The sequence below is a fragment of the Cherax quadricarinatus genome, chromosome 29 (assembly GCF_038502225.1).
Source record: "Cherax quadricarinatus isolate ZL_2023a chromosome 29, ASM3850222v1, whole genome shotgun sequence".
Taxonomy (NCBI): Eukaryota; Metazoa; Arthropoda; class Malacostraca; order Decapoda; family Parastacidae; genus Cherax; species Cherax quadricarinatus.
Genome location: NC_091320.1, coordinates 16,049,396 through 16,121,484, shown reverse-complemented (window position 1 = coordinate 16,121,484; position 72,089 = coordinate 16,049,396). Strand labels below are relative to the sequence as shown.

The following is a 72,089-nucleotide window of genomic DNA, read 5'->3' as shown; positions in this document are numbered from 1 at the left end:
AGGCATTCTCAGAAGTGCATGCCTTGGTGGTCTCCTGCTTGTGCTCGTGCAGTACGTTTGAAACGTGCTGCATGGGGCAGGTACCGGTACTATAGAACCGCTGAGAGACTTGTTGATTTTAAGCAGAAGCGTGCGATCGCTCGCCGTGTCATCCGTGAAGCTAAACGCACTTGTTGGCGAGACTATGTTTCCACCATCACCTCTGCTTCTTCTATGAGTGCAGTGTGGAAAAAAGTGAGGAAATTGAGTGGTAAATACTCTCCTGACCCGGCTCCTGTTCTACGGGTCACTGGTGTTGATATAGCAAACCCTCTCGACGTTGCCATTGAACTTGGCACACATCTGGTCCGTATTTCCCGAGGGCTCCATCTATGCCCCTCGTTTCTTTCCTCAAAGTCTGCCAGAGAGTTAGTACCCTTGGACTTTTCTTCTCTCGGAGAAGAACAGTATAATGTGCCTTTTACACTTCAAGAACTGGAGGCAACGCTCTCAGCTTGCCGATCATCGGCAGCTGGGCCTGATGACATTCATATTCGTATGTTACAACATTTACATCGGTCAGCCCTTGTAGTCCTCTTACACCTCTTCAATCTTATTTGGGCACAAGGAGTTCTTCCCCAGCTGTGGAAATCTGCCATTGTTCTCCCTTTCCGCAAACCGGGTACTACAGGACATGATGCCTCCCACTATCGCCCCATCGCTCTTACAAGTGCAGTTTGCAAAGTGATGGAACGCCTCGTAAATCGACGTTTAATGTGGTATTTAGAGACTCACAACAGTCTCTCCGCTAGTCAATATGGCTTTCGTAAGGGTCGTTCTACCATAGACCCCTTACTACGCTTGGATACGTATGTTCGTAATGCCTTTGCGAATAATCACTCAGTTATTGCCATATTTTTTGACCTTGAGAAGGCATATGACACAACTTGGAGGTATAATATTTTGGCCCAGGCCCATTCCTTAGGCCTCCGAGGCAATCTACCATCCTTCCTTAAGAATTTTTTAACTGACAGACATTTCCGTGTTCGAGTCAATAATGTTCTTTCCCCGGACTTCGTCCAAGCTGAAGGTGTCCCTCAGGGATGTGTTCTAAGCACAACACTTTTTCTCCTTGCTATAAATGATTTGGCCTCTGTTCTTCCACCCAATATTTGGTCATCACTCTATGTTGATGACTTCGCTATTGCTTGTGCAGGCGCTGACTGTCACCTTATTGCAGTTTCTCTCCAGCATGCGGTCGACCGTGTTTCCACTTGGGCCACCACACATGGGTTTAAATTTTCAAGTACCAAAACTCACCAAATTACTTTCACTAGACGCTCTGTTATCTCCGATCATCCTTTGTATCTCTATGGCTCCCGTATCCCCGAACGTGATACAGTCAGGTTTCTAGGCCTTCTCTTTGACCGTCGGTTAACCTGGAAACCTCACATTACCTCTCTGAAGGCAACTTGTCACAGCCGGCTAAACCTTCTTAAAACCCTTGCTCATCTTTCCTGGGGAGCTGATCGTCGAACTCTGCTTCGCCTACATTCAGCCCTCGTTTTATCGAAACTCGATTATGGTGACCAGATTTATTCCGCGGCCTCTCCTGCTACTCTCTCTAGCCTTAACTCTATCCATCACCAAGGCTTACGTTTGTGCCTTGGTGCTTTTCGCTCTTCCCCTGTTGAGAGCCTCTATACAGAAGCAAATGTTCCATCCTTGTCTGATCGCCGTGATGCCCATTGCCTTCGTTACTATGTACGCTCTCACGATCTACACAATCCTTCCATTTATAGAATGGTCACCGATATTAGTAGACATTCTTTATTCGTTCGCCGCCCCTGTTTGCTCCGTCCCTTTTCTCTTCGCCTACATTCACTCTTGTCTTCCCTTCAGTTACCACCTTTATATGTTCATGTAGCATCTCACTTTTCCCTGCCCCCCTGGGAAGTTCCAGCTGTTCGGGTCTGTTCTTTCTCACTCCCTTGCTCGAAAGCTCAACTGCCTACGGTGGCTTCCCGCTCTCTTTTTCTTGATCACTTCCACTCCCATTCTCATGCCACCGCTGTGTACACAGATGGCTCTAAGTCTTCAGACGGCGTCGGATTCGCAGCAGTGTTTCCGGACAGCGTCGTACGAGGGCATTTACTATCTTCAGCTAGCATTTTTACTGCTGAACTGTATGCCATTCTTGCAGCACTTATTCGTATCGCATCTATGCCTGTGTCATCATTTGTAGTAGTCTCAGACTCCCTTAGTGCTCTACAGGCTATACGAAAATTTGATACATCTCATCCCCTAGTTCTCCGTATCCAACTTTGGCTACGCCGTATCTCTACTAAACATAAAGATATTGTTTTTTGTTGGGTCCCTGGTCATGTCGACGTACAGGGCAATGAACAGGCAGACACTGCTGCGCGGTCAGCAGTATATGACCTACCAATTTCCTATCGAGGTGTTCCATTTCTGGACTATTTTGCTGCAATAGCTACCCACCTTCGCACCCGTTGGCAACAACGTTGGTCAACTCTGCTCGGTAACAAACTTCATTCTATTAAACCGAGCATAGGTTACTGGCCGTCTTCTTGTCATCAGTGCCGAAGTTGGGAGACCACTCTCTCCCGCCTTCGCATTGGCCACACTCGTCTTACTCATGGGTATCTCATGGAGAGGCACCCTGTTCCTCTCTGTGAGCAGTGTCAAGTTCCAGTATCGATTAGCCACATTCTGTTAGACTGCCCTCTCTATCAACGAGCACGCAGAATTTACCTCCAACGTCGTCTTCGTTCTACTACTCTCTCTTTACCTTCCCTTCTTGCTGATGGACCCTCCTTTAATCCTGACTCTCTCATCGACTTCTTGACAACGACTGATTTACTCCACAAACTCTGATGATACTTTTCGCACTCCCCTCAGCCCTTTCTGGTTCAGTCTCTTGCTGCCCTTTACCCTTTCACCATCCACTGCCCCGCTGTTATCCGTAACCTGTTGCTCATCCATCTCCCTTTTGCCACCTGATGCCCTCACTTCCTTCCTGCCCTGCAGCGCTGTATAGTCCTTGTGGCTTAGCGCTTCTTTTTGATTATAATAATAATAATTTTACTACTACTAGCACTACAATTGAAAACAGTTCTTTGGGGAGTAGTTTTAGAGTCCTTAACTCCATGGTGTGGCAAGTAATGGCCATAAATTTTTGCCTGCTCCTGAGGTACTTCCTTTATGAATTTATTCTTTAGCTGTTCATTAATTATATCTTATGCAGTCAGTAATTCTGGTGTCTTATTCAGTTCATGGATTCGAACCTTTAATTGCTGATAGGCAATTCGATAATTTGTAGGCAATTCTGGATTCAGTTTCCAAGGGAGTCGCACCATTATTGTCCATATTCATATTTAACATTCTTCAGGTATTGTTCCTGAGTAAAGGAATCATCTAGAACCTTCATTTACATTTATTCCGATGTTGTCCGGTTCCTACAATTTATACTTCCTCAGCATCATCCTTTATGGAAGAATATTTATACTGGGACGCTCTTTCATGAATAAGACAGTGACTTGTTTCCTCTAGTCATTCATTATTAGTACGAGGAAGCCTAGCATACATTGCCTGACCGCTTGCTGTTTTTAGAAGATTAATACTACATTTCCTTACCATACCCTTTATAAATGAAGCATAATTACTCCCTATTAGAAGATTTATTGGGCCTACTGAGTCTTTATTTACACGAGGGTGCCAATTCTACACCATTTTGTGAAAACATTTGAGTGGCTTCACTAAGCCCAATTGTAGAGATTTTCCGTGAAAGTCTGTCTACTGTAATTACATTGATACGTTGTCTCTCATTGCCCAGGCCGACATTTACATACACAGTGTCGTACAACTGAGCCCTCTTATCTGACAGAAAATCAGATAATTTTAAACGTGTAGGAGTCCCCTTTTTCACTTTCATACCAATAAGACAGCTACGTTTTATGAATGCGCATTGTGATCACTGGTCCAATAATGTGCGTTGTGATCCCTGGTCCAATAATGTGCGTTGTGATCCCTGGTCCAATAATGTGCGTTGTGATCCCTGGTCCAATAATGTGCGTTGTGATCCCTGGTCCAATAATGTGCGTTGTGATCCCTGGTCCAATAATGTGGGTTGTGATCCCTGGTCCAATAATGTGCGTTGTGATCCCTGGTCCAATAATGTGCGTTGTGATCCCTGGTCCAATAATGTGCGTTGTGATCCCTGGTCCAATAATGTGCGTTGTGATCCCTGGTCCAATAATGTGCGTTGTGATCCCTGGTCCAATAATGTGCGTTGTGATCCCTGGTCCAATAATGTGCGTTGTGATCCCTGGTCCAATAATGCAGTTACATTTTTTGACTTGCGCTTTTTATCCATAATTACAAAATTCACCACGAATAAGGCTACTTCAGCTATGCCTTCATTATTAACATTAGCTGTTATTTTGACATTGGTAACTGTTGTGTCAGTGTTAACATTATTATTATTATTATTATTATTATTATTATTATTATTATTATTATTACTATTATTTAAACCTTGACACATTGCTTGTGATGCCTTCTTTTGTGGCACTGATAGCAATTACTCAGTTTGGCATAACAATCCTTTACATTATGACTGCCTAAACATCCGATACATCTACTAAGTTTTTCTAATCATTCCACCTTAACGTCCCATGAATCATAAGCATTACAATTATTAACCGGGCCTCTCTTATTAAGGTATTTATTCCTCTAAATTTGATGTGGAGAACCTTTAATTCTGGTTCCTGCCACTTGCTATATGCCTATGCAACCCTTTTTATTTGATGAATTATAATGATTATTAACATCAGGATATTTTTTCCATTTGTGAAACCTGTCAGATACATCAGAATCATCATGTATTAAATTCTTAAGAATTATTTGGTTGCCCGGTCTGTAATTCTTGTAGACCTAATATTATTTCTCCCAGAGAAAAATAACCTTGTGGTATTTATTAGACAACCACTCTATAGTCAATGATCCAAATCATCGTAAGCTTGTTTCTCCTATGTGTAAGGTAAGATCTGTTAATATCTTACCCTTATCTTACATACGGAATTTGTGCATGGGGATCAATAACATCCAATCACCTAAAACCCCTAATAACCAGGCAAAAGGCAGCAGGAAGAATGATAACAAATTCCCACTCTCGCCAGCATACTCCACCAATTTTCAAGTCTGAATCTGCTCACCATTAATAACATCCATACTTATTCATGTACCTACTACATACACAGAACAATACACACAAATATAAACCCTCCACTCAAACTTCTCCTCACCAACCTAAACAGGACACATGACCACAACACAAGACACAGATCTCTTTTTGATATACCTCGTGTCCATATCACACTAAAAACTCTATGCACATAAAGGGCCCCAAAATCTGGAATTCATTACCAGAAGATATTAAAGTAACCCAGTCTGAAAATTAATTTAAGACTCTTCTCAAAAGCCACTTAATCACCCTAGACTAAATGCTAAATACTCAGTACACGCTTACCTACGTACTCCCACATCATAACTTCAACAATCACATTGAACCTTTTGTCCATTGTTGACAGGAATATAATTGAATCATTTTCACAAAAAGCATTTTCGAATATAAATATATCTTTGTATTATACAAATTTTGATTCATTTATAATTAATATTCTACTGTACAACTATGAAATAATTACTATCCTACTGTACAACTATGATATACTCCTTAGTATTAAGTAGACTGTAAGTCAATAATGTTAAGTTGGCCCATAATGCCTAGGCATAATAGAGGCTCTCTACAACCCACTATTGTAAATACAAAATCTCAATGTACTGTTTGCAAAGACATAAAATAAATAAATAAATAGCCTCGGGTTGAAAAATGACCAAATTAAAATCTGCTGAAATCTAAAATCAGTGCAAAGTTTCTTCTGAGAAAAAAAGGTAGACATCTGAAAGTTTGTTTGGTTAATGAGGTTTAAATCCTATCGACTATACTATGGTCATTTAAGGCTGTACGTGTTATATCTGTGTAGAGGGTTTGAATCCAACCGGAAGATGCATTATTACGTTATCACAAAAAATAATTCCAAATTTGTTATCTAAACAAATGAGCAAAGTTGCACCTACATAACATATATTAAAGAAAAACCTCATCCATTATGAATAAATCATTAAAGACTGAAGCCGCTGAGAAGACGTACATTCAAGTTATTTCATAGAAAATATTACTATACTTACGTACTACTGTAGAAAATTTGAGATATTTTGCAGGTAATTTATTAGCAATTATAATTTGTTATAAATTAAGAAGGAATGAATTAGTTTTTCTGAGGAAGGTTGTGTATAACAAGTGACGATCACCAACACTTACCTAACTCTTGGTCATGATCTACTTCCATATTGGACATATGTAATACCACCTACGACTGCTGCACCTCTCCTGCTTACAGTATAAAAGCTACTTTGCACATATGCTGTATTCTTTTCAAGATTGATGGACAGATTACATTGACTCAAGGCTGAGGGACTGATTACCTCAAACTCCTCCTGTTCTTCACTTTTCTCCTTTGTATGGACTGATGAAGCCACTGTGTGGCGAAACGTTTCCTCATTAAAGATACCCAAGTGTTTAACATGTGTCTAATTTATCAACTTGTAGGTTCTCTGAACCATTGATCTATAAATCACCAACAAGCTTATGGCTAAGTCAACCCTCTATATATTATTATAGTGTGATTAATTTAGGTTGTAAAAAAATAAATGTAACTGTGTGAACAATAATAGTGTAATTGTGTGAGCCCACAGTATAATATAATTTTCTTTACAAATATGGTGGGTCATACATCTGAAAACGTTTAAAAATCTACTGATCAGTATATTATAAATGATAGATAAAAGATAGGTTTAAAACTAACCACTTATAATTAAATTATAGTTAGGAATTTTGAAGGTTTAAATTGTAAATATAGAGGTAAATATAAGCAGGTGGAGAGAGTGGAGGAGGATGGGAGGTTGTTGTGCAAGACTCTCTCATCTTTGTTCTTGAAATGCAGCTGGAATATAACCAGTAAATGGAAAGTGCTTGTATATCTAAGAGGTACACAGAACTAACCAAATGATAATTGAACGCTGTTCGACGTCTCGGCGCGTGAGGATGGGAAACTAAATCAGGACGGGTGTTCCAAGCTGGATAACTCTCCTCATTCATGTTGCAGGAATTCAGAAATCTTTCTACAGTGGCCTGGAGGATGGCTTCCCATGTTCGTTTATCACAAACCAACACCAAAGAAGTGTAATGCAGTATTTGGCCAGATCTTTATAACATCTTGGAGACGTTACAACACGACAATACTATCAAACCTAGGTAAGGAGAATGGTAGAGTATCAAGTGTTTATCCTCTTAGTAAACTTCACAATAAATTTATTTATTGATCTATTATATTAAAATATACATCATAGTAGACACATTTAAAGAATAAATTGTAGACAATTTTCGAAACACAGTCCACTAAAGGTCACTGATGTTAATCTTTATTTCTACAAAGTATATAATACAACTGGTACAGACCTAGTTGATATTATTGACATATATAGGAAGCCACTGGTTATGCAGAGAATTTTGGGCAGCCGAAGTTAATCTTGTCCCCCAGGATGCAACTGTGGCAACTATCGGTATTTTCCAGAACCGTTATGCCCACCCCCTAGGTGGGAGAATGAAGGGTAAAAGGGGGGGGGGTTACAACGCTTAGAGAGGTATCAATTCTGTATATACTCCTAGGCTAATTATACACCACAATTATTACATTACTACTACACATATTTAAGCTAAGTTAGAGATGGTCGTTAGCTTACCTTAGTATTATACATCCCATACATTCATTAAGCTATAGGCACCCTCAGCCCGCCAGTTTGAGTGCCAGTGGGCTGGGTTGCAGGGTCTGTCCCTAAAAAGCTAGTGACCGAGATACACAAATCCCCGACCGTGCGCAGTAAATTACCAATCGCATAACTTGGGTACCAGCCGCGTGCAGACAGCCTCTGTAACAGGAGAAGGCAGCTGTAACGGACTAGCCAAGTATTTCTCAGGTGATACCCGGCCTTCTACCTCCGCGTAAGTATTCAAGACCTTGAATATTCATCTGTACTCTGTGCGGAGATTGGCCACCCATAACCAGAGATTACCAACATCAGATGCCTACATACACTACCTGCTGTGAAAAGTAAAGATTAGTACACATAATGTGGAAAATTGCATTTATCTGAATGTAACTAATTATGTACATAACAGTAAATGATAAAGATAATTATTATTTATCAATGTTACATAGACAAGTAGGAATTTGGGACGCCTAGGTCGCAAAAAATGTCCCCCTTCGATACCTACCACTGTCATAACCACAAGTTGCTCTGGACCTATTAATTAAATGAATTATACATCAGGAATTCTGGTAAATATATAAATTTGTGGACTATATTAAAAAATGATTATATATAAACACAATTACATAACAGAAGGAAAATATATCTTAATATCACTCACCAATTTGATTGGATATTAAATTGTATCATACTCAGAAAAACCTCACTAACTAACTTTATGAAAACACTGGCCAGAATTATACACAAATCTAGAGAGCTTATCTGAGGTTCCTGGAGCTTTCTTGTCCAGTCTGATATCTCAAGTTATGCAGGAATGCATGTCCAACAATTTCGCCTCCTATTTGAGAGGTGTCAGCCCAATTTCAACCTCTAGAGCACGAAAATTCCTTCCCATCACACCAACGTTGTACACAATTCAAAACCAAGATGGCTAGTCTCGTCTGTGCAGACGCAGGCTTTCCGTTTTCTATGACAAATATTATTAAATACAGTATGGCCATCTATTTACATATAAATACTGAATTTCTGGAAAATATATACAGTATTTTCCACACTGCGACCGGGCGGAGTTTGTTGTTAAATGACTCAAATTGCTCATTTGGCAATGGTGGAGGACCTGGGTACATATAGGATCTGGCATCCACAAGGCGACATATTACACAAGATTTAATCACCCTTTTTACACTTTGCCATCCTTGTGGAATCCAGAAAGTTTCCCTAATACAATTTAAGGTATCTTGTACCCCACCATGCATTACATTTTTATGGGCATTTAGAACAATTAAATTTGTTAGATGATGAGTTTTGGGCAGTAAGATAGGGTGTTTAGCATAATCACCCAATTCAGCATTTTGCAACCTACCTCTGCACCTAATTACATTGTTCTCTAAATACAGCCCCAATTTCTCTATTATGGAACCTTTCACAATTTTTCTTTCCATCATCAATTTAATCTCACTTCCATAGATTTCCTCCTGTACCCTCTTTATCCAATATTCAAGAGGAGGTGAAAACTTAAATGAAATATTCATCTTGTTTAGAAATTTAAACACCAACTTAGTTACATTGATTAGTTTGGGTAAAGAAGAATACCTATTTATATCAATGGCTAAGGGAGGACAAACTATTGGAGCAGTGGTCACAGTAATATCAACAGGAGCAATATACACCTTTTGTACAGGCCAATTAGCTTTATTTACCAACCAGCTCGGTCCTTTAAACCATGATACAGCATTTACAAATTTAGCATAAAGTAAACCTCGAGACAAGAAATCAACTGGATTCTCCTCACAAGGTATATGATTAAATGTTAACATATGCTGACCCAAACTATTATACTTCTCTTGCATCTGATTAATTTCAGCGACTCTGTTTTGTACATACACAATTTTACTGTTTCCATTACGAATCCATTGTAAGGATACCTCATTATCAGACCAAATTACAGTGTCGCTAATATTTATCTCCTGCAACTTATTTATTATATAATTAGCTAATTTGACACCTACATAAATGGCTGTTAATTCCAACTGAGGTAAGGTACGTGATTTAATTGGAGACACTTTAGCCTTAGACATAAGAGAAATAACACTATTACATTGAAAATAAGCAACTGTTAGGTAAGACACATATGCAACAGTTAGGTATCTTTATTTCGAAACGTTTCGCCTACACAGTAGGCTTCTTCAGTCGAGTACAGAAAAGTTGATAGAAGCAGAAGAGACTTGAAGACGATGTAATCAGTCCATCACCCTTAAAGTTTTGAGGTGGTCAGTCCCTCAGTCTGGAGAAGAGCATTGTTCCAAAGTTTGAAACAATATGGAGTTGAAGTGACAGGATGGAGCCTTATATAGCGCCAGGAGGTGAGACGTAGGTCACTAGTAGAACGCAGATGTTGGGAGGTCAGGTCCCTCTCAAATCCAGCCGTTCTCACTAGTAGAGGTAGTCGAAGTTGATTTCAGGTCTGTACCAAGATACCCTTGTGTTGCAGTGTCTGACAGATTGAACATTAAAATGGTATAAAATACCGACAGATTGTTAGGTAAGACACATATGCAACAGTTAGGTATCTTTATTTCGGAACGTTTCGCCTACACAGTAGGCTTCTTCAGTCGAGTACAGAAAAGTTGATAGAAGCAGAAGAGACTTGAAGACGATGTAATCAGTCCATCACCCTTAAAGTTTTGAGGTGGTCAGTCCCTCAGTCTGGAGAAGAGCATTGTTCCAAAGTTTGAAACAATATGGAGTTGAAGTGACAGGATGGAGCCTTATATAGCGCCAGGAGGTGAGACGTAGGTCACTAGTAGAACGCAGATGTTGGGAGGTCAGGTCCCTCTCAAATCCAGCCGTTCTCACTAGTAGAGGTAGTCGAAGTTGATTTCAGGTCTGTACCAAGATACCCTTGTGTTGCAGTGTCTGACAGATTGAACATTAAAATGGTATAAAATACCGACAGATTGTTAGGTAAGACACATATGCAACAGTTAGGTATCTTTATTTCGAAACGTTTCGCCTACACAGTAGGCTTCTTCAGTCGAGTACAGAAAAGTTGATAGAAGCAGAAGAGACTGAAGACGATGTAATCAGTCCATCACCCTTAAAGTTTTGAGGTGGTCAGTCCCTCAGTCTGGAGAAGAGCATTGTTCCAAAGTTTGAAACAATATGGAGTTGAAGTGACAGGATGGAGCCTTATATAGCGCCAGGAGGTGAGACGTAGGTCACTAGTAGAACGCAGATGTTGGGAGGTCAGGTCCCTCTCAAATCCAGCCATTCTCACTAGTAGAGGTAGTCGAAGTTGATTTCAGGTCTGTACCAAGATACCCTTGTGTTGCAGTGTCTGACAGAATGAACATTAAAATGGTATAAAATACCGACAGATTGTTAGGTAAGACACATATGCAACAGTTAGGTATTTTTATTTCGAAACGTTTCGCCTACACAGTAGGCTTCTTCAGTCGAGTACAGAAAAGTTGATAGAAGCAGAAGAGACTTGAAGACGATGTAATCAGTCCATCACCCTTAAAGTTTTGAGGTGGTCAGTCCCTCAGTCTGGAGAAGAGCATTGTTCCAAAGTTTGAAACAATATGGAGTTGAAGTGACAGGATGGAGCCTTATATAGCCTTATATAGTCTCTTCTGCTTCTATCAACTTTTCTGTACTCGACTGAAGAAGCCTACTGTGTAGGCGAAACGTTTCGAAATAAAGATGCCTAACTGTTGCATATGTGTCTTACCTAACAATCTGTCGGTATTTTATACCATTTTAATGTTCAATCTGTCAGACACTGCAACACAAGGGTATCTTGGTACAGACCTGAAATCAACTTCGACTACCTCTACTAGTGAGAACGGCTGGATTTGAGAGGGACCTGACCTCCCAACATCTGCGTTCTACTAGTGACCTACGTCTCACCTCCTGGCGCTATATAAGGCTCCATCCTGTCACTTCAACTCCATATTGTTTCAAACTTTGGAACAATGCTCTTCTCCAGACTGAGGGACTGACCACCTCAAAACTTTAAGGGTGATGGACTGATTACATCGTCTTCAAGTCTCTTCTGCTTCTATCAACTTTTCTGTACTCGACTGAAGAAGCCTACTGTGTAGGCGAAACGTTTCGAAATAAAGATACCTAACTGTTGCATATGTGTCTTACCTAACAATCTGTCGGTATTTTATACCATTTTAATGTTCAATCTGTCAGACACTGCAACACAAGGGTATCTTGGTACAGACCTGAAATCAACTTTGACTACCTCTACTAGTGAGAACGGCTGGATTTGAGAGGGACCTGACCTCCCAACATCTGTGTTCTACTAGTGACCTACGTCTCACCTCCTGGCGCTATATAAGGCTCCATCCTGTCACTTCAACTCCATATTGTTTCAAACTTTGGAACAATGCTCTTCTCCAGACTGAGGGACTGACCACCTCAAAACTTTAAGGGTGATGGACTGATTACATCGTCTTCAAGTCTCTTCTGCTTCTATCAACTTTTCTGTACTCGACTGAAGAAGCTTACTGTGTAGGCGAAACGTTTCGAAATAAAGATATCTAACTGTTGCATATGTGTCTTACCTAAAAATCTGTCGGTATTTTATAACACTTTATTGTTCAAAATAAGCAACTGCTCCATATGCCAATTTTGAAGCATCACAAAAAATGTGGAGTACATTTTTCCCATTTGGATTGGCCACCTGGCGTGGGAACTCCAACATTGGAATTTTTTCATAATCACCAATTAATTCATCCCACCTGTTAACGAATTCCTTAGGTAGAATTTCATCCCAAGCACATTTAAGTTTCCATGCTTCCTGTATTAATAATTTCCCTCTTATAGTAAGGGGTGGCACTAAACCTAGTGGATCAAAACATTTGGAAACTTCAGCAAGCAAAACTCTCTTAGTTAATTTATTGGGCATACTGTAATTATTAGGTTTTAACATTAACAAATCTCTCTCAGTATCTCAAGTTAAACCCAATACATTACTACATTTTGGCACTTCATCTCCAGGGTAATCTTTACTTATTTTTGTCCTTCAATTTGGACGAATTACTATTCCATTCTCTCAGAGGCATATTTGCACTTTGCATTATTTTATTAGCCTCCATAAGTCATTAACAGTTCCTCTTTAGTTGACGTCACACCCAGGAAATTGTCCACATAAAATTGTTTGCTCATTACTTTACTCAATGGACTTCCCGTACATTTAAGGTGTGCATTTATCGTCGCTTGAAGTAGGAACGGACTGGATGTAGCACCAAATAATACGCTCCTAAAGCGAAAGGTTTTCAGAGGGCTAAGTGGGTCAATAGGATTCTCAGGCCATAAGAAGCGGGTACAATCCCGGTCAGCCTCTTGTAAACCCACTCTTAGGAAAGCTTTACTTATGTCAGCCGTAAAGGCATAATTCTTTACTCTGAAATTTAATAAGGTATCTCCTAATTTTTCCGTCAACGACGGACCTGTCATCAAACAGTCATTTAAACTAGGTACATTTTTGTTACTCCTGGCACTACAATTAAACACAGTTCTCAAAGGAGTGGTCTTAGAATCCTTCTTCACTCTGTGATGTGGCAAATAGTGACCATAAATTTTGGCTTGCTCAGGAGGTACCTCTTCTATAAATTTATTAATTAACTGCTCAGCAATTATATTATAGGCAGTTAACAATTCTGTTGTCTTACACAGTTCGCGGAGCTGAGCCTTTAATTGTCCATATGCCATTCTGTAATTAGTGGGCAATTCTGGATAGTTCAGTCTCCATGGAAGTCGTACCCAGTATTGTCCAGATTCAAATTTTACATCTCTCAGGTATTGTTCTTGAGTAAAAGAATCGTCTGGACTTTCTTCATTTACATTTATTCCAATGCTGTCTAATTCCCACAATTTATGCACTGGCTCAACACCATCCTCTATGGAAGAATTATACTGGGGCACGACTTCATGAGTAAGACACACAGTTATGGTATTTGTAGTTTCCTCTAGTCATGAATTATTATTACGAGGAATCCTACCATACATTACATGGCCTCCTGCAGTCTTCAAAAGGGTGACACCACATTTCTTTACCATACCCTTTACAAAGGAGGCATAATGGTCACTACCTATCAAAATATTTATTGGGCCTACAGAATCATCACTTACAGAAGGTGCTAAATTTACATTATGTGAGAGTCTTTCTGTAGCTTTACTAAGCCCTACTGTAGATATTTTCTCTGGAAGTCTATCTACAATTACTGCATTAACACGTTTTTTCTCATTGCCCAACCTGACAGTTATATAAACAGTGTCATACAATTGAGCTCTTTTATCCGAGAGAAAACCAGATAATTTTAAAGTTGTGGGATCTCCCATCTGTACTTTCATACCATCAAGACATTTACGTTTTATGAAAGTACGCTGGGATCCCTGGTCCAATAATGCAGTTACATTTTTTGATTTATGCCTTTTATCATAAATTTTACCTGTAACACAAGTAAGGCTACTTCAGCAAAACCATCATTATTAACATTAGCAGCAATTTTTACATTAGCTACTGTTGTGTCAGGATTGTCAACATTATCATTATCAACATTATCATATAGACCTTTACACATGACTATATGGTGTCTTCCTTTGTGACATTAATAACAGAAGTTTAATTTGGCATAACAATCCTTTACATTGTGATTACCTAAACATCTGATACATCTGTCAAGTTCCTCCAATCTTTCAACTTTATCATTCCATGAATTGTATGCATTGCAATTCTTAGAAAAATGAGTACCCTTGCAGAAAAGACAATCTCTCCTTTCTTTGACTGGTTTCTTATTAACTGGGCTACTCTTAGGAGGGTACTTATTCTTCTTACCTTGTGGAGAATCGTTATTTCTGATTCCTGCTCCTTGATATGCCCCTATGTAATTCCTTTTAGGAAATGAATTTTGATTATTAACATTGGGATAATTTTTCCCTTTGTGAAACTTGACAGATACCTCAGAGTTATCATGTGTTGCATCTTTAAAATGAGTTAGTTGGCTGGTCTGCAACTGAACAATTAATTCTTGTAGACCTAGTCTTGTTTCCTCCAGACCAAAATAACCCTTGTGATATTTATTCGAGAGTCATTCAAGTGTTTTATAGTTTAATTTATTCTGTACCATGGCACTCAATAACCAGTCTGATTCCTTCAGATTATATTTATTACTTAAAGTTTTGAGAGTGCTCTCCAGTTTAACTCTAAACTGCTGTAAACCTTTGTAAGTGTGATCTGGGGATTTTAAATTAACAATGATATTCACTAGATCCAACCTACTTTGTTCTATATTACCATAAGTGACCTTAAACAAGTCAACTGCTTCCTTGTAAGAGTCATTTTCATTGGGAAAGGCTTATATGAGTATGTGAGCATCTTCTCTTACCTGTCCTTTGAGGTAAAATAATTTAGTTACACAGGCTAGGTCACTCCTGTCATGCACAGCTGCTTTAAAAATTGACCAAAATTCCTCCCAATTTTCTCCAGGATTAAACACAGGCAAACAATTCTGGGAGTTTTGGCAAAGTTGGTTTGCATGCAGCCAGCAGCAACAGCCTGGTTGATCAGGCTCTGATCCACCAGGAGGCCTGGTCACAGACCGGGCCGCGGGGGCGTTGACCCCCCGGAACTCTCTCCAGGTAAACTCCAGGTAAAGACATATTATTTGTTGGAGCAGACTGACCAACTGCCTGGTTTACACATTTTAATTTATTCAAGGCCTGACTTTTACAAGAAAATCTTTTCCTCTAATTCATAATACTGATTAATCATGAGATCTATTTCAGTCTCATCTACACAGTTTACTAATAAATCTCCTTCATATTTGTTGTAATATAATTTGTATGAATCATATCTATTCCCTAAAGCATCTAAATACAATTTTAAATAATCAGTATTCACAGTTTCTTGATTCATTAATTCCAAGCACTTATTATATGCCTTGGTTACATGAACTTTTCTAGCCTGTATTGATGCTTTCTTTACTCTATATTCCATATGTTTGTCTTCTACATTAATTTCCTCATTTTCAGCCATGATGCAATGTATTAAATTCAACTTAATAACACTGATTATGTACTAAATTATGCACTTTATAAAGGTAAATAGTACAACTTACCTTTAAATAAATTCTAGCTACTTGAGCTTAGCAATTACATGTAAAAAATTGTAATATAAATTTTAAATACACATTAATAATGTTAGCTACACTTGAGCTCAGCAATTACACATGTAAGAAATTTATATATAAATTTTAAATGTACATTAATACAAACCTTTAGCCAGCCTTGGCTTATCAAAATTATTATACAAATTAATATAAATCCTTGCCAGAATTTGGCATAGCAAAATTAATATTATACACATTAATATAATTAGCAACACTTGCCTTATCAATTACCCATACATTGATATAAATCTTGGCCAGAATTGTCTTATCAAATTAATATTGTAATAATTATAATCCACTACACATTAAGTAAAATTAATATTATACACATTAATATGCTGTATAGCCCTTGTGGCTTAGCGCTTCTTTTTGATTATAATAATAATACACATTAATATAATTAGCAACACCTGGCTTATCAATTACACATACACTGATATAAATCTTGGCCAGAATTGGCTTATCAAATTAATATTATACAAATATAAATCCTTGCCAGAATTTGGCATAGCAAAATTAATATACACAATATAATCTTTATACACACTTGTCTTATCAATTACACATACACTGATATAAATCTTGGCCAGAATTGTCTTATCAAATTAGTATTATACAAATTAATATAAACTTAGCCAGACTTGACTTATCCAAATTAATATTGTAATAATTATAATCCACTACACATTAAGTAAATTTGTGAACTTAACATCCACCTCCTGTCATTTCATATATAATTATTAAGTAATTAACTAATGACTTCACTAATTACCTCCGGTTCAAGAAGGACCAACGGGCAAATTAAATGTGGAAAATTGCATTTATCTGAATGTAACTAATTATGTACATAACAGTAAATGATAACAAAGATTATTTATCAATGTTACATAGACAAGTAGGAATTTGGGACACCTAGGTCGCAAAAAATGTCCCCCTTCGATACCTACCACTGTCATAACCACAAGTTGCTCTGGACCTATTAATTAAATGAATTATACATCAGGAATTCTGGTAAATATATAAATTTGTGGACTATATTAAAAAATGATTATATATAAACACAATTACATAACAGAAGGAAAATATATCTTAATATCACTCACCAATTTGATTGGATATTAAGTTGTATCATACTCAGAAAAACCTCACTAACTAAATTTATGAAAACACTGGCCAGAATTATACACAAATCTAGAGAGCTTATCTGAGGTTCCTGGAGCTGTTTTGTCCAGTCTGATATCTCAAGTTATGCAGGAATGCATGTCCAACAATTTCGCCTCCTATTTGAGAGGTGTCAGCCCAATTTCAACCTCTAGAGCACGAAAATTCCTTCCCATCACACCAACGTTGTACACAATTCAAAACCAAGATGGCTAGTCTCGTCTGCGCAGACGCAGGATTTCCGTTTTCTATGACATAAATATTATTAAATACAGTATGGCCATCTATTTACATATAAATACTGAATTTCTGGAAAATATATACAGTATTTTCCACACATAAGTTACCCTGAAGTGCAGGGGCAGGCTTCAAACTGAATTCACAGTTGAAGCAAGGGACCACTAACCCGACTCAGCTGTGACCCAGACACACTGCCTTAATTCCCTACAGGAACCCACAAAAGTCTGCTAACACCCAGGTACCTATTTACTGTTAGGTGAACAGGGATAGCAGGTGTAAAGAAACGTTTTGTCCAGCGCAGGAGATCGATTCCAAATCCTTAGTGTGTGAGCCGAGGACGCTGCCAAGCAAGCTATATTAGTGTCTATTTTTTAAGTAAATAATTCTCTACATGTATATGAAGAGTGAATTCTGAACCATTGTCTTAGCCCAGTCTCAAATTGTGTTTGTGAGGGTGGACAACATGTAGGCATGATCGAGGGAGGTGGGATATCCAGTCTTTCATTACAAAAATTTTTTGTTATCCTCATAACCTTACTTTTTCCTATGTTCACTTTTACTTTCTTTGTACTTAACAAACCAATATTGTAATACACATTGTAACCTTTGCAAAGAAATAAAATATCTTTATCTTTTATCTTCCTTCTTTTACCTATTCGTTCACCAATCTCTCCCAGAAACACAGTGGTGTCAGCAACCTAGCCACTTCTAAAGTTGTATATACAGAACTTATAGATAAGTGTCAACTTACATTAGTAAGTAGATAATCAGTGTATTACACTTAAATATAACTTCCCAGTAATGATTTCCCCACAGTTTGGTGGTCCCGTGAACTAGGATTTCCAGAGATAAAGTATAATTTGTATATGTTAAGTACTTAATTTAGGATAAATTAGAAAGAATTTAAGTAGAATATGATAAAAGATCAGCCTTAATTAGCATGTATTATATGTGGAAAATTTTGAATTCCCAAATTCAGCATGTGTAAATTTGAATAATATAGTAATTGTGTATTAAAATGAGATGCTTATTTGACTATTGGAGAAATTTCAAGCGAGGGGGGATGTGGAACAGACGCAAAACGGGTGGGGAGGATGCCATAGTGAAACTGAATGTGTGAACACTGGTTTGTTAATTGTTCAATGTAATCAGGCATCATCGATGTTCATTTGGTGTATATCGGCCTCAATCCATAATTTAGAAATTGCGGACATTCCTGCTGAATAGTGATAAATAATGTGGAAAACCCAAACAATTCGGCTTCAAGGATGAAGAAATAGGGGACTCCAATTCTTCCCAGCAGCACACCTTAGCTAAGTGATGCTTACCCATAACGTACAGGAGTTTTGCATTGACCATCGTAAACTCTAGCCATTAGGGTAGCGTTAGGATATGTTACAAATAAAAACTGTGATCCAGTAATTAAATTGTAAATGGTAATACGAATTTCTTTTCTAATAACACTATTGTATTCTATGTATTGTACTAATAGTTATATTTTGTGTACCCAGCAAGTAAACCAAAACATATAATCCACACAATTTTGATTTACCAGAGTAGCTGGATTTAATATTGTAATTATTAATTTAATGTCAAGTCTAACTTTTTGTAAGTGGTAATGGAGTGAGCATCGAGGGAGTGACAATTCTGCGATCTACTGTGACTAAGCCCAAATTACTTGCACATAATAATTTAGGCAATACCCTGTAAACCTCATATTGGCCCCGTGGCCTGGTGGCTAAAGCTCTCGCTTCACAGGGCGAGTGTCTGAGTTCGATTCCCAGCGAGGGTAGAAACATTGGGCGTGTTTCTTTACCCCAGTTGTCTATGTTCATCCATCGGTAAAATGGGTACCTGGGTGTTAGTCAACTGGTGTGGGTCGCATCCTGGGACAAAATTGACCTAATTAGTCCGAAATGTTCTGCATAATAAGCGGCTTTCTATATAGTAGTATGTCACTGATGTTAGCTAGGACTGTATACCTTGTACATGTTGTAAATAAAGATATTTATTATTATTATTATTATTATTATTATTATTATTATTATTATCATCATCATCATCATAAGCCTTTGGTCCTAACGAACTCGGGTATGTAATCAGTGAAAATTTAATTTAATGATTTGATTGAAAGTAATGGATTGCTGGGTTTACATATAATTGACATTACTTACTTAATTAATGGTGTTTGTGTGGTGGATTAGTTGCCACAATTAATTTAATTTGCATGCCCAGTGGGGCTGGAATTTCATTTTTTATACATTTGTAATATTAATGGATTTGTGTAATTATTATATAAATTAATTGCTAAGCCCAGCGAGGCTAGGATTATAATTTTTAATTTGCTAAGCCCAGTTAGGGCTAGGAATGATAATTGTCTTCTTTCTGTGATGAATGGTTTGAAAAACCGACAAGTTGAAGATTGAGACACTTATGCAACATATGGGAATCTTTATTCAGGAAACGTTTCGCCACACAGTGGCTTCATCAGTCCGATACAAAGTAGAAAGGCGTAAGGAGAGGAGGAGTTTGAGGTAATCATTCCCTCAGCCTGGAGTCGATGTGTTCAGTCCATCAATCTTGTAGAATGTACAGCATAGGGCCGTAGACGTGGCTTATATACTGTAGTGAGGTGAGGTAAAGCAGTAGGAGGTGAGGTCATAGTGGTACCATCCACTAGTCGAAGTAGGTCTTCGTCCAAAGGTTGGAGGGACTGATTACCTCAAACTCCTCCTCTCCTTACGCCTTTCTACTTTGTATCGGACTGATGAAGCCACTGTGTGGCGAAACGTTTCCTGAATAAAGATTCCCATATGTTGCATAAGTGTCTCAATGTCTTCTTTCTGATTATAATAATAATTATTATAATTTGCTAAGCCAGGAACTGTTTGGCTAGGATATTTGATGAATATTGTAATAAATTATATTAAGTCATTGTATAATTTGTACAGCCAATGTTCATTAAGGATCCATAAATGGGGTTAGTGTAATTAATGGAAATGGTAAATCCATGAGAATTGGAGCCATAAAGGCATCATTAAATGCAAAAAAGGTCATGTGACCAGAGCTTATAATAAATACCTGGAATTGGTGGCAGAAGAAACTGAATAAGGTTAATTTAGAATTAAATTTGGAATCATTAGAGAATAGGTACTTGTCATAAAAATTGTATTACACAGAATATGAAGGAGATTGCTGGTGAATTGTGCAGATGATAATGAGAGGAAATTATTCATTAATCATTATTATGAACTATCATGTAAAAGTGAGGTATTAAATAAATTGAAATATGTAAATACTGCAGTTGACAGCCTAGTAATGTAAATGCCAGATCTTTTCCCAAACTCCCAGAGTTAAGTCTACCTACATTTAGTCCAGGAGACAACTGGGAGGTATTCTGGTCAGTATTTAAGGCTGCGGTGCATGTGAGGAATGACCTAGCGGATGTCACAAAATTATTTTATCTCAAAGGGCAGGTCAGAAGCTAGACTTATGCTCAAGGCACAGTCCACTAGAGAAAAGGAAGAGAAAGTGTAAGCTAGAGAGAGAGAGATGCTCTTTTTGCAGGTGAATATGAAGAATCAGAGACCTTATCAATGATATTAAACTATCTGAAGTGAGGACGTAAGCACTGGCTCGAGAAATAGAAGACATTAAACTCAAGTTAGATGAATCGAAATCTCATGCACCAAATTTACGTCAAAAATCACATTCAAATCGGTCCCTTGTTCAAACAATGGAATTTACACTGATGGCAGCAATGAAATGAGTGAAATACTGAATTCTCAATATGACTGTTTAATAAACTCTTAATCAGACTAAAGGTCGAAAATCTGAAGGAATTCTTCATGAATGAAACTCAAAATTTTGTCGATATCTTCAAAATTTCTGACATACCTCTGACCTCACTGGACTTCGAAAAAGATCTTGACAACGTGCCCATGATGCACTCTGCCTCAGACCCAGACTCGTGGAACTCCACGTTCATAAAGAACTGCAAGAAACCCCTGTCACTTACCTTAAGCATTCTGTGAAGAAGAAACCTAGACACGGAGGTCATCCCAGTTGTTAAAAAGCATTGGAGATAGCCTCATTTCACGAAGGTGGCAGCAAAGCAACAGCACCTAAGTTTTACATTAAAAAATTTCTGAGAGGGTTCTAAGAAGCAAGATCGCTAACCATTTGGATTCCCAACAACAGCTCAACTCAGGACAGCATAGGTTTAGAGCAGGTTGCTCCTGCCTCTTGTAACTACTGGACCACTATGACATGGTCTTGGATAAACTGAAAGACAAGCAGAATGAAGAGGTAGTACAGAGGCGTCGCTAGGGTTGGTGTCACCCGGGGTGGCATCTTTGGCGTCACTCCTATGAAATCCAAGGGCGGGGGGACATGGGGAGTAAACTTCAGTTACATCACTGCTGCATGACCAGTTACATCACTGCTGCATGACCAGTTACATCACTGCTGCATGACCAGTTACATCACTGCTGCATGACCAGTTACATCACTGCTGCATGACCAGTTACATCACTGCTGCATGACCAGTGACTAATGTTTAGCAATAAGAACGTTTAAAGGCCATAAACCGAACTTTATTAATGATAAAATAAATAATCGTAGTAATATTGAGGAAACATAAACTTAAATACCACTTTGAGTACAGCAACAGATCCTACATTTATTCATCTTCAACAATGAACAAAAAAAACTTGAAAAATAAAAACACTAGTTGCGATGTAACCTTGAGTACAGGTAACATCTCAGTGAATCTGATATTTCATTTCCTTGGCTTCAATCCTGCAAAATCATCCATCATATTAAAATCAATTATTTTTCCTATATAGGCCTATTTGTAATCTGTAATCCTATAACAGGCTATATAGAAACGAATGATTTTTCTCTTAGGTTGCTGCAACATGGTTTTGGTCATTAGTGTCACCTTCTTTAGAGGCTCTATGGTGTCACCCCTTAAATGGTGTTACCCGTGGCGAGCCCCCCCGCTCCCCCCTTACGACGCCCCTGAGGTAGTATACACAGACTGCAAAAATCTTTGGCCAGTGCTTTTATGGTGTAATATTGCACACATTACTTGCAAAAGAAATAGTTGGAAAAGTGGGCAGATAGAGTTTTAACTTTTTAACAGAGTGCAAACACTAATAGTAAACAGAGTTAAGTTAGAAGATGACAAAATGAAAAGTTCCCATGTTTTCCTCTTATCTTCAAATATGACATAAACAGAGACATAAACCATCGATCAGCCGGCTGTTGTTTGTACGTTAGACTGCATGTGATCAGCACTTACAGCCTGGTTGATCAGGGCCCCCTGATCCACCTGGAGGCCTGGTCATGGATTGAGCCGTGGGAGCACCGTTCCCCGGAAAATTCTCCAGGTAGACTCCAGATAGAGAGAGCAGTGGGTAAGTTTGGAGCGACAGGAGCAATAGGGGCTTCAAATTGAACTATGAATAGAAGGAGATTTGGAAATTGGTAATATATATTTTAAGAAAAAGAGGATAAATAAGTTCATAAGATACGATATAGGGCGTAATTATAACAAGTTGTTAGAGCGTATTAGGAAATAAAAGGTTGATGGGTAGACTTCTGGATTATTTAGTAAGTGGATGAGATACAAGTGTGAAACATATAAATATTTGGAGAAAACTATGGAACTTTTCTTTGCATGCATGAATTTGAAAAAGACATGTGATAGGGTATATGGGGAGCAGTACGACAGCTGTTGCATATTTGTGGAATAGGTGGTACGTTACTTAAAGCTGTTAAGAGTTTTTATGTTTATAGCGAGGGTATGTAAAAGAGAGAGAGAGAGAGACTATTTTCCAGTAAAAGTAGGCCTTAGGGATGTGTGATATAACCCATGGTTGCTTAGCATATTTATAGACGGGGTTGTAAAAGAAGCGAACACTAGAGTGTGCATTAATACGATGTGGGAGTTGTCACATTTGCATTTTTGCCGTTGACATGGTGTTCAGGGAGATTCTGAAGATAAGTTGTAAAGTTGGTAAACGTATTTTGGAGGGTATATACAAGAAGGAAATTAAAAGTGAGCATAGGAAAGAGCAAGGTAATGAGATGATCAAAAATATAGGACATGAAAGAATGAATATCAGACTTTAAGAGGGGGCGTATCGAGGAAGTAAATATTTTCAGATATTTGGTAGTACACTTGGCGGATCTGTGAGAGATGAGGTGAACTATAGAACTGACAAAGGGAAAAAAAAGTATTTGGATCACTGAGGCATCTGTGGAGACAAAGAACTTTATTTTTGGAGGCAAAAGGGGAAATGTAACAGTGTGTACTATTGTATGGATGTGCAGCACGAGTTTAATTCAAACTTTGCAGCGAGGAAGAGAAAAGAGGCAGTTAGCAAGCAACAGACTCACAGGTAAGACCCACAAGGAATGAGCGGGAAAGGAGGGACAGAAGAATAAATGTAGAGAGGAATGTGTTGAGTCGTAGAAAAAGAGCCAGGGCTAAACCCAGCAGCAAGGCATTGTAAAGCAGATGTATACAGCGATATAGAAGACATGACAACACAAGCTGGACTGGCTGAATCTTGAGCCCTAGGCCTCTTCAAGGGGGGCTCCTTGGCGTGGTGAAGAGGCTCTTGGTCTGAGGAATTAGACCTATCGGTCTTCTTCCTCAGACCGAACCTAATTACCCCCCAATCTCCCCTCCCCTATCCCATCCTCCCCATCCTCCCCTTTTTCCTTTCCTCCTCCTCCTCCCCACTCCTCCCTTTTGCCCTTCCTCTTTTTGTCCTTTGGGATTTCTCCCACAGGCGCGCTAGTTCCTAGGTAGGGGAAAGGACACCGGGGTCCATCCCATTCCGTTGAGGTTTCTTGGCGGTGGCGTAGTTTGCCGTGGAATCTGGATTGCCTAGGGATGTCCCGACCCCTCTCCGGTATCCCGGAGTGGCTTTGGGTGTCTTTTGGGCGACGGGTGTATCTCTGGAAGCCACCTTTCGGATTCCGGGGGTGGTGGCTGAAGGAGGTATGCTTTGTGGCGGATATCCGGCCGCCCTCTCTTTTGTCCACCGAGGTAGCTCGGCAGATGTGAGGTTGCTATCCCAGATTGCTGGTTTACTGGCATGAAGGGTAGGGTATGGCACGGGTTCCATGCTGCATCTGCGCTACTAGCGGTGTCGAGTCCTCTTGGGCGCGGAGGGAGATTTCTGGCCCTTTCATTCCTCCTAGGAACTATCCCTCCCCGGTCCCCCCTTTTTTTTTTCTTTTTTTTATTTTTATTTTCTTTTCTTCTTTCTTTTTTTTTCTTAACAAAAAGAAAGAAGTAACCTAACCATGGCAGCCCTAGTCCATGAACCTGGTACCCCCGGGCCCCTTCTTGATACCGCACCCCGTTCTGACCCCGCCTCGTCTTTGGACCACTCTTCAGACATTCCTCATGCCTCTGTACCTATTGCCGGTGCTGTTTCCTCACCCGCTTCAGGTACTGAGGCCTCGACTGACTCCTTCGATTTATCAGACCTTCGCTCTCCTCTGACTATGCTTCCGGCCTCTCCCTCTACGGTGCGGCAATTTTCAAATCGCCGACCCGTTCCACGTCGGACCAACTCTGGTCCCACGCCTAAACGTCAACGACAATTACCTGCTGATGATACTTCTCCACCTTCACCTTCTCGTTCTTCTCAGAAACGATCGACACGTCCTTCACTACCTTTCCACGCTCAGTTTCAGACTGAACAGTGGACTAAATTCTTCACTTTACGACCAACTTCCTCTACTGCCTATCTTTCTGACCATAGTATTGGCAAGGCACTCCTACGCCATGTTGGTAAAGATATTTCTTTTCATGCTCTTAAGAGCGGTACGCGCATCATTACCGTACAGAATGCTACCCAGGCTCGTGAGCTCTCTCGTCTTTCCCATATAGATACTGTTCCTGTCACCCTTGAAAAACATCATTCCCTCAATTCTTGTAGTGGTACCGTTATTCTGCCCCATACCATAGTTCAACAAAATTTCCAGACATGTGGCACCGACATTCTAGAACAGCTGGAACTCCAAGATCTCCCAATCCTCAAGGTAGACACTTACGTTCTTCCTGCCCGTGGGCGGAGACGATACCCTAGCAATGTGGCTCGTTTAACTTTTGACAGCCGAGAACTCCCATCCTCAGTTTATATAGCAGGACATCGGTTACAAGTTCGAAAGGTGATCCCTACACCACAACAGTGTAGAAATTGCTGGCGATTTGGCCATCCAGCGAAATATTGCAGATCTATCGCCGAATGCCCAGTCTGTGGTGCCGATGACCATTCTAATACATCTTGCAATCGATCTCCCTCTTGCCTTAACTGTCATGAGGCTCACCCTTCGTACTCTCGCCGTTGTCAGGTCTATTTAAACGAGCGGGAAATCCGTTACCTCAAAGAGACAGAAGGTCTCCCTTATGCCATGGCAGTTTCTCATCTCCGCCTCCAAGGGAGACTCCCACGTGTTTCTTATTCCCGTGTTTCAAAACGTCCCCCCACTTCTGGTATCCCATCTTCTACACCCACCTCTGTGGTTACCTCTCCCATAATCACTCCTGTATCTAATCCTTTTGCTGTCCTCGGCTCAGACGTCCCTACTTCAACGCCTCAGTCTAATCTTGCTTCTTCGAGTTCTCTCTTACAAGCCTCAGTGTCGACGAGACCTCGTACGACACCTCTTCCCAATCGTCCCTCTACTTCTCAAAAGTCAAAAAAAGGTCCGGTAACACCTCCTACCCATCTTCCACCTCCTCATTTTACCCTCCCTGTCTCTGTCCCTAGTTCTTCCCCTCTCACTGGCTCAGTTACAAGTGCAGAGGTTCACCCTCCTCCTCGTAATGTACCTTCCTCCCCTGTTCCCTCCCAAGTTTCTTCCTCTTCTGCCACCTCCCAGGTTCCTGTCTCTTCTGTCCCCTGTCACGCTTCTCCAGTTCCCTCCACCCTTTCGCCCCCCCCTACCTTGGTACAGTCCAATACAGTTCCAATCTTTACTCATCCTCCCCCTACCATTCCCAGTATTGTCTCCCATACGACATCTCTGAATTCCGAAACACTTGAAGCAATCTCTGAATATATTGCAGAGACCAAACCATCAATGGACACTGATCCACCTTCCGCTCTTTCTCTCTCCTCTGCTCCATCTGCGCAACTCCTTTCTTCACAGCGCACCGTTCCTTCGCTGCTTGAACATTTTCCACTGCCTCCGCATGTGGACTTTTCTAACCCTTCTAGTCCGTAGGAACCCTTACCTGCGGATTTCAAGTATCTTTATCATTGCCAATCATGGCCTTTTTACAGTGGAATATACGCGGCCTCAGGGGTAATCGGGGTGAGCTTCAGATGTTACTCTCCCAGTTTGCCCCTGTTGGTGTTTGCTTACAGGAACCAAAATTACACTCTGCTGTTATTTCTCACATCTCAGGCTATAATTTATTGTATTCTTCAGATCCTTTTCCTGATGGGACCTTTAATGAAAGTGCCCTTCTTCTCCGCACTGATATTCCGTACCATCAGCTATTTGTTCATACTTCGCTGCATTACACAGCAGCCCGTATCCACTTACATAGGTGGTATACGCTCTGTTCTTTATATCTCTCTCCTTCTCGGGCATTATCTATTCCGGATTTTGCCTTCTTTGTTTCGTCATTACCGCCACCGATTCTGTTACTTGGTGATTTTAATGCCCACCATTTCCTCTGGGGAGGGTCTCACTGTGATTCCCGAGGAATTCAGTTAGAGGCTTTTCTTGCCACCCACCCCCTCCATGTTTTAAATACAGGTACTCACACCCATTTTGATCCTCGGACTCATACTCTCTCTTGCATCGATCTCTCAGTTTGCTCTTCCTCCGCCGCATTAGACTTTACTTGGTCTGTTCTCCCGGACTTACATGACAGTGATCATTTCCCAATCATTCTTACTTCCCCTTCATATTCGCCACCTCTTCGCACCCCACGCTGGCAATTTAATCGGGCAAATTGGAACCTTTACTCACACCTGACTGTTTTTAAAGAGGTTCCTTCTTCGTCCTCCATCGATGAGCTTTTACACCTCTTCTCGTCCTCCGTTTTCACCGCAGCTTCTCATTCTATACCCCAAACTTCGGGCAGGCATTCTCAGAAATGCGTGCCTTGGTGGTCTCCTGCTTGTGCTCGTGCAGTACGTTTGAAACGCGCTGCATGGGGCAGGTACCGGTACAATAGAACCACAGAGCGACTCCTTGATTTTAAACAGAAGCGTGCGATCGCTCGCCGTGTCATCCGTGACGCTAAACGCACTTGCTGGCGAGATTATGTCTCCACCATCACCTCTGCTTCCTCTATGAGTGCAGTCTGGAAAAAAGTACGAAAACTGAGTGGTAAATATTCTCCTGACCCGGCTCCTGTTCTGCGGGTTGCCGGTGTTGATATAGCAAACCCACTAGATGTTGCCAATGAAATTGGCAATCATCTGGTCCGTATTTCTCAGGGACTCCATCTATGCCCCTCATTTCTTTCCTCAAAGTCTGCCAGAGAGTTAGCACCCTTGGACTTTTCTTCTCTCAGAGAAGAACAGTATAATGTGCCTTTTACACTTCAAGAACTGGAGGCAACACTCTCAGCTTGTCGATCATCGGCAGCTGGGCCCGACGACATTCATATTCGTATGCTACAACATTTACATCAGTCAGCCCTTGCAGTCCTATTACGCCTTTACAATCTTATTTGGTCACAAGGAGTTCTTCCACAGCTGTGGAAATCCGCCATTGTTCTCCCTTTCCGCAAACCAGGCACTACGGGACATGAAACCTCCCACTATCGTCCCATTGCTCTTACCAGTGCAGTTTGCAAAGTAATGGAACGTCTAGTAAATAGACGTTTAGTGTGGTATTTAGAGACACACAACAGTCTCTCCACTCGTCAATATGGCTTTCGTAAGGGACGTTCTACCATAGACCCCTTACTGCGCTTGGATACGTATGTTCGTAATGCCTTTGCGAATAACCACTCAGTTATTGCCATATTTTTTGACCTTGAGAAGGCATATGACACAACTTGGAGGTATAATATTTTAGCCCAAGCCCACTCCTTAGGCCTTCGAGGCAATCTACCATCCTTCCTTAAGAACTTTTTAACTGACAGGCATTTCCGTGTTCGGGTTAATAATGTGCTCTCCCCGGACTTTATCCAAGCTGAAGGTGTCCCCCAGGGATGTGTTCTGAGCACAACACTTTTTCTCCTTGCTATTAATGATTTGGCCTCTAGTCTTCCATCAAATATTTGGTCATCACTCTATGTTGATGACTTCGCTATTGCCTGTGCAGGCGCTGACTGTCACCTCCTTACAGTTTCTCTCCAGCATGCAGTCGACCGTGTTTCCAATTGGGCCACCACACATGGGTTTAAATTTTCCAGCACTAAAACCCACCAAATCACTTTCACTAGACGCTCCTGTCATCTCCGATCATCCTTTGTACCTCTATGGCTCACGTATCCCTGAACGTGATACAGTCAAGTTTCTGGGCCTCCTCTTTGATCGTAGGTTATCCTGGAAACCTCACATTACCTCTCTGAAGGCAACTTGTCACAGCCGGCTGAACCTTCTTAAAACCCTTGCTCACCTTTCGTGGGGAGCTGATCGTCGAACCCTCCTTCACCTACATTCCACCCTTATTTTATCGAAACTTGATTATGGTGACCAGATCTATTCAGCGGCATCTCCTGCTACTCTCTCTAGCCTTAACCCCATTCATCACCAAGGATTACGTTTATGCCTTGGTGCTTTTCGCTCTTCCCCTGTCGAAAGCCTCTATGCAGAAGCGAACGTTCCATCCTTATCCGATCGCCGTGATGCCCATTGCCTGCGCTACTATGTACGCTCTCATGATCTCCGCAATCCTTCCATTTATAGAATGGTCACTGATATTAGTAGACATTCTTTATTTGTTCGCCGCCCCTGCTTACTCCGTCCCTTCTCTCTTCGCCTTCATTCGCTCTTGTCTTCTCTTCAACTACCACCTTTCTATGTACATGTAGCATCTCACTTTTCCCTACCCCCCTGGGAAGTTCCAGCTGTTCGAGTCTGTTCTTTCTCCCTCCCTTGCTCGAAAGCCCAACTGTCTACGGTCGCTTCCCGCTCTCTTTTTCTTGACCACTTTCACTCTCATTCTCATGCCATTGCTGTGTACACAGATGGCTCTAAGTCTTCTGACGGCGTAGGATTCGCAGCAGTGTTTCCGGACAGCGTCGTACAAGGGCATTTACTATCTTCAGCTAGTATTTTTACTGCTGAATTATATGCCATCCTTACAGCACTTATCCGTATTGCATCTATGCCTGTGTCATCATTTGTGGTTGTCTCAGACTCCCTTAGTGCTTTACAGGCTATACAAAAATTTGATACACCTCACCCCTTAGTCCTCCGTATCCAACTTTGGCTACGCCGCATCTTTACTAAGCATAAAGATATTGTTTTTTGTTGGGTCCCTGGTCATGTTGACGTACAGGGCAATGAACAGGCAGACACTGCTGTGCGGTCAGCGGTACATGACCTACCAGTTTCTTATAGAGGTATTCCATGTACGGACTATTTTGCTGTAATATCTTCCCACCTTCACACCCGTTGGCAACAACGTTGGTCTACTATGCTCGGCAACAAACTTCAGTCTATTAAACCGAGTATAGGTTACTGGCCGTCTTCTTATCACCAGTGTCGAGGTTGGGAGGCTACTCTCTCCCGTCTTCGCATTGGCCATACTCGTCTTACTCATGGATATCTCATGGAGAGGCGTCTTGCTCCTCTCTGTGAGAATTGCCAAGCTCCATTATCAGTCAGCCACATTCTGTTGGACTGCCCACTTTATCAACGAGCACGCAGAATTTACCTCTGTCGTCGTCTTCGCCCCGCTGCTCTCTCTTTACCTTCCCTTCTCGCTGATGGACCCACCTTTCATCCGGACTCTCTCATTGACTTTTTGACAACGACTGACTTACTTCACAAATTCTGATACTTTCAGCCCTTTCTACTTGAATCTCTTGCTACCCTCTACCCCCGTACTATCCCCTGCCCCGCTGTTTTCTGTAACCTGCTGATCATCCCCCCTCCCTTCTGCCATCCAATTCCCTTGCTTCCTTCCCTACCCTGCAGCGCTGTATAGCCCTTGTGGCTTAGCGCTTCTTTTTGATTATAATAATAATAATAATTGAGCCCTAGGTAAATATTGATGGTGATTGGTAACTGGAGGACGGAGAGACGGCAGGAGGTGGGTGAGGCGGTAACTTCATGGTGATTGGTCAATGGTTTCCTTAAAGAGAGGTTGCAGTTTCATAACGTTTTTTGGTGGAGTTATTTTATTTCGTCGGTATAGGAGCCATTTAAGGGTTTGTTGAATCTTGATTTCGAGATAAGGACAAATTTAACCATGTGTTTCTTGTCATTTATTACGTGTTGAACGGATCTCAGTATTCTAACAGCTGAGGTTAGGTTGTTAGGAGAGCAAGTGAGCTTTACAGTCCCATTTTGGAGTCGTGTGTATATTTCTTCACAGAGCATTGAGTTGCTGTGTGGTTTTGTTGTATAAAAAACGACATCTCTTCATGAAACATAGTTTGGAAGATTCATCACATCCAGCTTCCAATTCTTCGGGTGGTTGTGTTTTGGCAGTAGGTTGGTGGACTTAATGAGTTGGTGGTTGTTGGCGCCTGTCGAGTGGCTTGCAGAATTTTGGTAGTGTTTATCTGTATCTTCGTTATTTCAGCATAAGATGGGGAATTAACGGTGGTCTTCTTCAGGTCTTCTTTTATCTTCTTGGATAAGATCTCCTTTCGTACTGAACATTTTGCTGCAAGTATGTGGTGGTTATGCAGTTGATGCAAGTAGGAGTAGTAGTAGAGGTACAGGATCTATAGTCATGGCCGTCATTTCCGCAAGTAGAGAAAATCTTCTTATCCCTGATGTGGTACTCTGTGGTGAAGTGATTGTATGAGTAACAAGTCCAACATGGAGATATGTGACTGAAGCGTTCTGGCTCAATGTGGCTTGGGTGCATGAAATAATACGAAATAGCCAGGCCCTCTGACAGGCGCTGGCATCCATAGTGATGTCCAATAGGTGACCTTGAGCAAGGAGGAGGCGTTTGGAATCTTCGTGATGCTCGCCACAGAGACCCAACCTCCAGGCATTCTGGTCCTCGATGGATGTCCTGAGTTCTTCGTTGGACAGGACCGTGATGATCCTATCAAGACGTTTCAGGAACACAGATCTTTTTGCCCTCAAGTAAAGAGAGGTGGTGATAGCAAAGCCATGTTCGTCCAGAGTCTTCATAGCAGTTGGAGTAATGACTTTCTCGGCCTCCTCGTCATCATTCTAGGTGACTAGGAAGGCTACTCTAAGAGATGCGATGCCTGAGAACTTGACCTGCAGGCAGCTTTTCAGGGCAGCCGCAAATGGAAGCTTCGAGGCATCGTTTACCACGGAGCTTTTGTGTTTTATTTTCGCATGATGAGACATCATGGAAGAGTAGAGTCACTTGGAGACAAGTAAAATTTCCCCTCCCCCAAGGTGAACGTAGGGAGACTGCAGAGGTGTGTAACAGAGCAACTGAAGAGGCAGTGGAGATGCCGTGTTTGAAGGCAATGTATTGTGTGAACACTATTCAGAGAATTCAAAATTTGGAGATTAGGAGATGTGGCGTTTCCAAAAGTATTGTTAAGAGGGCTAAGGAGGAGTTGTTCTGATGGTTGAAATATGTAGAAATGATGAAAAAACAGGATGACTAGGAGAACATATACATTTAGTGTGGAGGGGAGAAGGGTTAGGAGTTGTCCTAGATAAGGTTGGAGGAAGGAGAAGTAAAAGGCTTGGACATAAACAGGCTTGTGTGAGTGTGTTAGGCAGGCGTGAATGAAGGCAAGTGGTTTTTATGATTTGCTGTGCTGTTGGAGTGTGAGTAGGGTAACTTTTATGAAGGGATCATTTGGAAACTGGGTTGTCGGATTTGAATCATCTGAATGAATGACGGTGAAAGTGTTTTCCTCTTTGTCGGGTCATCCGCCCTCGGTGGGAGATGTGAGAGAAGGTTGTTGTGTTAAAAAATTATCGTTGTATCGCTGCACTTTTCTGTAGTCTGAATGACTACTGCCAAAGAATCATGTGCTTAGTTCTATGAAAATATTAATTTACATATTATTTTTTCGAATATCCTAGACAATATCAGTTGATTTGACATTTGTCTGTAGTTATTATCAGAGGGATCTCCACCTTTAAATAAGGATTAGGTAGGATTTAAACCCATGGTGAGTCGTAAAACTCCAGGCCAGTGAGTAAGCCACAAGGCCAGCTGGCCCAGTTTCTTACTCACTGGCCTGGACATTTACGTCTCACTCGTCATGGGTTCAAACCCCACCCGTACTCTGGTTTGTTTGTAATCGTGTTATTACGATTACTTTACCAATTTTGAGGATATTCTGGAAAAATTTCTGAAGTAAGGGATTTATTGAAAAGAAATGTAATGATTGGTGACACTACTTGTTTTATATATATATATATATATATATATATATATATATATATATATATATATATATATATATATATATATATATATATATATATATATCAATAACAACACTGCGACTAGCCAAGGAGTCGAACCCATGCTGCTTTGGCGTGCTTCATGGTGGGGCGAAAACTCATGACACCTTAATCCACGGGACCACACAATCCTTAAGAGTAGCGCACCCAGCAGAATTGGATGTTGTACTCGCTACCCAAGGACACAGGGTGGTGTGGATGACTCTAGGCTAATTTCATTCTACTCCCTGTTTGGTGTACTAGTACTAGTACAATATAAAATACTGCTCGTTGTACTAGTGCACCAAACAGGTACTAGAATGAAGTTAGCCTAGAGTCGTCCACACCACCGTATGTCCTTGGGTAGCGAGTACAGCATCCAGTTCTGCTGGATGCGCTACTCTTAAGGATTGTGTGGTCCCGTGGATTAAGGCATCATGAGTTCTCGCCCACCATGAGGCAGGCCAAAGCAGCATGGGTTCGACTCCTTGGCTAGTCGCAGTGTTGTTATTGATCTATACCACTTGTTCGTGGGTACAATAATTAATATATATATATATATATATATATATATATATATATATATATATATATATATATATATATATATATATATGCAGGACATATATATATATATGCAGGACATATATATATATATATGCAGGACATATATATATATATATATATGCAGGACATATATATATATATATATGCAGGACATATATATATATATATGCAGGACATATATATATATATATGCAGGACATATATATATATATATGCATATATATATGCAGGACAAGCCACGGGGGGGTGGAAATCTTTTGTTCAAGTACTTTCACACTTCTCAGTGTGCCATCAGGAGCTCCGCAATGTTGCAAGGGAGCAACCAAAGCAGGGAGAGAGGTCTCAAAGTAGCTGAGGGTGTCACCGGCGACGGTTACCCTTAGACTGGGTTAGTGGTCGGTGCCAACCCCACCCTACCATCATCCCTCCACTACCCATATGGGGTAGAAGTGTTTCTGAGATGTCAAGTATGAAATTATTTATTTATTTATTAATTTATTAATTTGAACATGATACAGAGAAGTACAAAGGAATACAGTAATTAAATGTAACATGCCAGAGCCCCTTGTATGGAAAACATTATGGGCAGGCTTAAAGTTAACTTAAGATTAACTAAGCAATGATATATTCAGTGGTAAAGCATTATTGTAAACAGATTACAATTAAGCACAAATGAGTATTACAAAGACAGGTCATATGGTCATTTACTGTGTTGCTGAGCATTCAGTAGAATGGAGTATTCTGTTAGGTAATGTAATGAAAAATAACAAAGTTTGATTGGGTCATAGGTTAAACATTTATGAGATAGTTATGAGAAACATTTGTGAGATACAATTTATGAGATACAATTATTCACTATTTAGTTGTGGGTAAATGATTTTTGAGAAGAGACTTGAATTTATAAACAGACAGTGTTTCTTTTATATTCACAGGTAATGAATTCCAGATTTTAGGGCCTTTTATGTGCATTGAGTTTTTGCATAGCGTGAGATGGACACGAGGAACATCAAAGAGTGATCTGTGCCTTGTGTTATGGTCATGTGTTCTGTTGAGGTTGGCAAGGAGATGTTTGAGGGGAGGGTTAATGTCAGAGTTAAGTGTTCTATGTATGTAATAGGTGCAATAATAAGTATGGATGTTTTGTATGGTGAGTAGGTTTAGAGTTTTGAATATTGGTGGAGTGTGCTGCCTGTAGTGAGAATTTGTTATCATTCTGACTGCAGCCTTTTGTTGGGTAATTAGTGGTCTGAGATGGTTTATTGTTGTTGAGCCCCATGCACAAATTCCATAGGTGAGATAGGGGTAAATAAGTGAGTGATATAGGGCCAGGAGGGCTGACTGTGGAACATAGTACCGTATCTTCGATAGTATGCCTACGGTCTTGGAAATTTTCTTGGAAATTTGTTGTATTTGTTGTTGTAAGAGACCGTACAATAAGTGTCAGGGGCCCGAGACTGTTCAACTGCCTCCCAGCATACATAAGGGGGATACATTCGTCTCTCAGCCCTTGAGTAGAGAGGACGTGCGCTGCTGCTACCCCCTGGTGTTGATTAGTGGCAGTTATATTTTCACAGCATGGCGCAGGCAAGCCGGAGACGCATAAACACAGTCTGTGTTGAGCTTATCCGTGGGGCTGTGACAGGAACTTCTATGGACCTGATACTACCTGCAATCATACGAGATACATATGGTATTGCTGACGAGGAGATATATGGAGTAGCGCTGAATGGCACGACGAGGATCTTTGTCAAGTTTAATTTGGCAAGTGTGTATGAGGCGGTAGTAGACAAGTACCAGGAGGTTACTTTGACAGTTAACTCCGCTGTGACCGTGCGACTTCACGACGTTTCTCGCCATTACACATGGGTTAAGATTAGAAATGTGCCATTCGAGGCGGATGATTCTGACATCCGTCTTGCGATGGGCAAATATGGTACAGTACATATGGCCACTGTTGGGAAGTGGGCCACTGGGCCATACGCAGGGAAACTCGAAGGAACGTATTCTGTGAAGATGACGTTACGTTACCCTATTCCGTCGTACGTAGTGCTGCCAGAATTTCGTACCCAGGTGTTTGTGACATACGCTGGGCAACGCCGGACCTGTCGGTTATGTGGGTCATATGATCACCTAGCGGCTCTGTGTGAAAGGAGGCGTGGCAACATGGAACAAAGGCAACGACATACAGCAATAGAGAAGAGTGAGGATTTGCCTTATGTGACTCTGCCTACACAAGGTGGGTCCTGGAGTGAGGAGGTCGAGAGAGCGGAGGAGATGGAGTCAGCAGGTGTGACGAGGGGGGGGGACACCCCTTCATTGAACGCAGCTCAGGTGTTGGAAGAGGACACCCCGACTGCGAGTGCTAGCGATGTGGAAGACTCATTAGCCATGGCTTTAAATGTGTTATTGGCTGACAAGAGTCTTGGGAAGGTTGGGAGTCCAGATCTAGTTCTTGGGTCTGTTGTGGATCCGGGCGTGGAACAGGATCTGAGGTCTGCGCAGTGTGATAAGAATCTTTTGATGCAAGCTGTGGAGGTGGAGGTCCACCGGGACAATGTATCAGACGACATGATGGAAGCAGAGGGAGCATCACGGAAGCGCGCTGCTGCACTATCTGACTCCGAGGACGTGATCACGCCTGCTCAGCGCACTGGCAAAAAGTCCTGGGCGGATGTTACGCAGAGAGGAAACAGCGGCCCTAAGGGGCAGGAGTTGGTTAAGAGCGTTTCTAAAGGGGGGGAGAGGGACCGAGGTGTCACGAAACGATCTGGTGGCAAGACAGTACCAGGGTCAAGAAGGAAAACCACTCTGTAAGCTTCAAGTGCATGACATTGAACATTAATGGATTGAGATCAGAGAGAAAGTGTGTATGGTTTAGTGAATATTTGGTGCGTAATAGTGTTGACGTGGTGTTCGTGCAGGAACACAACTACAGACCAGGTTATGAGTTGAAGGTAAATGGGTATAATGTGTATGTGGAGCATGCGATAAGGTTGAAAGGAGGAGTTGCCATCCTGGTAAGGGAAACTAGCCCGTTCGTAGTGAGGCATTGTGAGGGGGGGGAGGGGAGGGTGATTCGTGTAGATGGGTGGTGGGGTAGGGTACAGATGAGTTTGGTGTGTGTGTATGGTCCAGCAGAGGGAGATGTGCGTATTAAGAATAAATTTGTGAAGGATGTCTTAGTATATTATTTGCGTGCTTTGCCGGGTGTAGCTGTAATTGGTGGTGATTGGAATTGTGTGATAAGGCGTAAGGATGTGGAACCTAGAGGGGCAGGGTATTGTTTGGGGATTTTGGGGGAATTATTAAATGGAGTGGGGTTAATGGACGTTGGACGGGGTGGGGTTGTAGAACATACTTTTGTTAGACGTGGATATGCGGCAAGACTGGATCGATTGTATGTGCCCCGAACAGTAATAGTGAGCAGAGTGCGTGTGGTGGACGCGGTTTTTTCGGATCACAGAGGAGTAATGGTGGACCTAGAATGGGAGGGATTGCCTAGAAGGGGTCAAGGTTATTGGAAGTTAAATGTGAAGCTTTTGCAGGGTGAGGAATGTCGTCAGTCTTTTGCGCAATTGTGGGAACGGTTGGTGGATGAGGCGCCGGGGGATGATGAACTGGTAAATTGGTGGGATTCGGTGGCTAAAAATCGTATCAGAGAATATTATATTTGTCGTGGGAGGGAAGATAATCGGTTAAAGTATGGGTTTCAAAGATATCTTGAAGGGCAGCTGCGGGACTGTTATGCAAGAGGAGGAGCAAGCTATCCAGTGCAGGACATTGAGGGTTTAAAGGAGAGTATTAGGGTATTGCAAAACGAGCGTTTTGATGGTGTGCGAATTATGGGAGGATTGGAAGAAGTGCTATGGGGTGACCGGCCGTCGGCTTGCGTGTTAAGAGGCCAGAGAAAGAGGAGAGTGACGATGGAGATGATGGGGTTAAACGTACATGTAGGGATGGAAGGGTATAGAGCGGGTCAAGCATTGGTAACGACAGAGGGTATGAGTGGATATGTAGACGCTTGGTTTAAGTCATATACGCAAAGTGTGGGCTTCCGTGAGGTGGCATTGAGGGAAATGGGAGAGTATGTGCAGTGTGAGCTTGATGGTCAAGATCGGGTGACATTAGGTGGGCCGATTACGGAGTGTGAGATTTGGCAGGCGTTGTCAGGAGTGAGTTTGGGAAAAGCGCCGGGTATAGACGGACTGCCAAATGATTTCTACGTAAAGAATTGGGGGGTTCTGAGGTTTTTTTTAGTAAGGCTGTTTAACATACTTAAGGCGGCTGAGGTAATGGGAGAGCAGCAACGGACGGCCGTTGTGGTGTTGGTGCCGAAAGGGGAGCAGTCAACGGTAATGGATTATCGGGCACTTTCGCTTATGTGTGGAGATTATAAGTTGTTTGCGAGAATATTAGGGAACAGAATCAAGAGGGTAATAGGCAAGGTAATTGATAAGGGGCAATATGGGGTGCCAGGAAGGTCGATGTATGAAGGGCATGGCATGATTCGAGAATTTATAGAGAAACAGGGGGAGTTGGGTGATGGAGGTGTATTGGCGTTAGATTGGAAGGCTGCTTATGATAGTGTAGAAAGGGAAGCGTTATGGAGGTTTATGCGTTGGCAAGGTTTTGGGGAAGAAATAATATCTTGGGCAAAATTATTGTATCAGGGGGCATCGATGAGGGTGCAGGTTAATGGGAGGCTAGGAGTTAAAATACAGATGCGACGGGGACTGCGCCAAGGCTGCCCACTATCACAAATATTGTTTGCGTGTATACAGGATCCATTTTATAGGGCCATTCGGAGGTGTGTTGCGGGAGGTGGGGAGGGTACTGCCGGGGGGGTGGGGGGGCTGGTATCGTAGGTTATGTGGATGACACGACTGTTTTGGTGAGAGGTAATGGGGATTTGCTTAGGGTGGGTAAGGTGGTGGATGTGTTTGGGGAGGCTTCAGGTATGAAAATTAATGTTGAGAAGACTAAGTTTCTAGACTTAAGGGATAGTACAAATGGGGATGAGGTGGTAGGGGGTGGGTGGAAGGTGGTGGATCAACTAATGATATGTGGGATAATTTATGTGAGAAATACACGGGTGGCTCAAGAGGTGAATTCGGTGAGAATAGTGAATGGAGTATTGAAAAGACTTGGTGGTTTGAGGGCGGCGCAACTAACGCTGCATCAAAGAGTAATAGTGACGAACGTGCTATTGTACAGCAAGATATGGCATGTCGTTGTCATGTACCCGCTGATGAGACGTGAGGTGAAGCGTTTACAACATGGGGTTTTTAGGTTTATATGGGGATCGGGCTGCGAATGGTTAAGTAGAGCGGTGTTAACACTTCCGGTCAGTCGAGGAGGGCTGGGACTTTTACCTCTGGAAAAAAGGATGATGAGCGTGTACCTAAAACGAAGTTATATAAGGGAGGGGTGCGGGAGGGGAGGTGGACTTGTGCGAGTACGTAAGGATATGCAACGGTGGTGGGGGGGTAGGGACTTAATAGTTGGTGAGGCCATGTTGAGGTTATTAATGACAGTGAGGGATCCGTCGTGTGTTAAATTGCGGGTCCTCGAAGGAGTGGAAGGTAGGTCAGTGGTGGCTGCTGTTGAAGGGGCATACCCTATGTATGCGTGGAACGAAATATGGACGCGTCTAAAACAATTACGTGTAAAACCGGGTGTTCGGGAGGTAATGTTTAGATTTTTACATGGGATTTTGCCGTCTGGGGTTGTCCTATTCAATAGGAGGATAAGGGAGGGAGGGGAATGTAGAGCGTGTGGAAGCATGGAGACAATTTTGCATGCGGTATATTTTTGTGACTGTATAGAAGTGGTGCGGGTCTGGTTAGGAAAGGTGTTCAGGTTAGTGGGTGGGGGAGGATTGCAGGTGTTGCGGGCTTTAAGTTTGGATATAGGTGGGGTGAGTAAGATGGTGGAGAATGCAGTTGCGTATTTGGTCACGGATTTTATATATACGTCATGGGCCATGAGGGAGGTGGGCGTGGATGAGAGGATAAAGGTGTTAGCTGCGACATTTTACAGAACTAAGTGTCGCAATAGGGAAATTTATGGAGGGAGTTGGGAGAATGCGTTTACTGAGGGCTATCGGAGTTTTAGGTTGAGGGATTTATGGGATTTACGTGCAATGTAAGGGGTCGCGGCGGGCTGGCTTCCCGATGAGGACAGTGTGAAAGGGTTTAGTGTGGAAGAGAATGAATATAGTACTGAGACATAAGTGCCTTTGACTGTATGATGAGCGGGTCGTGTGTTGTGAACGATACACGTTCTTCAATTTAATTATTAATTATGCTAATGACAAAGGACGACAGACGTCGTAATGTGATGGAATATTATATATCTGCAACGAAATTATTGGTATGTGTGTAATGAAATGACAAAATGGGTGCACTGTGTGAATGCGAAATATATATATACACATGAAGTATTGCGTGTGGTAGGAAGGCTTCAGTATTTATCGACGTGTGAAGGTCATGCACTGTTATGTTTTGTGCTAACAGACTTACATCTTAGTAGTGGTTTTAATGATATGGGCGAAATATTTTTAGAAAGCTTGACTTATCCTGTTTTCTTAATACATATTGTTTTTTCATGGGAGCTCTATAGAGCCCGTAGGTTCAGGTTACCATTGAATTGATATATATTATAGGGTAATTGAATGATGACATAGGATTAGGTATATGTGTTTTCACTGGTTGTGTTGTAAAGTGTATGTAACATATGTATATATTTATACCTTCCTGGAGAAGGTGATATGTTTGGGTGTTTAGTAGATATACGTTGTACATGAATCATGTAGAATTGAAATTTATATTATCTCAATACATTGAGTGATACTGAACGCATCATGTTATTCAATATGGAATAATGAAAGTATTTCATACAATATACAGTTACATATAAAGATTGTTACGTGTCAGGTGGATTGACATGCAAGAATTCGGGGGGGGGGGGAACCTTCCTTAGTGTTTTCAGAATGTAAGGTGTACATTCCGGGGCAGGATGTACAATCAAGAATGAGATGTACTTGCCAAGGAGTCTTTAGGTTAGATTTAGTGTTCCAGACATAATATTACTTCAAGGATTGGAGTGGTCATTGTTTACTGTACAGATTTGTGTCTTTCAGATGTAATATGTTAATTGTAAAGTACATGTACTATGCAGAATTTTTCATCACTGTTTTCACTGTAATTTGTCGTTTATTTTTATGTACTATGTATGTCTTTTCAATAAAATATAAAAAAAAAAAAAAAAAAAAAAAAAAAAAAAAAACAAAAACAAAAAAAAAAAAAAAAAAAAAAAAAAAACATAAGGGGGATTACCAACAGACCCCTGGCAGTCTTCAAGCTGGCACTGGACAAGCACCTAAAGTCGGTTCCTGACCAGCCGGGCTGTGGCTCGTACGTTGGTTTGCGTGCAGCCAGCAGCAACAGCCTGGTTGATCAGGCTCTGATCCACCAGGAGGCCTGGTCACAGACCGGGCCGCGGGGGCGTTGACCCCCGGAACTCTCTCCAGGTAAACTCCAGGTATATGTATTTGAAATCTATTATCAAGGTGGATTCCTAAGAATTTTCCCTCTGTGAGTTTTGTGATAGGTGATCCGTTTATCATTATGTTAAGAGGTACATCTGTAGCTCTGTTACCAAACTGAATGAAGTAGGTTTTGTCAATGTTTAGAGTAAGTTTGATAGTCCTCATCCAGGTAGATATTTTCTGTAATTCGGTATTTACAGTATTGGCTAGCGTGACTGGGCTCGGGTGAGAGAAGACGTATGTATAGCTTTATTATACCTATTTTTAAAGCTATGTATTGATCCTGCCTCCACTATATCACTTCCCAGACTATTCCACTTCCCGACAACTCTGTGATTGAAGAAATACTTCCTAACATCCCTGTGATTCATCTGAATCTTCAACTTCCGACTGTGTTCCCTTGTTGTTGTGTCCCATCTCTGGAACATCTTGTCTCTGTCTACGTTGTTGATTCCTCTCAGTGTTTTGTGTGTCGTTATCATATCCTCCCTATCTCTCCTGTCCTCCAGTGTCGTCAGGTCGTTTTCCCTTAACCTCTCCTCGTAGGACATACCCCTTAGCTCCGGGACCAGTCTAGATATTTTCTGTAATTCGGTATTCACAGTATTGGCTAGCGTGACTGGGCTCGGGTGAGAGAAGACGTATGTAGTGTCATCTGCAAATAGTGTGGGTTTGAGTAGTTGCGATGCATTTATTTATTTAGTAATTTGAGCATACATACAGAGGTACAAAAAATACAGGTAAGAGCAGCATGCCAAAGCCACTTATATGCATAGCATTACGGGCTGGCTTAAAATTAACTTAAGATTAACTAAGCAATGATGAAATCAGTGATAAGACATTATTGTAAACAGATAACTATAAAGCACAAATGAGTATTACAAAGACAGGTCATATGGTTGCATGCATTGTTGTACATTCAGTAGAATGGAGTATTCTGTTAGATTGGGTTTTAGGTTTAAAATTTATGTGATATAATTGTGAGAAACATTTAAGATATACAATTTATAAGGTTCAGTTATTCAGTATTTATTTGGTTTTGCGTGAGTGATCTTTGAGAAGAGACTTGAATTTATAAACAGGTAGTGTTTCTTTTATATTTACAGGTAATGAATTCCAGATTTTAGGGCCTTTTATGTGCATTGAGTTTTTGCATAGCGTGAGATGGACACGAGGAACATCAAAGAGTGATCTGTGCCTTGTGTTATGGTCATGTGTTCTGTTGAGGTTGGCAAGGAGATGTTTGAGGGGAGGGTTAATATCAGAGTTAAGTGTTCTATGTATGTAATAGGTGCAGTAATAAGTATGGATGTTTTGTATGGTGAGTAGGTTGAGTGTATTGAATATTGGTGGAGTGTGCTGCCTGTAGTGAGAATTTGTTATCATTCTAACTGCAGCCTTTTGTTGGGTAATTAGTGGTCTGAGATGGTTAATTGTTGTTGAGCCCCATGCACAAATTCCATAGGTGAGATAGGGGTAAATAAGAGAGTGATAAAGGGCCAGGAGGGCTGACTGTGGAACATAGTACCGTATCTTCGATAGTATGCCTACAGTCTTGGAAATTTTCTTAGAAATTTGTTGTATATGTGTATGAAATTTGAGTCTATTATCAAGGTGGATTCCTAAGAATTTTCCCTCTGTTAGCTTTGTGATAGGTGATCCGTTTATCATTATGTTAAGAGGTACATCTGTAGCTCTGTTACCAAACTGAATGAAGTAGGTTTTGTCAATGTTTAGTGTAAGTTTGTTAGTCCTCATCCAGGTAGATATTTTCTGTGATTCGGTATTTACAGTATTGGCTAGCGTGACTGGGCTCGGGTGAGAGAAGACGTATGTAGTGTCATCTGCAAATAGTGTGGGTTTGAGTAAAAATTTGGTAGGTCATTTATGTATAGGAGAAAGAGAAGAGGGCCAAGGACACTTCCCTGTGGGACACCAACTGTAATTGGTTGTGCGGAAGAGCTTGCCCCATTTGCGTACACAAATTGGCTTCTGTTGCTGAGGTATGACTTGAGGTAGTTGAGGGAGTGCCCTCTTATACCATAGTGTGACAATTTTACGTGGAGCAAGTCATGGTCAACTGTATCAAAAGCTTTACGTAAGTCAATGAAGATCCCCAGTGGGACTTCTTTTTTCTCTGTTGCAGTGTATATATGTTCTAGCATGTGTATAATAGCATCATTAGTATTTTTATTAGGCCTGAATCCAAATTGGCAGGGGTTGAGTATGTTTTGGGAGATGAGGTAGGAGTAGATTCGTTTATGAATTAATTTTTCGAAGATTTTTGAGAGAGGGTGTAAATTGGATATTGGCCTATAGTTATTCAACTCTGATCTCCTCCTTTATGGATCGGGGTGACTCTTGCTATTTTGAGAACTGTAGGGAAGGTGGAGGATTCAATAGATTTGTTAAAGAGTGTTGCAATGATTGGTGATAGCACTTGTGACACTTTTTTGCATATAAAGGGTGGTAAGGTATTTAAATCTCCTGCCTTGTTTTTTAGTGCGTTGATAATAAGGGAGACTTCGTATGGGTTAGTCGGAGCTAGGAACAGTGTGTTCGGGTAGTTGCCAGTGAGGTAGTTATTTGGTGGGGTATCTGAGCTTGGGATTTTATTGGCAAGGTTTTGTCCTATAGTGGAGAAGAAATCATTGAGTCTGTTTGCTGTTTCTGTTGGTGGGAGTTGGGGTTCATCTGATTTTGCTAATTTTATTTCGCTATTTCGTGATATCTTTTTTGTTCCCAGAATTTCCGATAGGGGTTTCCAGGTCTTTTTTATATCACCTCGTAAGTTGGATAATCTGTTCTCATAATACAATTTTTTTGCCCTTCTTATCAGGCTGGTTAGGATTGACGAGTAACGTTTTGTTTGGTCTCTGGTTATGTGACCCATTCTGTACTGTTTTTCATATCGGTGTTTTGTATTTATGGATTTGAGAATGCTGGGTGTTAGCCAGGGACTGTTCAGTCTCTTAGCTGTCATCTGTTTAGTTTTTTAGGGCAGTGCTTGTTATAGAGGTATTGGGTCTTTTTTAGAAAATTATTAAAACATTCGTCAATATCTGTATAGATTTCTAGCTCAGTGTGCCAGTCAATGTTTGTTACTGCTGTTGTGAAGTTATTAATGGCTGCCTCATTGTGAAGTCTGAAGGTGACTTTAGTAGTCTTGGGGTATTTTACCAAGAGTTGTTATGAGGAAAGTAGGTTAGTGGTCTGTGGTTGTCAGTGGAACGCCTTCCAACTGAAAAAAAGAAACTAATGGAAAAATAAATAAATAAAGAAATGATTTAAGGAAAAACAAGATAAAATGATTTGAGAATTTTACTTAAAATTTAAATATAATAAAAAAAATATGGCCTTCAATTCAGGTAGTTGGGTAGGAGTAGGTATGGCCCTAGATAGTTCCTCTGATGTTATTTATGTAGGTTATCCTGGGCAGATGGTAATCCGATGTTCTGGAATCTCCTACCACTTGGATGGAGCACAAGTAGTATAGGTAAGGGCCGGTAGTTGTAGAATAATGTTAATAAGTATTATTAACACACGTCTTGCCCCTTTATCTGGCGTCTATCCTGGAAGACCACGCCAGGAACAGAGCTGACAAATAAGAGAAAATAAAACTGGTTACCCATAGTCATGATAATATAACATCTAAGAAAGAAAAAGAATGATAAAGGCCAAAATCATTACTGGTAACCAGCAAACACTAGAAAAGAACAAACAGTAATACTCCTGGTAGATCACCCTACCTGATTAGGAGAAGAGTGGAGGCGAAGTGACTCTCCAAACTTCCATCCACACCAGGTAAGGTCAATATTACCAGGAGTAGAAACTTTAACAAATCGGACACCAGGAACTAGTTTTGCCCCAGCCCGCCAGAGAGGGGGGGGTGTGTGCGCGCGCAACGTAACTCTCTAATGGTTCCTGGTTGCCCGAACAACCTTAACCCCACTTACACCTACTTTTCCCTCACAGTGGTATTATCTGTAATTATGCCTGATTTTAAAGGGGATATGGTGTTGGTCCAGATGTAGTCAAGTAGGGAAACACTAGTCTCTGTAACTCTTGTAGGTTTTGTTACTGTTCGTAGCAACATGCAGTTACTCATAGTGTTTGTGAATTCAGTAACGTGTGGGTCCTGGTCTTGCAGGAGATTTATATTGAAGTCACCTGAGAGTAGTAAGTGATCTTTGTTCATGCGTGCATCAGTTATCATACTTCCTAGGTTTTGACTAAATTGGCTAATGTTTGACTGTGGAACTCTGTAGATGTTTATCAATGTGAGAGGTTTTTTGTAGGTATTTGGATTTGAATTTAGCTATTATATATTCCCCATGTTCATCCCTTGTGCAAGTATTAGTGATACATTCTAGTTGGTCTGAGTAGTATATAGCTGTGCCACCCCCTTGTTGGTCTGGCCTACAGTTGTGTATGGCTGTGTAACCAGGAATGGCATAGACATCTGTAGTATCAGGCTTTAGCCAGGTTTCAGTTAGTGTAATGATGGACATATTGGCATGGACTAGTACCGAACTTGCACACGAAAATCACTCACTACGAAAGCAAAAGACTTGGCAGACGATGCACCATCCCCCCAATGAAAAGCAGGTGTGTCACTAGCACGTTAAGAGACCATACAATAAGTGTCAGGGGCCCGAGACTGTTCAACTGCCTCCCAGCACACATAAGGGGGATTACCAACAGACCCCTGGCAGTCTTCAAGCTGGCACTGGACAAGCACCTAAAGTCAGTTCCTGATCAGCCGGGCTGTGGCTCGTACGTTGGTTTGCGTGCAGCCAGCAGCAACAGCCTGGTTGATCAGGCTCTGATCCACCAGGAGGCCTGGTCACAGACCGGGCCGCGGGGGCGTTGACCCCCGGAACTCTCTCCAGGTAAACTCCAGGTCATCGTAATGCTTGCTTAAAGATCTGATATTGTAGTTAAAGACAATTATGTTTTTGTTGGTTCTGAGGAGTGCCTTTGATTGTTCTGCTGTGTAGTAATTACAGTAACTGTTTGAGTCATTTAAGTCATTCAATAAGAGGTTGGTATCAGGATCAATGCTTGTAATCATAAGATTTGTAGTGAATCTATAGTTAGAATTAAGTAGGTCATTTATGTATATGAGAAAGAGAAGAGGGCCTTGGACACTTCCCTGTGGGACACCAACTGTATGATATTATATGATATAAAAAGTCAGCCCCAAGCTTTTCCTAATCGTTTATAACAGGTCATATGGTTTGAGAAAATAAGTTTCACGTTAGATACTGTAGACATGGATAGCTATTATTCTGTGTGACCTTTTCAGATAATGAAAGGAAAGAATACAATGTGCTCTTTGTCCGTTTAAATGTCCTGCTCTGGGGTTCTCGAATGTTCTACCCATGTACTCAGAAATATCTCTTCCTACATATTGTCTATTTTCTCAGTGGCTCTTAATATGCCATACATGAGACGTCTTTGCCTATACGATAATATTTCTATGATCTAAATTCTACTACTGACCTTTAACCTTTCCTTACGTTATCTTGTGTGCTTGTCACTGTATGGTACATTAACAGCTACAGGTGTTATATAACCATCAAAACTGACGTGGTGTGAAGTTTTGGTACGTAGACAATGGTCGGGCATCACCAATCCATCAACCACCTGGCATAATGAACAATCCTGTGATTTTGTACAGCATTGTTGTTTAAGATTGTGTACAATGGACTCTACTAAATAATTATTGAGCTTGTATAACCCATAATTTGAGTTGTATACTGTATTCCTTTCATGTTTCAAGAGGGAAGATTCAGTTATGTTTCTTTCCATGACAGAACTGTATGCTGGGCAGTTCAGGTTTCCAGAAATTTACCTGTTTGACCGATATATGAGAGAGAACACTGAGTACATGGGACCTTGTAAACCCCACCGACTTTGTTGGAGGATGTGTTTTTAATTAGCCTTTGTTTCACTGTCCCCATGTATGGCATATTAAGAGCCACTGAGAAAATAGACAAGATGTAGGAAGAGATATTTCTGAGTACATGGGTAGAACATTCGAGAACCCCAGAGCAGGACATTTAAACGGACAAAGAGCACATTGTATTCTTTCCTTTCATTATCTGAAAAGGTCACACAGAATAATAGCTATCCATGTCTACAGTATCTAACGTGAAACTTATTTTCTCAAACCATATGACATGTTATAAACGATTAGGAAAAGCTTGGGGCTGGCTTTTTATATCATATAATTTCCTACTTGACATCTCAGAAACCCTGCTACCCCATATGGGTAGTGGGAGGATGATGGTAGGGTGGGGTTGGCACCGACCACTAACCCAGGCTAAGGGTAACCATGGCCAGTGACACCTACGCTGCTCTGAGACCTCTCTCCCTGCTTTGGTTGCTCCCTTGCAACATTGCACAGCTCCTGATGACGCACTGAGAAGTGTGAGAGTACGTGAGCTAAATATTTCCACCCCTCCCTCCGTGGCTTGTCCTGCATAGTTAAGATCGCCCGTCTGCGATTGTTTGCATATATATATATATATATATATATATATATATATATATATATATATATATATATATATATATATATATATATATATATATATATATAGACTTGCGATTTTCGCTTAAATAACAATGCTCTTCTTGCCGAATAAGACAAGCAAAAATTTGTGTATGCAATAATTTTGCAAAAATCATTCTGAACCTAAAGAAAAAAATATATTTCATTGTGATTGTTTATTATTAAATTATTGTAAACTTATTTAAAATATATTTAGTTGGATTAAGCTAAATTAAATTGCGCTTGCTATAATAAGGTTAGGTAAGTTTTCTAAGGTACTTTTGGTAAAAAATTATTTATTTTTGCATTAACACAAATGAAAAAAAAAATATATCTTTCAACGTTTAAGAGAAATTTTTTTATAAAGGACATATTTTTAATAAGTTCTTGCTAATTGACCAATTTTATCTATTCGGCACGACACACACACACACACACACACACACACACACACACACACAAACACACACACGCACACACACACACACACACACACACACACACACACACAGCAGTAAGACAAGAGAGAGAGGGGTGGGTGGATTGCATTTTCTTGGACTGCAAGAAGGCGTTTGACACAGTTCCACACAAGAGATTGGTGCAAAAACTGGAGGACCAAGCAGGGAAAACAGGGAAGGCACTACAATGGATCAGGGAATACTTGTCAGGAAGACAGCAGCGAGTCATGGTACGTGGCGAGGTGTCAGAGTGGGCACCTGTGACCAGCGGGGTCCCACAGTCCTAGGACCAGTGCTGTTTCTGGTATTTGTGAACGACATGACGGAAGGAATAGACTCTGAGGTGTCCCTGTTTGCAGATGACGTGAAGTTGATGAGAAGAATTCACTCGATCGAAGACCAGGCAGAACTACAAAGGGATCTGGACAGGCTGCAGACCTGGTCCAGCAATTGGCTCCTGGAGTTCAATCCCACCAAGTGCAAAGTCATGAAGATTGGGGAAGGGCAAAGAAGGCCGCAGACAGAGTACAGTCTAGGGGGTCAGAGACTACAAACCTCACTCAAGGAAAAAGATCTTGGGGTGAGTATAACACCAGGCACATCTCCTGAAGCGCACATCAACCAAATAACTGCTGCAGCATATGGGCGCCTAGCAAACCTCAGAACAGCATTCCGACATCTTAATAAGGAATCATTCAGGACCCTGTACACCATGTACGTTAGACCCATATTGGAGTATGCGGCACCAGTTTGGAACCCACACCTAGCCAAGCACGTGAAGAAACTAGAGAAAGTGCAAAGGTTTGCAACAAGACTAGTCCCAGAGCTAAGAGGTATGTCCTACGAGGAGAGGTTAAGGGAAATCAACCTGACGACACTGGAGGACAGGAGAGATAGGGGGGACATGATAACGACATACAAAATACTGAGAGGAATTGACAAGGTGGATAAAGACAGGATGTTCCAGAGATTGGACACAGTAACAAGGGGACACAGTTGGAAGCTGAAGACACAGATGAATCACAGGGATGTTAGGAAGTATTTCTTCAGCCACAGAGTAGTCAGTAAGTGGAATAGTTTGGGAAGCGATGTAGTGGAGGCAGAATCCATACATAGCTTTAAGCAGAGGTATGATAAAGCTCACGGCTCAGGGAGAGTGACCTAGTAGCGATCAGTGAAGAGGCAGGGCCAGGAGCTCGGACTCGACCCCCGCAACCTCAACTAGGTGAGTACAACTAGGTGAATACACACACACACACACACACACACAGGTATGATAAAGCTCATGGTTCAGGGAGAGTGACCTAGTAGCGACCAGTGAAGAGGCGGGGCCAGGAGCTTGGACCCCTGCAACCTCAACTAGGTGAGTACACACTGGCACACTGGCTCCAGTGGCCAGAAGAGCTCATGCATGCAGGGCAAAGCTCCTGATCATGAGTGTCTTTAACCACAAGGAAATCGACTGGGAAAACTTGGAGCCACATGGGGGCCAAGATACATGGAGGGCTAAGATGATTGAGGTGGTATTGGAAAACTTCATGTACCAACACGTAAGGGACACTACAAGAGAGAGAGGAGAGGATGAACCAGCAAGACTGGACCTAGTATTCACCTTGAGTAGTGCAGATATTGAGGACATCACATGCGAAAGACACCTTGGGGCCAGCGATCATGTGGTTTTAAGCTTCGAATACACAGTAGAGCTACAAGTGGAGGGGGAAGCAGGAAGGCCAGGACGAATGAAACCAAACTACAAGAAAGGGGACTACACGGGAATGAGGAACTTCGTGAGCGGGGTTCAGTGGGACAGAGAACTGGCAGGGAAGCCAGTTAATGAGATGATGGAATATGTAACAACCATGTGCAAAGAGGCTGAGGAGAGGTTTGTACCCAAGGATAACAGGAATAATGAAAAAGCCAGGATGAGCCCATGGTTCACTCAAAGGTGCAGGGAGGCAAAAACCAAGTGTGCTAGGGAATGGAAGAAGTATAGAAGGCAAAGGACCCAGGAGAATAAGGAGAGCAGTCGTAGAGCCTGAAATGAATATGCACAGATAAGAAAGGAGGCCCAACGACAATATGAAAACGACATAACGGTAAAAGGAAAATCTGACCCAAAGCTGTTATACAGCAACATCAGTAGGAAAACAACAGTCAAGGACCAGGTAATCAGGCTAAGGAAGGAAGGAGGAGAGACAACAAGAAATGACCGTTAAGTATGTGAGGAACTCAACAAGAGATTCAAAGAAGTGTTCACAGAGGAGACAGAAGGGGCTCCAGCAAGACAAAGAGGTGGGGTACACCATCAAGTGCTGGACACACTACACACAACCGAGGAAGAAGTGAAGAGGCTTCTGAGTGAGCTAGATACCTCAAAGGCAATGGGGCCAGATAACATCTATTCATGGGTCCTGAGAGAGGGAGCAGAGGCGCTATGTGTACCCCTAACAACAATATTCAATACATCTATCGAAATGGAGATTGTCTGAGGCATGGAAGACAGCAAATGTAGTCCCAATCTTTAAAAAAGGAGACAGACATGAAGCACTAAACTACAGACCAGTGTCACTGACATGTATAGTATGCAAAGTCATAGAGAAGATTATTAGAAGAGTGGTGGAACACCTAGAAAGGAATGATCTTATCACCAGCAGCCAACATGGTTTCATCAGCCTACTGGAGTTCTATGACATGGTGACAGCAGTAAGACAAGAGAGAGAGGGGTGAGTGGATTGCATTTTCTTGGACTGCAAGAAGGCTTTTGACATAGTACCACACAAGAGATTAGTGCAAAAACTGGAGGACCAAGCAGGGATAACAGGGAAGGCACTGCAATGGATCAGGGAATACTTGTCAGGAAGACAGCAGCGAGTCATGGTACGTGGCGAAGTGTCAGAGTGGGCACCTGTGACCAGCGGGGTTCCACAGGGGTCAGTCCTAGGACCAGTGCTGTTTCTGGTATTTGTGAACGACATGACGGAAGGAATAAACTCCGAGGTGTCCCTGTTTGCAGATGACGTGAAGTTGATGAGAAGAGTTTATTCGATCGAAGACCAGGCAGAAATACAAAGGGATCTGGACAGGCTGCGGACATGGTCCAGCAACTGGCTCCTGGAGTTCAATCCCACCAAGTGCAAAGTCATGAGGATTGGGGAAGGGCAAAGAAGACCGCAGACGGAGTACAGTCTAGGGGGGCCAGAGACTACAAACATCACTCAAGGAAAAAGATCTTGGGGTGAGTATAACACCAGGCACATCTCCTGAAGCGCACATCAACCAAATAACTGCCGCAGCATATGGGCGCCTGGCAAACCTCAGAACAGCATTCCGACATCTTTATTTATTTATTTTTTTATTTATTTATTTTCAATTTGTGCACACATACAGAGGTACAAAAAAATACAGGTAAGAGCAGTATGCCAAAGCCACTTATACTATGCATAGCATTACGGGCTGGCTTAAAATTAACTTAAGATTAACTAAGCAATGATGAAATCAGTGATAAAACATTAATGTAAACAGATTACTATAAAGCACAAGTGAGTATTACAAAGACAGGTCATATTGTTGCATTCAGTTAGGTAGTGATTCTGTTAGGTAGTGTATTTAAAAAATAATAAAGTTAGATTCGGTTTTAGGTTTAACATATATATGATATAATTGTGAGAAACATTTAAGATATACAATTTATAAGGTTCAGTTATTCAGTATTTATTTGGTTTTGGGTGAGTAAGTGATCTTTGAGAAGAGACTTGAATTTATAATCAGGTAGTGTTTCTTTTATATTTACAGGTAATGAATTCCAGATTTTAGGGCCTTTTATGTGCATTGAGTTTTTGCATAGTGTGAGATGGACACGAGGAACATCAAAGAGTGATCTGTGCCTTGTGTTATGGTCATGTGTTCTGTTGAGGTTGGCAAGGAGATGTTTGAGGGGAGGGTTAATATCAGAGTTAAGTGTTCTATGTATGTAATAGGTGCAGTAATAAGTATGGATGTTTTGTATGGTGAGTAGGTTTAGTGTATTGAATATTGGTGGAGTGTGCTGCCTGTAGTGAGAATTTGTTATCATTCTAACTGCAGCCTTTTGTTGAGTAATTAGTGGTCTGAGATGGTTAATTGTTGTTGAGCCCCATGCACAAATTCCATAGGTGAGATAGGGGTAAATAAGAGAGTGATATAGGGCCAGGAGGGCTGACTGTGGAACATAGTACCGTATCTTCGATAGTATGCCTACAGTCTTGGAAATTTTCTTAGAGATGTGTTGTATATGTGTATGAAATTTGAGTCTATTATCAAGGTGGATTCCTAAGAATTTTCCCTCTGTTAGTTTTGTGATAGGTGATCCGTTTATCATTATGTTAAGAGGGACATCTGTAGCTCTGTTACCAAACTGAATGAAGTAGGTTTTGTCAATGTTTAGTGTAAGTTTGTTAGTCCTCATCCAGGTAGATATTTTCTGTAATTCGGTATTTACAGTATTGGCTAGCGTGACTGGGCTCGGGTGAGAGAGTACGTATGTAGTGTCATCTGCAAATAGTGTGGGTTTGAGTAATTGCGAAGCATTTGGAAGGTCATTTATGTATAGGAGAAAGAGAAGAGGGCCAAGGACACTTCCCTGTGGGACACCAACTGTAATTGGTTGCGCAGAAGAGTTTGCCCCATTTGCGTACACATATTGGCTTCTGTTGCTGAGGTATGACTTGAGGTAGTTGAGGGAGTGCCCTCTTATACCATAGTGTGACAATTTTACGTGGAGCAAGTCATGGTCAACTGTATCAAAAGCTTTACGTAAGTCAATGAAGATCCCCAGTGGGACTTCTTTTTTCTCTATTGCAGTGTATATATGTTCTAGCATGTGTATAATAGCATCATTAGTATTTTTATTAGGCCTGAATCCAAATTGGCAGGGGTTGAGTATGTTTTGGGAGATAAGGTAGGAGTAGATTCGTTTATGAATTAATTTTTCAAAGATTTTTGAGAGAGGGTGTAAGTTGGATATTGGCCTATAGTTATTCAACTCTGTTTGGTCTCCTCCTTTGTGGATCGGGGTGACCCTTGCTATTTTGAGTACTGTAGGGAAGGTGGAGGATTCAATGGATTTGTTAAAGAGTGTTGCAATGATTGGTGATAGCACTTGTGACACTTTTTTGTATATAAAGGGTGGTAAGGTATTTAAATCTCCTGCCTTGTTTTTTAGTGCGTTGATAATAAGGGAGACTTCATATGGGTTAGTCGGAGCTAGGAACAGAGTGTTCGGGTAGTTGCCGGTGAGGTAGTCATTTGGTGGGGTATCTGAGCTTGGGATTTTATTGGCAAGGTTTTGTCCTATAGTGGAGAAGAAATCATTGAGTCTGTTTGCTGTTTCTGTTGGTGGGAGTTGGGGTTCATCTGATTTTGCTAATTTTATTTCGCTATTTCGTGATATCTTTTTTGTTCCCAGAATTTCTGATAGGGTTTTCCAGGTCTTTTTTATATCACCTCGTAAGTTGGATAATCTGTTCTCATAATACAATTTTTTTGCCCTTCTTATCAGGCTGGTTAGGATTGACGAGTAACGTTTTGTTTGGTCTCTGGTTATGTGACCCATTCTGTACTGTTTTTCATATTGGTGTTTTGTATTTATGGATTTGAGAATGCTGGGTGTTAGCCAGGGACTGTTCAGTCTCTTTGCTGTCATCTGTTTAGTTTTTTTAGGGCAGTGCTTGTTATAGAGGTATTGGGTCTTTTTTAGAAAATTATTAATACATAAGGAATCGTTCAGGACCCTGTACACCGTATACGTTAGGCCCATATTGGAGTATGCGGCACCAGTTTGGAACCCACACCTAGCCAAGCATGTAAAGAAACTAGAGAAAGTGCAAAGGTTTGCAACAAGACTAGTCCCAGAGCTAAGAGGTATGTCCTATGAGGAGAGGTTAAGGGAAATCAACCTGACGACACTGGAGGACAGGAGAGATAGGGGGGACATGATAACGACTTACAAAATACTGAGAGGAATTGACAAGGTGGACAAAGACAGGATGTTCCAGAGACTGGACACAGTAACAAGGGGACACAGTTGGAAGCTGAAGACACAGATGAATCAAAGGGATGTTAGGAAGTATTTCTTCAGCCACAGAGTAGTCAGGAAGTGGAATAGTTTGGGAAGCGATGTAGTGGAGGCAGGATCCATACATAGCTTTAAGCAGAGGTACGATAAAGCTCATGGTTCAGGGAGAGTGACCTAGTAGCGACCAGTGAAGAGGCGGGGCCAGGAGCTTGGACTCGACCCCCGCAACCTCAACTAGGTGAGTACAACTAGGTGAGTACACACACACACATGCACACACATACACATACACACATACACACACACACACATACACACACACACACATACACACATACACACACACACACACACACACACACACACACACACACACACACACACACAACAGGCCTAGTGTCTAATCGACATGTGCCTAGGACAAAATGGTAACTAACATACACACACACACACACAACAGGCCTAGTGTCTAATCGACATGTGCCTAGGACAAAATGGTAACTAACATACACACACACACACACACACACAACAGGCCTAGAGTCTACATCGACACACACACAACACAACTACACATACACACACACACACACACACACACACACCAACAACAATCCTAGAAGTGTTTTTTTTTTAATTGCCTGAGCCACACAAGTGTGGGGAGAGCCACAATTTTGAAAGTGATCTGGAAAATAAAAGCGTTGTGGCGCAGGCTAGTGTGAAGGCGGCGTTGCCAAGTGTCACCCAAGATTTTAATAAAGTGAAACAATAGTTTGACCAGTGAAAGAAATACAGTGAATAGGGTACATTATTAACGAGAAGAAATTGAGGTGGATCTAGCCAGGACGTACATCGAGCTAGATCTACTCCAGGACGTCACATCGACCTGGACATTCTACACTGCTACAGCTGCACTACAAGTACTGTATCACCTATGAGTGGTTGTTTGGGTGTGGGGTCCAGGTTCCAATTTTACCGCCAAGCTGAATGTGAATGGTCTAACTCTCATAGCACGATAAAGAATAGGCACTCAAGTATTCAATAAGGTTTAGCAAATGGTAATCCATTGAACAAGGCGATTAACTCACTATAAGCAGGTGATATAGGCAACACTGCAAGGGAGTCAGGTCACATAGGTTGTGGACACAAGGACAACTGAGAATCTACATTACACTCCAAGCACAAGCCACCTACTTTTCAGACACATAATAAACCCACACATAATTCGACACAGAATTACATACACACATACACACACACACACACACACACACCCACATACACACACACACACACACACACACACACACACACACACACACACACACACACACACACACACACACATACACACACCCACATACACACACACACACACACACACACACACACACACACACACACACACACACACACACACACACACACACACACACACACGCACACACACACACTGTAAGTGCGGTAAGTCCCAGGAGGTTGGTCAGGTCACAAGAAGGTGTGGGCAGCCAAGGACCACTGAGACTTACCTTAAACGCACAAGCCACCTACCTTTCAGTACATAATAAACCCACACATAATTCCACACACAATTACACACAAAATTACACACTCACACACACACACACACACACACACACACACACACACACACACACACACACACACACACACACACACACATATCCAGACACACACACACTCCCCCCTCACCACCGACATCTCACTACTTCCCCTGATCCATCCCCTCCCTCGATCACCCTCCCCTCCCCCGTTCACCCCAAACCCTCCCCACCCCTCCCCACTCAGCTCCCAAATAGCCACAGTTCCTCCACTACTTCCCCCCCCACACTCTGACACACACACTACTAACCTAACATACAGAACTACATAGGTTTCCCACTCTGAGGCAATCAGGATAAAACAAAAATGGGTTGCCAGAGAGCAACAAGAAAAACCAAGGGACAGGAGGAGGAAAATGCAAAGGAAGATTGGGCAGCAGAGCTCATAAAAAGGGATCATGAATGGGAAAAGAAACTAGAAGAACTTAGCATGAGAATGGAAGAGAGGATAGATATGGAAAGCAGGAAGTGGGAGGTGCATGTCAAAGCAGCAGAAGCTAGGATACAGAGTTTAGAAGAGGAATTGAAAAATCTGAAACAGCCTAAAGAACTAAAGAACATTTTGGGATTGACAACAGAGACTGCTACCTCAGCCACAAATAAGGGGACTGTAGGGAAAGAAGGGGCACAACTGCATGGAGATGCTCTATCAGAGGAGACTGTAGCAAATGAAAGAGCTAAGCTTTATGTGGAGGCCCTAACAGACAACAACAGAGCCCAAGGAAAGCCGAGAAGGGAAAATGACAGGCCACTGAGCCCAAGTACATTAGCCAGTGAAACTGATGAAAGGAAAGCTGCAGTGGAGGAAACCAAATTAAATGAGGGGATACACAGGGATATGCAGTGGGAGAATGAAAGGGTGAGGTCAGTCTTTGTGTATGGGCTCCAGGAAGTCGAAGGGGAAACATATGAAGCAAGAAAACAAGGGGAAAAAAAAGCAATTGAAAGCATCATGAAAGCAATAGGAGAAGACGATATGACCCAGCTGGAAAATTTTCGGAGAATAGGGGGGTTTGTAAAAAAAAGAACCCGGCCAGTGAGAGTGACCTTCAAGGCAGAAGCGACTCGGACCAGGATACTGCAGGAGAAAGCACGATTAAGGGACATGACGGCATACAGGAGGGTGTATCTCGACCGCGACAGAACACAAGAAGAAAGGAAGAAACTGAGAGAGATGGTACAAAGGCGAAAGGAGGAAAGAGAGGGGATGGAGAAGACAGACAGGAGATCCCAGACCCAGGAAGAAGATCTAATACAGCCTCCCTCACAACTTTCTATAGAAGCCTCCCAACCAGGTCAACCCCAGTGCAACCAAACACTCTAAATCAAAACACCCATGCCACATCCAATGCCCCCACCCACTACATTACAAACTTCACCCCCACAGCAACAACCCATAGTTCCTTACCAGGTCTCCCACTTCCCCAACCCCAATATACTTCCCAGACCACAGTCTTAGAAAAGAAGTTGAAGGTGTGGTATACAAATGCAGATGGAATAACAAACAAGTATGAGGAGTGGCACGAAAGAATCAAAGAGACATCCCCAGACATAATAGCACTCACAGAAACAAAACTCACCAGAATAATAACAGATTCAATCTTTCCATCCGGATATCAAATCTTCAGGAAAGACAGAGGGAGGAGAGGGGGAGGAGGAGTTGCACTGCTCATTAAAAACCAGTGGGGTTTTGAGAAAATGGAAGGAATGGATGGCATGGGCGAAAGGGACTACTTAGTAGGAACAATCCAGTCTGAGGGACATAAGGTGATAATTGCAGTAATGTACAACCCACCACAGAACTGCAGGAGGCCAAGAGAAGAATACGATGAGAGCAACAGAGCAATGATCAACACACTAGCCGAGGTGGCCAGGAGAGCACACATGGGGGGAGCAAAGTTACTAGTTATGGGTGATTTCAATCACAAGGAGATTGACTGGGAAAACCTGGAGCCCCATGGGGGTCCCGAAACATGGAGAGCCAAGATGATGGATGTGGTACTGGAGAACCTCATGCATCAACATGTTAGAGACACTACCAGAGAGAGAGGAGAGGATGAACCAGCAAGGTTGGACCTTGTATTCACCATGAGTAGTTCGGACATCGAGGGTATCATGTATGAAAGGCCCCTGGGAGCTAGTGATCATGTGGTTCTGTGCTTCGACTACATAGTTGAGCTCCAAGTGGAGAGAGTAGCAGGAATAGGCTCGGAAAAACCAAACTACAAAAGGGGGAACTACTCAGGCATGAGGAACTTCCTTCAAGACATTCAGTGGGAGAGGGAACTGACAGGAAAACCAGTACAAGAAATGATGGACTATGTAGCAACAAAATGCAAGGAGGCAGAGGAGAGGTTTGTTCCCAAGGGAAACAGAAATAATGGGAAGAACAGAACGAGTCCTTGGTTCACCCAAAGGTGTAGGGAGGCAAAAACTAGGTGTACTAGAGAATGGAAAAGGTACAGAAGACAGAGAACTCAGGAAAATAAAGAAATCAGCCGAAGAGCCAGAAACGAATATGCACAGATAAGAAGGGAGGCTCAGAGACAATATGAAAATGACATAGCATCAAAAGTAAAGACTGACCCGAAGCTGTTGTACAGCCACATCAGGAGGAAAACAACAGTCAAGGACCAGGTAATCAGACTGAGGAAGGGTGATGGGGAATTCACAAGAAACGACCGAGAGGTATGTCAGGAGCTCAACACAAGATTTAAAGAGGTATTTACAGTGGAAACCAGTAGGACTCCAAGAAATCAGAACAGGGGGGCACACCAGCAAGTGCTGGATGAGGTACATATAACCAAGGAGGAGGTGAAGAAGCTGCTATGCGAACTTGACACCTCAAAGGCGGTGGGACCAGACAACATCTCTCCATGGGTCCTTAAAGAGGGAGCAGAGATATTGTGTGAGCCATTAACAAAGATCTTCAACACATCATTTGAAACTGGGCAACTCCCTGAGGTATGGAAAATGGCAAATGTAGTCCCAATTTTTAAAAAGGGAGACAGACATGAGGCTCTAAACTACAGACCTGTATCTCTAACGTGTATAGTATGCAAGGTCATGGAGAAGATCATCAGGAGGAGAGTGGTGGGGCACCTGGAAAGAAACAAGTGTATAATTGACAACCAGCACGGTTTCAGGGAAGGAAAATCCTGTGTCACAAACCTACTAGAGTTTTATGACAAGGTGACAGAAGTAAGACAAGAGAGAGAGGGGTGGATCGACTGCGTATTTTTGGACTGCAAGAAGGCTTTCGACACAGTTCCTCACAAGAGGTTACTGCAAAAGCTAGAGGACCAGGCACACATAACAGGAAAGGCACTGCAATGGATCAGAGAATATCTGACAGGGAGGAAACAACGAGTCATGGTACGCGACGAGGTGTCAGAGTGGGCGCCTGTGACAAGCGGGGTTCCACAGGGGTCAGTCCTAGGACCTGTGCTGTTCTTGGTATACGTGAACGACATAACGGAAGGGATAGACTCAGAAGTGTCCTTGTTTGCAGACGATGTGAAGTTAATGAGAAGAATCGAATCGGACGAGGATCAGGCAGGACTACAAAGAGATCTGGACAGGCTACAAGCCTGGTCCAGCAACTGGCTCCTTGAATTTAACCCTGCCAAATGCAAAGTCATGAAGATTGGGGAAGGGCAAAGAAGACCGCAGACACAATATAGTTTAGATGGCCAAAGACTGCAAACCTCACTCAAGGAAAAAGATCTGGGGGTGAGTATAACACCGAGCATATCTCCTGAGGCGCACATCAATCAGATAACTGCTGCAGCATACGGGCGCCTGGCAAACCTACGGATAGCGTTCCGATACCTCAGTAAGGATTCGTTTAAGACTCTGTACACCATCTACGTCAGGCCCATACTGGAGTATGCAGCACCAGTTTGGAATCCACACCTAGTCAAGCACGTCAAGAAATTAGAGAAAGTGCAAAGGTTTGCAACAAGACTAGTCCCAGAGCTACGGGGGTTGTCCTATGAAGAAAGGTTGAGGGAAATCGGCCTGACGACACTGGAGGCCAGGAGGGTCAGGGGAGACATGATAACGACATATAAAATACTGCGCGGAATAGACGAGGTGGACAAAGACGGGATGTTCCAGGGATGGGACACAGACACAAGAGGTCACAATTGGAAGTTGAAGACTCAGATGAATCAAAGGGATGTTAGGAAGTATTTCTTCAGTCATAGAGTAGTCAGGCCATGGAATAGCCTAGAAAGTGATGTGGTGGAGGCAGGAACCATACATAGTTTTAAGGCGAGGTATGATAGAGCTCATGGGGCAGGGAGAGAGAGGACCTAGTAGCAATCAGCGAAGAGGCGGGGCCAGGAGCTGTGACTCGACCCCTGCAACCACAAATAGGTGAGTACAAATAGGTGAGTACACACACACACATCGTAGGGGTTCTTAAAAGGAGATATCGAGGGTTGAAGGTAGACACACTTGTTGGATGGTAACGATATATTGTCAGACTCTGGTAATGGGAGATGGAGCCCAGCCTCTGCCTTGTCACTGCCTAGCTGGATGTCTATGCGCTGACTGAGGCCGAGGTAGCTCGCCTCACACTCAAGCTGCATCCCGTGACGTCATACAGTCACAGGCCTAAGGGGTCTTCTATATAAAGCACATGGATGATACTATGATATGCTATACAACACAGGGATCAGCCACTATGCTGACACACACATACACACACACTCAGACACACACACATACACACACTCAGACACACACACACACACACACACACACACACATACATACACACACACACACACACACACACACACACACACACACACACACACACACACACACACACACACACACAGAGAACAGCGTTTCGGTACCTTAGTGAGGTGTCAGCATAGTTACTGATCCCCGTGTTATATAGCATAGCATATAGTATCATCCATGTGCTTTAGACAGGAGATCCCTTTTAGGCCTGTGACTTTTTGTGATGTCACGGGATGCGCATGTGTACGTTCATACCTCTGCCTTGGCCTCAGTCAGCGGTAGATCATCCAGGCTAGAACACGGCAAGGCTGGGCTCCATTTCCCATCATCACAGTCTGACAATATATGTTACCATCCAACAAGTGTGTCTACCTTCAACCCTCGATATCTCCATTTAAGAACCCCTACGATAAATGGTGCCAGCGGAGGGCCTGTAATTCTGACGATTACAGCGATTTCTGGAGATAAATTTCGACCGGCCCTGCCATCTTGTGAGTAGGCCTACCGAGAAGGTTAACACCAGCCAGCTACCTCAAGTCAGCTACTCTCTCAAGCTCCTACCAGCTTCTACACCATTCACTGTTCAGTCTCTTTGTATTAGTGTTTATCTGCTTATTTGCATCACTCCTGAGGGGTTGACCCGAGTTTGCAAAATAAGCCAGCTTCCAGTCTGTGGTGAGGGAGCCCAGTCGAGCCTAGTCTACTCCATCCAGTTCCTTTGCCTGCCAAGCCAGCTTCCACCCCTGCTGTGATCATCGTGTGAAGTTATCAAGCTATTCTGTGTGAAGGGTTAAGATAAGCCAGCTAGCAACTAACCCAGGTGTCTTACCTCAGTACTCAAGCAAGCCACGTGAGTAGTCTTCATCACTTGTGATTCAAGCTCCAAGCAATTCTGAGTGCTCTTTTTCATCCTTGTGGTGTTGTGGTATTTCGTGGGTGTATTTTAAGCTAGCCAGCTTAGAATATCTTCGCGGCAGTGTGGCTGTCCTCAGTGAGGCTTACACCATACAACCCATAGGCCCAACCACTCACCACGTGTGTCTCACCATTGCCCAGTCTTAGCCCTGTTTACCCACAAACCCAACCACTATCACTGTGTTGTGGTACTCACCCAACCTCTACCAGTGTTTTGGCACACTACTAAGGGTTGTAGCACCATATTTTAAGGACCACATAGAGGGTCAAGAGCTAGAGTGTGTTTCGTGCCACCGTTGAAAGCCTCCTGTGTATGTCTGTCGTCGATGTAAGCGCAATTCTACGATCACGTGTGCAGAGGACAGCAGCAAGACGACATAAACAATCCTCTACTCTCCACTACCATCTACCTCATTCTACACCAAGTCGTTACAGCGATAATTAATAATTTTTTTCATAGAGACATTTCTTTTGTGTTCCAGTGATTTTCTTAGTGACATTCAGTGACTCTCGATTAGACTCAGTGTTTGTTTGCAATAATTTGATAATCTCCTTAATTCTGTGTTAATTTCCGTGCATTATCTTATGTCTGTTGTGTTGTGTGTCTTTTTATACACTTGAAGTGAGTACCTAGTGTTTTTTCTTGTGTGTGCAACATATGAGCAGTATAGAACTTGTGTTTACACTTCAGAATCACATAGTGCTCTCAGTGATTCAGTGGAGTAATTCAGTAATTTATTTAGTTATATTCTGCATCACAACTGTGGAGAAATTTTCTCCAGGAGGGGGGTATCAGCCCCCTTCAGCCCCCTTCAGCCCTTTCAGCCCTGAGGGGCCACTCAGAGGGGGCGAGCGTCTTGTTTACTGCTAGAGTGAGTAATTGATCACAGATGCTATGCCACGTAATCAAGTGATCTCTGCTCCTTGCAGCGGTGTTGCAAATTGTATTTTATTGTATTTTATAAGAGACAGTACATCTCTTATTTAGCAGGACAATTAAGGAAAATCCTGCTCCCACTTTATTACCATAGTAAAGATATTGTACATTGTTGTCTATGATTAAGACAGCAAGAAACAAACATTCTGCTTTGCTTCATCGAGGAGGTGACAAGGATGCAAGGTACTAGGTCAGCGTTTTTTTTTTGTGCTGGGGGCAGTGACTGCATGGAGCGCTGTAGCGTCTGTCTGGCAGACTATCTTTGACTCTACTACGAGTGACACTGACGCCAGGATAACCAACAAAGAACACTGATCCGTGCGTTAGTGTGAACAAAGTGTCTCTAACACAAACACTTAGAGAAGTGTGATCAGCTTCTCTTGTGATACATTGTGAACAATAAAGACAAATCTTGTGGAACATAGTGTACCAGTGTGCGTTTCCTAGACTATGGAAGACGTGGACATCCAAGGACACTTCAGCTTCTATCAAGTCACCGATATCTGTCGAAGGTGTTGAGAACACCATAGCTCACGTTACAAAGAGCAAGGTATGTTACGAATTTCTTGTAGATCGGGGGATTGCGCAATTCTTGAGTCACAAGGAGTTTGTAATCAACCTATAATCGGCAGTAAGGTGTGGACTTTTGAGTCCAAACAAGTAAGTATTTCGTCGGCCATCATCGAATGAAATATGCTGACATAACACCCCCTAGGGGCAATTTATACTTACAAATTGTATCTCTTGACAGCCCACTGTTGTGATGGTTTCGACAGCTTCTAGACCTCGTCTGCAGGGGCGGCTGTGTAGACGATTTGCTGTCATTTATCAGCTAAGTGTTTATATTTATAATAAATTAAACACAGCAGGTAAGGCCAAAAATTCTCAACAGAGTTTTGGTCGTGCTCGAACCGGATAAAGACCACACTGTGGTCCAAATATGTTGTACTACAGTGTACAAATAACCTATGAGCCAAGGTCCTTCGAAAAAAGCTGTAAAACTAGTGTTTTACAATATAAATCAGTATAAATGAGTCCCTCCAGACTCAATCACAGAGAATGGGCAGCCAAAAGAAAACGGGCGCTCACCCAGCGTTCACCCAACGAAAACGGGAGCTGGGTGACTCACCCAACAAGAAGACGGGGGATGGTATCCTGCACCCTCCATCAACTGCTCCAATCTTGAAATCGCTGATTAAGACAACACCCAAGTGATGTTGTTTGTCTGAGTGTATATATATACACAGTGTTTATAATGTTTATAGACAGAAATTAAGAGACAAGATTGTGTTAAAGTTTGTTTCTTATAGGTCTACCTGTTATATTAAAGGAACTTATATATAAAGTGTAAGCTTTCAAATATATATTAACAGTGAAATTTATATATGTGTAAGTAATATTAACGTGTGATTTACAGTTATACAGTGACATTTATAGTGTATAGTGAATGAAGTGTATAACATCGTTATTTACGATTAATCATCATGGGCAGGCTGACACAGCAAAACTCTAAGCCATAAACACCAGACACATGTACCCTGTACCCTTCATGGTCATTGACCCTGAGGTTAAGCTTAGTGGGTCAGTAGTGTCTGACTCGATTATTGCTGACTTAAGCATAACAAAAACTCAGCTGTCTATAGCAGTACAGTGTTTTATAAACACTCTAAGTGTGGTGCTAGAATTTTCAGTATACCATTAAAATGGCTTGTTTGAAAACTCAGTTTCAGTCTTTACAGACTAAGATTACACAATTAGAAAATCTAATTTCAGTCTGTCTAGGATTAACTCAAGATACAAACATAGATTTTGATGATCTTGAGGTCAAGTTTGGATTATTTACACAGCGTCTGGAAATAATTAATTCAGACTATACACATTATGAAAATAAATTTCTTGAATCAGATCCATCTGAAGATGAAATTAAAAATGTTTTGGATACTTTTAGTGATCAACAATTAAGGTGGACAGGAGTACAGGCTATCTGCCGTAAAACTCTGTCACAGAGACCTACTACTAGTGAGCAACCACCTGTTACACCTGTAACAACAAGTGTCCCATTACCAAGCTTACCTACATTGTCATTACCTATTTTCCAAGGTCATAATTATGAAGAATTCATTAGTGGTTTTCAATCCATAGTAAATTCACGAACTGACATAGATGAGATTGCTAAGTTCAATTACCTTAAATGTCTTGTGAAGGGAGAACCCTATGAACTGATTAAGTCATTTCCGGTGGTCAAAGGCAGTTATCAACTAGCCTTACGTGTCTTAGCAGACAATTACTTTGATGCTGACAAGGCTAGAGTTAGACATGCAGTCTTAATATCAAGCTTGAAGCCACCCAAACATTGTTATTCAGACTTACAGGCATTTAGAATCACATTAGACAATAGTCTCAGATCTCTAGGTGCTAAATATGACCTAAGACAATGTGATTGGTTTATCAGTGGTATTGTACAGGATAAGTTGTCACCACAAACTATTGAACGATTAAATATTATGTTCAATAAACGCTATTTCACTTGTGAAGAAATTAGCAATGGTTTACAAACAATAGTTTCATGCATGCAAGCAACGAGACAAGATGAAAAATCCACAAATCCAGTGGATAATAAACCTTCAACTCAGTATAAAAAGAGTATACCTACTCCCACTAAACCACATAATGGGAAATCCCATATAGGCATTTATCAAGCTGTGAATACAACAGACAGTAAACAAACTGTCACACATAAACGTACTCCAAAATGTGTACTTTGTGATGGAACACATTGGGCACAGTATTGTATTCAATACACATCAATGGAGGCACGTAAACAACGTGTTCATCAGCTGAAAAGATGCATCAAGTGTTTAGGTGAACACAAGGGAGGAAAATGCTCACTGAAGAAGTGTTTTAAATGCAAGGGTATGCATCATTCAGCATTATGCCCAAATACTTTTGCTGAACAGCAGCAGACTTCCACAGAATCAGGAAGTCAACAAGCAACAGCATTAAATGTGAGAGATAAGTTTAAAGCAACTGCTCTCCCGATAGCTCGAGTTGAGTTATCTAATAAATTACACAAAACCAATGTGCTAACACTATTTGATCAAGGCTCACAAAGGTCCTTCATAAGAAGATCAGTGTTGCAGAAACTGAATAAACAACCCTATGCCAAAATACAGTTAGATATAGCTGGTTTTTTCCACAATTCTGGTAAACAGACATATGACCTAGCCAAAATCACTGTTGGTCTAGGAAACAGGAAAAAGACAGTAGAAGCTGTGGTAGTAGATGATTTGCCTAAGTCTGTGCAGATCCAGGGATTAAAAGAAACAGTTGCAGCACTGAAAGCAGCTAAGGTCAAGTTAGCCTGTCCTGACATACAGACGGACACAATTAGTCCAATTGATTTAATCATTGGAAGTGATTATTATCACTGTTTTGTGCAAAATATAGTAAGTAAACATGATGTTCACTTGCTGAAAACAGCAGGAGGCCACATGATATGTGGTCCCATTCCCTCTCAAAGTGGGAAAGAAGCTGATATTGATTCAGTGGAAAATGTACTAGTTACGAGAATAACCGCTGATCATGTACCACAGCAAAAATTATCCTTACTGGAAGAAATGAATGAACCAGTTGATAAGTTGTGGGATTTAGATGCGATAGGTATTGATGTAAATAAACCAAGCCCACAAGAGTCTCAGACTTATAACCAATATTTGGACACTGTCAAATATAAAGATGGACAGTATTGGGTTAGGTTACCATGGAAATTAAATCCACCACATCTGCCTAGCAATTATCGCATGGCTTTCGGACAGATGAAAGCACAAATACATGAGCTCAGGAAGAATCCAGAGTTACTGACTGTCTATGATAATATCATACAAGAACAGTTGGACAATAAATTCATTGAGGAAATAGTCGAAGATAAGTTGAAGACAAACGCTCATTATCTCCCGCACCATGGAGTCAGAAAAGATTCTGAAACCACTCCACTACGTGTTGTATATAATTGCAGCGCACGTGCAAATAAAGATGTAGCAAGTCTTAATGACTGTCTGATGACCGGACCCTCACTAACTGAGAAGCTTGGAGACGTGCTTATGAAATTTCGCACAAACCCATATGCCTACACGGCTGATATTTCCAAAGCTTTCTTGAGAGTAGGACTACAAGAAATAGATAGAGATTATACTCGATTCTTGTGGCCTGAAAATCCACATGATCCTCAAAGTCCTGTGAAAACTTATTGTTTCAAATCAGTATTATTTGGTGCAACATCCTCTCCATTCTTACTAGAAGCTACTCTAAATACACATTTGAAGAAATCTGAAAGTCCCTTCAAAGAAATCTTAAAGAAAAGTTTCTATGTGGACAATCTTCAAGGTGCTGTGAATAAAGAGGAGGATTTGAAATCCTTATACAGAGAAGCTAACAAGGAGATGAAAGAAGCAAACATGCCTCTAAGGATGTGGAATACAAATTCAAAGCAATTAAGGGAACTTATCAAAGAAGATTTCCCTGAAACTGAAATTCCTGATTGCAACAATATGCTGGGACTTAACTGGAACACACAGGAAGATACTTTGAGTCTCAAAAGGATAAACAATAAATCATGCAGTACACTCACTAAACGTAGTTTACTGTCAGAGGTATCACAATGTTTTGATCCTCTAGGACTCGTCTCACCAATTACCATAAAAGGTAAAATGCTTATGCAAGATGCATGGAAACTCAAAATTGGATGGGATGAGAACTTGCCTCTAGAAATGAGTCAAGCATGGGATGAAATATCCAAGGAGTTTAAACAACTTCATCAAATTAAACTTCCCAGACAAATAGGTCAAGAGGGAAACAAGTACACATTACATGTGTTCTGTGATGCGTCAACCAGAGGTTATGGCGCTGTAGCTTACATGAGTAATGCTGAAGGAAGTACACTAATTACTTCAAAGGCCAGGGTAGCACCCTTGAAGGTCAGAACAGTACCACAATTGGAACTGACAGCACTCTATGTAGGTACAAAATTAGCTGTCTATCTCAACAAAGTACTTGATCATCTCACTATTGAGAAAACCGTGATCTGGAGTGATAATGAAGCAGTTCTCCAGTGGTTAAGAAATAATAAGAGTAAGTTGGTCTATGTACAGAACAGAGTAGCAGAAATAAAAGAGATGCAGAGAGATTATCTCTTTCTCCACGTCTCTACCCAAGAGAATCCAGCTGACATGTTGTCACGTGGTGTCCCACTCAAGAAATTTGTGGATAATAAATTATGGCTCCACGGACCGAACTGGCTCTCTGATGAAAATAACTGGCCTCAGCAAAAAGCTCACATTATGCCAGAAGAAACAGTCTGCTTGAACACAGCAGAAATAAGCTGTGTAAATACTGCAGACACAACAGAAATAGTCATTGATGGATCTAAATACTCATCTTTGGGTAAACTCTTAAGAGTTACAGCTCTTGTCTTTAAATTCATTAAAAGAATAAAACCTGATTATGAATGTCTTGAACCCATTAAATACTGGGTGAAACTAATACAGAAAGATGTTTTCTCTACAGAATATAAATTTCTAGAAACACAAGATAAATCCCCAAAGAAACCTGTTATGATTAATTCTTTAGGACTTTATCTCGACTCAGAAAAGATTATAAGATGTCGAGGAAGAATTCATAATTCTTCACTACCTAAAGAAGCCATACATCCAATATTGATCCCCAAGAATCATTGGCTAACAAAACTGATTGTGCAAAACGCCCACAGTAACGTGTTACATGGTGGGGTAGCTGACACACTTTGTCATATACGACAATCCTACTGGATACCTCAAGGTCGACAAAGTGTGAAAAAACAAATAAAGGACTGTATTACTTGTCGTCACTACGATATGCGAGTATGTCAATATCCAGGTCCACCTCCATGTCCCTCTGAAAGAGTTTGTCATATCACTCCATTTGAGGTAACAGGTGTAGATTATACTGGACCAATAATTTTAACCAAAACAGTTGACAAAGTTCCCATCAAGGTGTACATCTGTTTGTTCACTTGTGCTACAACTAGAGCAGTACATCTAGAAGTAGCCACTGACATGTCTGCTGAAACCTTTATCAAATTATTCAGAAGGTTTGCAGCCAGAAGGGCATGTCCCAGACTGATGATTTCAGATAATGCAACGAACTTTGTTGCTGGTGCTGCTTATATAAGCAAGATCTTTGATCAACCAGAAGTACAACAGATGCTGAATCAACGCAGATGTCGTTGGAGATACATTCCTCCTAAATCTCCATGGCACGGCGGATTTTATGAAAGAATGATCGGCATTGTAAAACGTTGTTTAAGGAAGACTCTTCATCGTCAGAGAATAGACTTAGAAGAATTCCGTACAGTTGTGACTGAAATAGAAAATAGAGTCAACAACAGACCTCTAACTTATGTTACCGATGATCTGGACAATTTAGAAGTGTTAAGTCCATCTCATTTACTCCATGGCAGAAGGCTCGAACCTGTTCCTCCCATGAATGATAAAGAAATCATAGAGGATCCTACTTATTTCGAACCTGAGCAACTCAGACGTAAATTCAAACACCTTAATAAAGTGATTGAACATTGGGAGAAAATTTGGCGAGAAGACTATCTCACCTCATTGAGAGAACACTTCTATGGAGCTGGTGTTCCTGAAAATCATAAGTCCTTAAGACCTGGTGACATAGTGATTATCGACAATGATGGTCCGAGGTCCCAATGGCCACTTGGAAAAATTGTGACCATATATCCTGATGCAAATGGAATCATCAGGACAGTTGATGTTTTGAGCAAAGGTGTAGTGAATAAGCGGACAATAAATAAACTAGTGCCGTTAGAATTACACAGTGTTGAAAACAAAATTAGTGATTCTCCAGAAACCACACAGACTAAAGCTGTTCAGAAAAGACAAGCAGCAGTGGTGGCGAGGGAGAAAATTAAATTAATGTTAAGTGATGAATAGTTCACCTGCAGCGAACCTCCGCCGCCCCCCAGTGTGGAGAAATTTTCTCCAGGAGGGGGGTATCAGCCCCCTTCAGCCCCCTTCAGCCCTTTCAGCCCTGAGGGGCCACTCAGAGGGGGCGAGCGTCTTGTTTACTGCTAGAGTGAGTAATTGATCACAGATGCTATGCCACGTAATCAAGTGATCTCTGCTCCTTGCAGCAGTGTTGCAAATTGTATTTTATTGTATTTTATAAGAGACAGTACATCTCTTATTTAGCAGGACAATTAAGGAAAATCCTGCTCCCACTTTATTACCATAGTAAAGATATTGTACATTGTTGTCTATGATTAAGACAGCAAGAAACAAACATTCTGCTTTGCTTCATCGAGGAGGTGACAAGGATGCAAGGTACTAGGTCAGCGTTTTTTTTTTGTGCTGGGGGCAGTGACTGCATGGAGCGCTGTAGCATCTGGCAGACTATCTTTGACTCTACTACGAGTGACACTGACGCCAGGATAACCAACAAAGAACACTGATCCGTGCGTTAGTGTGAACAAAGTGTCTCTAACACAAACACTTAGAGAAGTGTGATCAGCTTCTCTTGTGATACATTGTGAACAATAAAGACAAATCTTGTGGAACATAGTGTACCAGTGTGCGTTTCCTAGACTATGGAAGACGTGGACATCCAAGGACACTTCAGCTTCTATCAAGTCACCGATATCTGTCGAAGGTGTTGAGAACACCATAGCTCACGTTACAAAGAGCAAGGTATGTTACGAATTTCTTGTAGATCGGGGGATTGCGCAATTCTTGAGTCACAAGGAGTTTGTAATCAACCTATAATCGGCAGTAAGGTTTGGACTTTTGAGTCCAAACAAGTAAGTATTTCGTCGGCCATCATCGAATGAAATATGCTGACATAACACCCCCTAGGGGCAATTTATACTTACAAATTGTATCTCTTGACAGCCCACTGTTGTGATGGTTTCGACAGCTTCTAGACCTCGTCTGCAGGGGCGGCTGTGTAGACGATTTGCTGTCATTTATCAGCTAAGTGTTTATATTTATAATAAATTAAACACAGCAGGTAAGGCCAAAAATTCTCAACAACAACTCAGTGTTGTCTCAGTTATATATATTTCTTTCATCCCAGCATTTGTGTATTCTTTTTTTTGTTCTCTGTGTTGAACATTTTTTTTTTTGTGTTCATATTATTTTCATTTAGCCAGTGTCTAATTTGTCTTATTTCCACAGACAATAGTGCCATTATTTTGTGCAAGCAAGTAATCATTTTTTGCAAAATTTTTCACACATCAAGTTTCATTGCAAGAAAATTCTAGTATTGTGTTTATGTTGATGTGTTGTGTTCTGCATCACTGTAAGTGTTCAAACTTTTTTGTTCTGTGTTTTAGCACCTATTATTTTTCATGTTTCATTGAACAAATTCACTCTTAGTGCAATTTTTAAGTTCTTCTTTTAGAGTAAATTGTTCTTTTGCTTGTTAAGTGTTGTTTAAGTTGTAGTTAAGAGTTAAAGTGTTCAATCAGTTCATTCCTTGATATATTTCTTTTCTTGTGTGTGTAATAATTTTTTATGATTGCACATTGACTCATTTTGCAATAATTCTTGTGCAAAGATTGTGTTGCCATTAAAGTTTTTCTTGCAGAGATTTTATGCAGTGTTGTGCAATACTTTTTAATTAGCAATTGTCATTTGCAATATTGCTACAGTTTATTTCAGTTCAGTTTCATATGCTCTGTTCTGTGCATAATATTTTATTCTTTGTGTGCCATTTTATTTTATTTCAGCAAATTGTGTCCCAGATTGTTTTATTTTTGCACAAGCTTTATTGAGTCCATTTTATCATTTTATTGTGTGTTTCCCTATTGCATTGAAAGTAAAGACAACTCACTGTGCCATTCATTCAATTTAAAGTAAAAGTTGAGCAAATCAGATTTGAGTAAAGTACAAGTTCTCTTGATTTTCAAAATGTTATTTGTTAAGTTGAGTATTTTTCTTGTGTGAGTTCTTTGCTTACTGTGTGACCTGACATTTTTTAATTACTTATGCAGAATCGTTAAGCATTTTCTTCCCGTTTAAGCTTATTGTGTCATTCTTTCTATTTTTTCTTGCCTTACACACTTGAGTAAGTTCCCTGAGAAGATGTCCCAGTCACTTTTGAACTTTCACTTAGTGTATCATGCCAGTCAAAGTCAATATGAATCAGTCCACAGTACCAATATTCCCTTACTTACTGAAAGACAATACCTAGCCCCTGAGCAATGTGTTTGTTCTCACAGCTTGTATCTGAGATTTGTTAAAGTGCTGCGAAATGTGAAGTTCAGATTAAGTTCCTATAGATCCATGAATTACTTATTAATGTAGCCGAGCGATCAGGCACTAGTAATACTGTCACTCCTGTCTGGACTCCAGCCACAATATCATGCACGCAGGATAGTGCTGAGACTACTATCCTTGCGATGGCGACTTGTTCAAGTACTCGTTCCTTCCCAGGGGACGCTTTGAGAAGAACTTTACTTGCAACGAGTTATGCCATCTCTTGCTGATGCCACAAGCCGTTGCAGAAAGACGTTTCTGTGGCTAGTGTGCTCACTTGAGTGTTGTTGTTGTCCCTTGTGTTTCAGATTGTGATCCCAT

The 72,089-nt window shown here is 41.4% G+C and overlaps 1 long non-coding RNA gene across 1 annotated transcript; it reads right to left on the bottom strand.

Moving 5' to 3' along the window:
- Positions 1-44,504: 44,504 nt before the first annotated feature.
- LOC138853395 (uncharacterized) lies at positions 44,505-45,140 on the bottom strand. The gene is made up of 2 exons (XR_011392581.1): positions 44,912-45,140; positions 44,505-44,759 (listed from the first exon to the last, which is right to left on the bottom strand). It is a non-coding gene; the product is annotated as an uncharacterized lncRNA (long non-coding RNA).
- Between the last annotated feature and the right edge of the window lie 26,949 nt (positions 45,141-72,089).